General features: G+C 38.6%; 2 protein-coding genes and 1 non-coding gene across 4 annotated transcripts; 2 read left to right on the plus strand and 1 right to left on the minus strand.

The window, feature by feature from the left end:
- Positions 1 to 16,093: 16,093 nt before the first annotated feature.
- Positions 16,094 to 18,274, minus strand: LOC130940004 (uncharacterized). The gene is made up of 2 exons (XM_057868061.1): positions 17,009 to 18,274; positions 16,094 to 16,774 (listed from the first exon to the last, which is right to left on the minus strand). The coding sequence occupies exons 1-2, from the start codon at positions 18,272 to 18,274 to the stop codon at positions 16,094 to 16,096; spliced, it is 1,947 nt and encodes a 648-aa protein (XP_057724044.1).
- An 18,968-nt stretch (positions 18,275 to 37,242) lies between these two features.
- Positions 37,243 to 51,848, plus strand: LOC130940537 (uncharacterized). Of its 2 annotated transcripts, XM_057868701.1 has the most exons (8): positions 37,250 to 37,392; positions 38,442 to 38,517; positions 38,782 to 38,894; positions 39,491 to 39,553; positions 39,697 to 39,744; positions 39,826 to 39,879; positions 51,360 to 51,414; positions 51,532 to 51,848. In XM_057868701.1, exons 3-8 carry the CDS (start codon positions 38,805 to 38,807, stop codon positions 51,663 to 51,665), a joined length of 444 nt encoding a protein of 147 aa, XP_057724684.1. In that variant the 5' UTR covers positions 37,250 to 37,392; positions 38,442 to 38,517; positions 38,782 to 38,804; the 3' UTR covers positions 51,666 to 51,848. The 2 variants fall into 2 exon arrangements, with proteins under 2 accessions (XP_057724683.1, XP_057724684.1); XM_057868700.1 differs by lacking the exon at positions 38,442 to 38,517 and having other exon boundaries at positions 37,243 to 37,392.
- Positions 51,849 to 66,196: 14,348 nt separating this feature from the next.
- On the plus strand, positions 66,197 to 66,304 carry LOC130942904 (small nucleolar RNA R71). Its single transcript, XR_009071450.1, has one exon. It is a non-coding gene; the product is annotated as a small nucleolar RNA R71 (small nucleolar RNA).
- The last annotated feature ends 5,785 nt before the right edge of the window (positions 66,305 to 72,089 follow it).

The following is a 72,089-nucleotide window of genomic DNA, read 5'->3' on the forward strand; positions in this document are numbered from 1 at the left end:
GGTTTCTGTATAATTTATTCAGTGTTCCTCGTCACATATTATTAAATTCTTCAAAAGATTTTCTTTCCAAAAATAATAAAAAAATATTTAATTTGGACTAAAATAAAAAAGGTAATAAATTAACTATTAGATTTTTTTTAAATAAAAAAATAATTAATTTATATTCATACAATTAATATATAAAATAATTATTATATTATTATATTATAGATTAAGATTCACTAATTTAATTTTTTTTATTTAATTTAATTTTTTTTATTTTTAATATAAGCATTACAAATAAATAAAATTTTTATAACTAAATGTAGTGTAACAAAATATATATAATATTAATTAGTTCTTAAAAAATTCTAAAAAAATAGTTTCTTTCATTTTAGTAAAATAACTATTTATTAAAGTAGAGAAATTAATTATTTTCTTCTCATATATAGTTTTTTTAAGACATAAAAGTAATTAATTAGGACATTGGTTAAGATAATTAAAGTCACTATTTCATTAAATTTTTAATTTAAAGAAAAATCCTAGTTAATTTTGGTATAGAAATTTTGAATTTGAAAACTTTGATAAAAATTATGTTGAATTTTGATTCATTTGATTCTCATTTAAATTAATCATTACATAAGTTAAAGTTTTGTTTTGAAGTTATATTTGAGCTTTAATCTGATTTTTAAAATTTCAATTTACTTAGTTTGATTTTTTAACTTAGGTATCCGTGACTCGTATTAGGGTTTTAAGTGTTTAGTTGAAAAAAATAAGGTAAACAAATTTTTAATTGTCACATCAAATAGTCGCTAGAATGTATAATGTAGCGGTCGTTAGTCCATCTCAGCATGTCGTTAACGATTTTATGAGACAGTGATAAAAATAAAATTAGGAACCAATGTGAGTCATAACTATTAAGTTGGGAGACTAAATTGAGTAAATCAAAATGTTTGAAATTAGATTGAAACATAGTTGTTAGAACCGAACCAGTAATCGAACCGGTAAAGCTACTGGTTCACTAGTTTATTGGTTCAACCGATAAATCACTGGTTGAACCAATAAAACCGATCTCACGTAAATATAAAATATAAAGTAGTTAAAAATTTGAAACTAAAATTTGAAATACATATCTTCACTAACATTTTATGAAGAATCAAGTCTCAACTTCTAAAAATAACTAATTTAAAAAAATCATAAAATTTTAATACTACAACAGTATCATATTTTGACACAATAAAAAATAATTAATTCACAAAGCCTATCATCTAACTATAATATCAGTAGATTTTAACACTAGCAATAAAATAGATCAAGTAAATTAATAAATTTTTAGTAAAATTTATATTTATATTAATAATGGTATATAATTAAAATATAATTAATTTTAAAAATAGAAAAAATAAAAATTAAATTAAATTAGATATTTATGTATACTATATAATTAGTATTTGTCAAATATAGTACTTAGAAGTACAATGGCTAAGTGGCAAGTAGAGGTTATTTTTGCTCTAAGGTTCTTGGTTCAAGACCTTGTGGAGACATTTTAAAAAATTTTTCAAGCAGGTCAGTTCGGTTAGACTGATTTGCACCGATTCTTACCGGTTCACACCGGTTTTATTCCTTAAATGATCCAAGGAGTAAACCAAATCGGACTAGGGTCCGGTTCCGGTTCTATCCCGGTTCACTAGTTTTTCGTTCGAACCTGCCGATCCAGTTCGGTTTTTACAACTATGGATTGAAATACGAACATAATTTCAGAGACCAATAAGTATTATCTCTTTGTTGACAATAAAGTTATTTTAATGGTAATTAAGATCTAATAATGGTTTATAATAAAAGAAGCATTCTTTTGCAATAATTAACCTATAGTAGTAGTTACGGGTGTTCATATATTAGATCATATCCATATAAATCCACAATATTTATTCGTATCTGATCTATAATTAGAGGATATGGTCTGATTTGTAAGATGATCGGATTGGATCGAATCGGATCCACACTCTAATCAGATAGAAATAAATATGTTTAAAAAAGTAAACAAAAAAATTATTTACTTTTTTTATAAAAATAAAATTTTTAAATATTTTTTATTTTATGAATATATTTGATATCTGATCCAAATATAAAAAGTGCAAATATCGAATTTGATATAATGAGTTTAGTGCGGATTGGATCAAATTTTCAGCCATATCCCATCTGTAAACACCCCTAGCAATAATAACTAAAAAATTATAATGATTATATTTTTAACTAAGAGGAAGTGCAAAAAAAAAGTACTAAATATAAGAACATTTAATCAAATATTAAAAGAAAATTTTACTTTAAAACAGTTGGACTTTTTTTGCTCACATATATATATAATGTAATAATAATAAAAATATGATAATTGTTTTATATATCACACAAATATAAACATTTTTCTCTATCATCTTAAGAAAGTTTTGTAACTCCCTAACCTTGTTATCGATTTTTGTAGTGTTAGACCTCATATTATCAGTTTGATTCATATATAATTCGGATGATAAATTATTTGGTGACGTGCTTCCTTTTTTACTGTGATATACTTGTTTATTATTATTATTATTATTATTATTATTATTATTATTATTATTATTATTATTATTATTATTATTATGTACATTAAAAAATAACAGGCCAAATTATTGCCATAACACAATAGAAGTATGGAAGTTTATCATTTTTCTCTAAAGGTGAAAACAAAATTCTTTTCAATAGTTTATTTAACGTTTGGTAGAATAAAAATAAATTTTATTAGAATAAATTTTAGTACGAGTTTAATATTTTTATTCATCGTAAAATATTTATAGAATTACTCGTAGATAAATTTTGGAAAAAAGAAAAAAAATCATGATTTTTAATTTTATTTTTAAATAAACTTATTTTTAATTTAAAATAAATTTTAATTTTATTTTTTAATAATATTAATTTTTTATCGTATATAATTATTCAATTAATTTTTAATCATATATAAATAAATTACTCTTAATAAGACTTTTTGTGTTATTCAATTATCTTTTTTTAAAAATAATTAATTATTAAAATAATTAAACTTTTCACAACAAAAATAATAAACAAATTATGAACAAAAAAAATTAACCATCCTGATAATTTTTTGTATTTTTATTCATATTTTAATTATAAACATAAATATAATTTAATTATATTATTTATGAAATGTGACTATAGATGTAGATAAAATTTAGTTATATTACTTAATATATAGTTTTATTGTATTGTGTTACTTATAAAGTTAGATTATAATTATGACAATAGAATTGTTCTTGTATTTTTATATGTATGATTAATTAGTGGTGTTAAAACGTTACTCTTAATTATAAATAAGGTTTATAATTTAAAAAATCAAAGACTCAATTAAAAAGATACGAAAAAAATGATGTTAAAATATTCTAACTCTTTAAAATAAAAATATTCGAAATTTAATTAAAAATTATTTAAAATTTAAAACCTCAATAAAAATTTATATTCAATGTATTTTGTATTAAATATATTTAATAACCTATTATATCATATTGGTTGAAATTAGTTTTTATAATGTTAATTTTTTAATAATACTTTATTAGAAAAACCATCTTTTCAGAATTTTTTAAAAATTAATTAATATTATATATATTTTGTTACATTACATCTCATTATAAAAAATTTATTTATTTCTAATGCTTATATTAAAAATAAAAACAAAATTTAAATTAGTAAATTTTAATCTATAATATAATAATAATATAGTAATTATTTTATATATTATATGAATAAAAATTAATAATTTTTTTTTAAAAAATTTTAAGAGTTTGTTATATATATATATATATATATATATATATATTGATGAATGTGGTATATTTTTTTATGTAAATAATCTTTTTTAAAAAAATCTAATAGTTAATTTGTTACTTTTTTTTGTTTTAGTCTAAATTAAATATTTTTTATTATTTTTGAAAAGAAAATCTTTTAAGGAATTTAATAATATGTGACGAAAAATACGGAATAAATTATACAAAAATCAATTAAAACACAATATGAGAACATCTTTAAAAAAAGATGTTTTAGACATCTTTATTTGAGTGGCCTCCTTAATAATATGCATGCTTCCAAGGTTTTAATAATAATGCCAATGCATTAACGTTGCATTCATTCAATTCATTCTCAATTAAATGCATTAGTAATTAAATATTTCATGCATGCATGCTTTCATTTATCAATTCATGATGCATGCATAAGGCATTAATAATTAAATGCATGCATGCTTTCATTAATGCCTTGGCAAAGTATTGAAATAATATTACTTGCATGCATTCTTTATTAGCATCGCCAATTAATGAACGTTAGCGTTCACTTTTTTTAACGCCATGGTTCATGGTGGCATTAAATAATTAAATGCATGCATAAGGCATTAATGCATGCCATGGCTTGATCGTCATGGGCCACGTTTTTAAAAGTGTGGCTTAAGGTTTCAAAGCATGCTCAATCTTTAAAGTGTGTCTAAAATTCTTCTTTTTTTTTTTTAGTTTATTTTGTGCTTTTTTTGTTTCTTTTTCTTTTTATTTCCTACAAAGTTTATAAAATAAAAAGATTAAAGAAATATATCATTTAAGCACAAAAGAATGCAATATTTAAGCACTAACCATCAATTTCTTGTATGAAAAAACATAGAAAAACATGACATGATGACATGTCATCACAACACCAAACTTAAACATTGCTTGTCCCCAAGCAAGAAAAGAATCATGCAATAAAGATTGACAATCCAAGATAAGAAGAATAGCAACTCAATGTTCATGGTTGGCTAGTTTTCTATGCATGCTACAATCACAAAAGAAATGTAAATGATTGATACTTCTATCTAGCTCATTTTATGAAATCTTTTCCTTATATTTCTTTCTTGAAACAAGCTTTTCATTTTCTTATTAGCTTCTCCTTTTGGGTGCTTTGCCCCATGAGTTGATAACAAAGTTACAACTTCTAAATGCTTTATTTTCAAGTATTACCACTTGATACATATGCACCACAAGCATTTAATTAGAGGACTTCATTAAGCTCATTTGTTTCTTTTCTTTACTCTCTAATCATTGATGCTCAGAGCCTTGAGTTTTGAGGTTGTGCTTTTGCACTTAAGCCTAACCTTGACTCTAAGTGTTTTGTTTTCAAACTTTTTCCTTGATACATAAACACCACAAGCACTTAACAATTGAATTGTCATTGGTACTCAGAGCCTTCAGCTTTCTCATTCTTTCCCTTTTGCTTTTCTTGCCGTAACTGTATTTGCTTTTTCAAGGTTTTCATGATTTCCAAAAATTTCACAAGAATATTCTAGATGAAAACTTCAATTAAATAAAATCCAATGCAATTGAGCAACAATTAACCATACTAGCCTTTCAATACTTGTATGCACATGCTAAATTCTTCTTTAATTCCTTATTTGTTTATGATCATGATACTTTACTGCTTTAAATATTACAAAACTCAAGTTGGCAGTCATAGTGGCATAGCAACATGTTACAGATCAAAATTCAGGCTATACTTATTCATACACACATGTAAATAGAGAGGATAAAGACAATCATGCAATTTAAAGTGTTGGAAACAAATGAGAGGAAAAGAAACTTTACAACCTTGTAATTCATCTTCTCTATTGTTGTCATTTTTCTCCCTTTCTTCCCCTTTCCCTACCAACTTCAGAATGCTTGCTCATCCTCAAACAACAATTAGAAAAGTGGTGATGGGGCTAAGATGGATTATGAGTGTCTTACACAATGAAATGTTAGTAGTACATGTGTTTTAAGCAAGCAAAATTAAAGATAACCATGAAGGCACAGAGAAACAGAGACATTGTGTTTGCGAAAACAAGAGGGTGTGCATGACACATTGCATAAAGAATGTGTGGCACACCAAATTTAGTGTGACACTTTTACTTGGAGTTGATGCAAGTATCCAGTAAAGATTGGAAGGAAATTTTGTTGCATAGCAACACCAAACTTAGAATGCAATTACATGTCCATTTTATTTGAACTAAGACTGAATGAAACTGTTATATGTTAAATACAATCACCAAGCCAAGAATCTGTCATGAATAAGGATTTCTTGGTGATGTATTAACGAAAACAGTTAATAACATAAAGCATTAAAAATAAGAAAATGACTAAAACAAAGAGGAAACTAAAATTGTCTAACTAAAAAAAAGATGACACTGCAAGGCATTATGATTATGCAGACAAGTGGTGCTGCTGAATAGATTGCATAGGAAATAAGTGGCACACCAAACTTAGAATCTTAGTGTGACACTTTCAATTCAGATTTGATGCAATCATCCATAGAGACTAAAAACAGATTGTTGCAGGGCAACACCAAACTTAGAATGTAATCATATGCCAATTTATTAAAATTTAAACAAAGTAAAGAAGGAAAATGAACCAAGCAGAGAAATGACATGTTACCTAAGGTTGGGTTGCCTCCTAACAATCGCTCTTTTAGTGTCATTAGCTTGACATGTTGTTCTTCACTTTCTTCCTCTTCTTCCAGTTTGTTAAGAGGAATGACCTCAAGGGAGGAGAAGATTCAGCTATTGTCCCTTGTCTTGGTCTTTCCTTAGCAAGCTTCCTTTTGTTAATGGCTTGATTGAGCTTGCTTGCTGAATCAGGGGTAGGATTGGTGCTCTTGTTAGTTGCCTTCACTTCTTTGGATTCAAGACTTGGTTGCTGTGTGATTATTGGAATTTTATCTTCATCGAGATCTTTTTGAATTGGTGGTTCCATGAGCTCTTCCTCTATGTACTTCTCTGCTTCACTTGAGTGTGAATTCTCTTGATTGACTGCCTCACGTTCTTGTTCCTTCACTTCCTCCTTTACACTCAACATTTGACTTAATAGCACTTTCATGGAGGAGGTTTGTTGTTCTTCCCAAGATTTCTTCATCTCCTCTTCATATCTTTCAATCACAGATTCAAGTGTTGAGAATCTTTGGTTCAGGGAAGTTTGTGAGGGTTGTGAGTTTTCATGTTCCCTTGTCATCTCAAGTGCAGTTTCAGGTTCAACCTCCTCCACCACCTCATTCTTCATTGAAAGTTTGCTTGACACAGATGCCTCTTCTTCTTGTTCTTCCACTTCCTCCTTCACATCCACCAATTGGTCTTCATCTTCCTTACTTAGCAGTTCTGAGTGTTTCCTTATTTTCTCCAAGTGTTCATCCACCTTCTTGAAGAGGATCTCTTGCTCTTTTCAGGATTGTTCTTGCCTTTCCAATAATTCTCTGGACTTTTGAAGGGGATCTTCAACTGTTGGCTAAGAGATGAAGGCTGAGAGTAATTTTGGTGACATGGGTATGTTGTAGTAAAGTTATGTTGAGGGGTGTGGAATGAGTTTTGTGAGTTGTGGGATGAATTTTGTGACTGTTGAGATGAGTTTTCTGTGTAGTGAAATAAATTTTGTGGTTGGTGAAATGAGTTGTATGGATCTTGAGGGAGGCTTTGTGTTGAGGCAAGATCAAGTGATGAAAAATTTTCAAGTGGAAAACTGAGAGATGAGGTTGGACAATTTAGCATGAATGAATTGAAGGTTTGCTCAAGTGATGATGACTCTTGATAGATGGAGTATGAACTGTCAATTGCTTTCCGGTTTTGATCCTCCCATCCACAATGTGAATCATTGTAGAATTCATCAGGGTGTGGATCACTTTGTGGCATTGGGGGGCAATCTTGCATGAATTTATTGAAAGCATAATCAAGAGATGATGTCTCTTGCTAAATATCGTATGGAGCATTCGAATTCCCTTCCCAGCCATAGTTTGTGTTAGTGTCATAACAGTATGATTCACTTTATGGCTCTGGGAGGAAATTCCTCTCACTTGATTGTTCACACTCTTGTTGATATACACAGATACCATGAGGATAATGATATAAGTCAATTTGTGGTTCTGGACAGTATCTCATGTGCTTTGTTTGATTAATTTGTGGCTCTAGAGCAAATCTCCATGGATTTGAGTGCTCATAATTTGCAATTTCTTGGTGATACTCCCAGCCACCATTAGAATAATGACTTGAATCATTTTGTGGTGGTGGGAAGTATCCCATATGATTCTCTGGCTCATCTTGTGGTTTTGAAACATATCTCCATGGCTTGGAGTGCTCAGGATCTGTAATTTCTTGGTAATATTCCAAGCCACCATTAGAGATTTGTGATGGTGGATAATATCCCATAAAATTTGTTTGATCACAATATGAGTTAAATTCCATTTGAATTTTATAAAATACAACACCAATGAAAATTGAAATTCATGTCACAGATAATAATTTCTTAGTGAGGCAATAACTCAAACACCTTGGTGTCAACTTGAAACAGAAAGCAAAAACAAAGAAAATGCTTAATCTAGACTTCTCACCCACTTAATCATTGTTTATCTAAATCAATCCCTGGCAACAGTGCCAAAAACTTGATGGGTGAAAATTAGATTTTCACAAACTCACCGGCAAGTGTACCAGGTCGCATCAAGTAGTAATAACTCATAAGATTGAGGTCGATCCCACAGGGATTGATGGATCAAGCAACTTTAGTGAGTAATCAGTCTAGTTAAGCTAACATTGGTGAATTGGATGAAATTGAAGCAATCAGAAAGTAAATTGACTGAAAATTGTAAATGGCAGAAAGTAAATTTCACAAAAACTTAAATAGCAAGAAAAGTAAATTGTAGAAGATCTAACTTGCAGGAAGTAAATTGACAGAGGCTTGAAGAACAAGAAATGTAGATTGTAGTAAATGTAAAGGGAATTGGGTGCTGGAAATTAAAGAGGCAATAAATCAAAGCTTGGAACAAGTGACAGAATCTTAAATGACAAGAAAAGTAAATTGCATCAACAGAAAAGAGAATTGAGGTGCAGAAAAATTTAAATTGCTTAAAAATGTAAATCAAGCTCACAGCAAACTCATGTAAAATTTCAGAAAGGAAATTAGCAAGGAGGCGGAGAACTTAAATTGCACAGAAAGCAAACTCGGCTCAAGAAAATTGTAAAAGTGCAGAAAAAGAAATTGCAGAAGAGAATTGTAGAGATTGAAAGTGCATAAGCGAAATTGAATTCAGTGCAGAAAAATAAAATTGTTTACAAGAGCTTTCTATTCTACTCCTACTCCTACTGCTATCTATTAGAGCCAACCTTTTTTCTAAAATGGAACGGATGCCTTTTTATAGACTTTACAAAATGAAAATGAAATTGAAAAACAAATTACAAATGAAAATTCCTAATCTAGTTTCTCTGTGTCCCTTTGAGTCATGTTAATAGGCTTTACTTGCTTTGGATTTGAATGAGAATGGATCAGAAGCTTGGGTCATGGGCACTTGTTCCAGTGGAGCGCTCCGTTGGGTAAGTGAATTTGGCATTTACTTTTGTGGCGTGCCAATTTGGTGCTCCTTGTGTGCATGTGGCCTCCTCCAGCGTTCACTTAGTGAATGTCGTGCTCCCTTAGTGAGCGCTATTTCTTGGGCGCTTGGTTCTCTCTTCGAGTCTTGGTTACTTCCCTTTGTGAGTTTCCTTTTGGTGTAGCACTCAGTTAAGAGATGTGAACGTAGCGTTCACATGCTTCCCTTGCGCGCTTTGCTTCCCTTGCATGAGGGCCCGAAAAAGTTGAAGAAAGTGAGCGTAGCGTTCACTTCTTTGAACGCTAGCCATAGATCTTTACTTCCAAGCCAAGGTCCACGAGAAAGTTTGCTTGTGTGAACACTAGCGTTCATTTAATTGAACGCTCTTCCTTGCCCTTTTTGTTCATGGCTTTCATTAATGCCTTGGTATTAATAATATGCATGCTTCCATGGTTTTAATAATAATGCCAATGCATTAACGTTGCATTCATTCAATTCATTCTCAATTAAATGCATTAGTAATTAAATATTTCATGCATGCATGCTTTCATTTATCAATTCATGATGCATGCATAAGGCATTAATAATTAAATGCATCCATGCATGCTTTCATTAATGCCTTGGCAAAGTATTGAAATAATATTGGAAAAGTCTAGGGGCAGCAATTTTATTGCATTTTGGCCAGCATGTAACCAGCAGAGAAAGATGAGCCATTAGATAAAATCTTACACCAATTTCACACCATCAAATCATCATTGATGACTAGTTGATAGCTACTAATCACAAATGTTGCTAGTCTCCTAGCATTATTCAATAATATTACTTGCATGCATTCTTTATTAGCAATGCCAATTAATGAACGTTAACGTTCACTTTTTTTAACGCCATGGTTCATGGTGGCATTAAATAATTAAATGCGTGCATAAGGCATTAATGCATGCCATGGCTTCATGGTCATGGGTCACGCTTTTAAAAATGTGGCCTAAGATTCGAAAGCGTGTTCAATCTTCAAAGCTTGTCCAAAATTCTTCTTTTCTTTTTTTTAGTTTATTTTGTGTTTTTTTTTGCTTTTTTTTCTTCTTATTTTCTACAAAGTTTATAAAATCAAAAGATCAAAGAAATATATTATTTAAACACAAAAAATACAATATTTAAGCACTAACCATCAATTTCTTGTATGAAAAAGTATAAAAAAACACGATACGATGACATGTCATCACCCCTAACACTCCTCACACTAATATTATCTCAAAGTTATTTTGAGCTTTTGTCCTCCTAACGCCTGATGACCACATCATAGCCATGTGTCACCATCGCTGTAATGTCGAAAGTGCCAAACCTGTAATAATAATTGACATAAGAATATAACAACATAGCAAAATAAATAAATAAATAAAACCCAGCAACAAGAACAACTAAGCCGCAATAACAATACAACAAAAAGTTCAATAAATTAAATTCAACAAGAAACAACTAACATAATAGCAATTAACAAAATAACTAATTATTAACAAATTAACAAGTAGCATCAAGAAGGAAACAATACAACAATCGCCTGCAATAACAAGTAGGTATCAACAGGAATATGGCAAGAATATATTTAATAACCCCAACATGAAATAACTAACAAAATTAAATTAACGACGATGAACACAATAAGGATCAAAGAGTGGTAGAGGACTAGAACGACTTGAAGGGATTGGAAGGCATGACTGAAAGGCAAGAACAATGTGAAAGAGAGTACGATGCGAAGGCAAAGATGACGAGAAGAAGAAGATGGGAAGGCTATAATAACAAAAGAGCTCGCCAAATTCTAGAAGAGGGAGAACGGAACTTGTGTCTTCAGGGAGAATAATGCAATAGTGGAATTCATAATAGTTGGGACTTAGGAGAAGAGCACTCTACTTGCTGAAAGAAGGGAAAAAGTGAGAACTTTTGGTTTGCTAGGAGAAAAAAAAGTGTTGATGGGTCTAGGAGAAGCATAGGATGAGAGACTAAATTAAGATTTCTCTCTCATTTTTTTAATTTTTTTTTACTTAGTGACATTGTTTTGGCCTTTATTCATTCTAGTATTTATAAATTTATTAAAAATATTTGTAACTTTCTTATTTAACTTATATTCAAATTTGTTTGGCTTGTTAGGGGATAATTTTCTTGAGTTCCAGTCATGACTCATTTTGGACCGTGACACTTATTACTTTTTCACTACATAATCGCATGCAAAGTTAGGCACTAAATTAGCTCAAGTCCCATTGGGCGTGCTAATTTATTTCACTCAATTTTTATTCGACTTCAACATAAATGTCGATCAAGTTTTATATCAATAATCTCAATTCGAAGAGCAGATATGACTCCTCTAAAGAGGTGAGCTCGACTTGGGACCTATCGATTCCAATATCGATGTTAACTCTAAAAATAATGAAAAAGTAGCAAAATTTTTGTATTACTAATGGTAAATTGATGTGAACAAATGTTATGTTTAACATGAATTACAAAGTGTAAATTAAATTAAATAGATTAAAACATGACATGGATAAAAAGGAACGATAACATGCTAGAATGCTGAAGATAAAAAAATGAACTAACAAAGAAACAATAAAGAAAACGCTAAATAAAGAAATTGACTCCTAACATACACTCACATGTACTTGCACTCTATAATCTCTTTTGGCATCAGTGTGACCAGAAATTCGTAAAAATTTAATATAATTTATGATGTTGAACTGAAGTCCTTCTTAATTCTTTACTTCTCCTATTTATAGAGAAAAATTCTTGTTATGTTGATCTTTCTTAAGAGGAACTAGCCTTGTGTCCATATTCTTGCTTTACTTGATCTCTAAGGTTAACTACCTACATTCTTATCATACATTGAGGGTCAAGCAATATTCTCCATGTTGAGGCTAGTCTTTATCCATTAAGATCAATTTTTTTTTTCGAAAATGTTTGGTAACGAAAAGAAATTAGCCAAAAATAGTCAAAACTTGTTTTAATAATTAATAAATGTTAAATAAGACAAGTTTTGATTTTTTTTTGTCTCCCTAACATTACCATTTTATTTTATACGTGCCAATTGCACCGCTTTTTATTAATTCGACTTGACTTTTTACACTTTTCTCTTCCATTTCAATAATTCTGATCAACATTTTAGTCAAGATGCTTCTGCATCGGCATCCGTACTTTATAGTCGAAATGATTGCTATGTCAAACTTTTTGTATCAACAAGAATAAAAATAAAAGTGTGAGAAACAAAATAAATAAAAATTAAAGGTAGGTTAGGAGAATTCGATAGCCGTGTATGAAAAAAGACAATTTTATTGTGTTCGGTTATCGGGTTCCGGACAGGTCGGTTGTACAGGTGTAGGGTGAGGATGCCTTAGCTTTAGTCGCGTTGGTTGTGGATTTGCCGAGTAGACGAGCACTTGTCCTAGCGAGAGGATGAGGGGGGTACCACCTGCAAAGACACTCCGACGCTCTAGTCAGCTAGTATGCAGGTGGGAGAAAATGATACGGAAAGGTGACATACCTCGTGGGAAGAGCCAATCTTCCCTTTATATACATGTCAGTAGTGGGCCCCTCATGGGGACGGGCCCATATTCTCAAGGACGTTGTCCTGCAGCCGCATGTGAGCCGTACAGGACGCGTGTCCGGGTCGGTTGGAGGGCGCGTAACCGGGTCGGGTAGAGCTTGGGCTGGGTTGACCCGTGCGAATCCTGGGCCAGGCCGTAACAGTGCCCCCACGCGCCAATGGTAGTCGTGGGAGCTACCAATGGCGTGTCGTCTCGCATCTCGTCTGGTCGGCCTTTCGAGGGAAGAGTATGCCCCCAACGCGCGTGTCCCTTGGTTGCATAAGCAACCGTTTCATCACATCGTTCCTTGCGCCGAGCATTGAATGCTCATAATGGGGTGGAATAACCCTGTTTGAAAAGACTATTCTGCCCCTAGGTGTTTCGCGCTTTTGGGGAAGCAGTTTTTAAACGATCGGCTTTATATTTCTGCACTTTTCCACACTTCCCATTCCTCTCCTTCTTCTTCCCTGTTACAAGATTTCGGAGTGTTGCTGTGGTGCTTTTGTTCATCCTTCCTGCATTTTCCCAGTCTTGCAACTTCATCTTCTCTCCATTAATTTAGGTAACTTTCGAATCATTCTCCCTTTTATGCATTATGTTTGCATACTTGTTGTTTGGTTTTTTGTTGTTGTCGCGTAGCCTTTTAATCGCGGCTAGATGTGTTAGGGGGAAAGTACCATTCCAGGGTAGGTTCTCTCTTTTTTGTTCGTCTCGTGCTTTAGTCTCGTTTGGGCCTTAGTCGGGGAGTCGTGGGGGGTGGTTTCTGTATTCGGCCTGAGCAACCGATCTCTTAGACTGACTGGATGGTCCCCCCATGTAGGTATGGCTCGCACGGTTTCCCGGGCTTCCCCTAATCCTGCGGCGTACGATCCCTATGCCTGGGTCGTTTCCGACGTAAAGGATTCGCCTAACCAAATGGGTGAGGAGGAGCTCACCGAGTTCTGACAAGCCGAATACTTGTGTGGAGGGACTGACGAGGAAGCTAATTATGACGTTTTTGTCCCGGCCCCTCATGAACGATTGTATGAGCTCAACTTCCAACCCCGCCAAGTCGCCGACTGGATTTGGTTCTACAAGTCTATGTTCACCCAAGTCGGAGTTCGCATTCCGTTTTCAGCCTTTCAGATGGCGCTTTTGGGTCGAATTTCCGTGGCGCCGTCGCAGCTGCATCCGAACAGCTGGGCTTCGATCCGCTGTTTCGAGATGGTTTGTGAGTACCTCGAGCTGCCGGTGTCTGTAGACGTTTTTCTCTACTTCTTCAACCTTATAAACCCTTCAAAGGAGGGGAAACACAAAAAGGGGTTCATGTCCTTCCGGTCTGCCCAGGGTCGGAGGATTTTCGGTTTGTTCGAAGATTCCTACCATGGGTTTAAGGACAAATATTTCAAGGTCCGCCCTGTCAAAGGTCGTCATCCCTTTTGGTTGTCATTGGAGGGAGTACGGCTCATCCCGACCTATTGGAGTTTCGGGGCGGGGTCCAATACCTTCCTCAAGGTAACCCGTAACGGCATGTCGGCGGTGGATAGAAAGATCGCCGATGTGTTGTTGGCGGTCTTTGGGAGGAATCACGTAAATCCTCACCTTCTTATGGGTGATCGGGAGGCCGGTCGTAACTATATTCGTGAGAACTTCTACTCGTCTTGTCTTATATCTTCTTGCTTTTATTAACGGTTTGTTGTGACTAACCGGCTTCACCTTCTCTTCCTCTTTCTTTTACAGTGGAAATGTCTGCCGAGGTAACGGGTCTTCCTGACTTGTTCCAAACCTTTCTGGGTGCTAGTGACGAGGAGGAGGGTAACGAGAAATCCACTGCCGGGGAGCCTGCTGCCCCTCCGGAGGAAAAGGATGCTCCCGAGCATACGGCATCGATCCCAGAGGCCGGTACCTCGGCTAAAGGCGCTGGGATCGAAGGTGACCAGGCGGTTCATGCTTCCCCGCTTCGCGAGGTCATCGGCACTGGGAGTTCTGTGCCTAATCCGGATGTTGATGAAGAGGTGGAGGAGGTCCCCACCTTGAAGAGAAAAAGGAAGGCCTCCACGGCGTCGTCTAGCCCTGAGGGTGTCCTTACTATCATGGAAAGGAATTTTGACGCCGGGAACTTCATAGACTCCCAGCTGATTCCCGGCACTGAGGAGTATTTCCATGAGTCATCCCTTGCCGGGCAGGCGAGGTGGATGTATCGCACTCTTCTGCGCGGCGCAGTCATAGCTCGGAAGGCCGAGTTCGAACTGTCCGGGATGGAGTCTCTTCGCCGGAGGTTGGATTCTGCCGGGAAGGCAAATAACGAGCTAAAAAGTGAAGTTGAGACCCTTCGGGAGCAATTGACTCAATCTTCGGAAAAATGGACGCCGCCGAGAAGAAAGCCACCGCTGCCGAGCAGAAGGCTACTGCCGCCGAACAGAAGGCCACAACTGCTGAGAAAAAATAGAAAGAGTCGGACGCGTCGGTTGAACGTTTGGTCGAGCGCGAAATGGCATTGGAGAGTCAGGTCGGCGCGGCGCAGAAGCGTGTGGCCGAAGTCGAGAAAGAAAAGCAGGCCGTGGAGGCCGAACTGGCAACATGGAATGCGAAGTATAAAGATGTTGTCAAACAGGGCAAGGGCGCGATTTTGGCTACCGAGGAGGCCCTCAAAGCTCAAGTTGAGATTGTCGCCCCCGAGTTCGACACGTCGGCAATCAGCGTTTTTAAGGTCATTAAGGACGGCAAGATCGTTGACGTCCCTAAGAAATGAACTTTGTGATTAACATTTGTAATGTTGCCGTTTTGTTTTGGCTTGTGAACAATTTGACTTTATAATCGTTTGTCCGCTTTAATGTAATTAGCTTTTTCTTATTCGTCTGGTCGTGCTACCGTCTCTGCTAACCGTTATTGGTTTATAGCCATCGCTTATGTTAGTAGGTCGTGGCCTTTTGCGTGGCCGTTTTCAACCGCGATGGTTGACGGGCTCCCGGGGTGATCAATCCCGGGGCCGCGCGTTGTCGTCGAGTTGTGATAGGGTGATTTGCCTGGTAAAAAGGAAAGGGAACAATACCCGAGAGAAAATTCGCACAAGTACATCTTATTCGGTAATCGCATAAAGGACCCGTAGGTTACTATGAAAAGTTCAAAATTTAAATTTGCAAATTAACTACTTAGCTAGATTGGTCGGCTTGTCGAGTCATCCTCTAGGAGTAGAATCTTCTTAGGTTGTCCGCGTTCCATGTTCTCGGGACTTCTTTGCCGTCAAGCCTTTCTAACTTGAAGGCTCCTTTTCCCATCACTTTTTTGACTCTGTAGGGGCCTTCCCAGTTCGCCGCCAGCTTGCCTTCTCCGGGGGTCGGTAGGCCGATATCGTTTCGCCTCAGGACGAGATCGTTCGGCTCGAATCCCCTTTTAAACACTTTGGTGTTATAGCGCAGAGCCATTCTTTGTTTTAGCGCTGTTTCTGTCAAATGGGCCATTTCCCTGGCTTCATCTATCAGGTCTTTTTCTACGGTTTCCTCCACTCCTTTCAAAAGTAGCCGCGGGCTTGGTTCACCGATCTCCACGGGTATTACTGCGTCCACCCCGTACGTTAGCCGGAAAGGAGTTTCCTTAGTGGAGGATTGTTCGGTTGTTCGGTAGGACCAGAGAACCGCTGCTAGTTCGTCGGCCCAAGCACCCTTTTTATTGTCCAACCTCTTTTTTAGCCCTGAAAGGATAACCTTGTTGGCGGACTCCACTTGTCCGTTCGTCTGAGGGTGCTCTACCGAAGAGAACCTTTGCCTTATACCCAGGCCATTGAGAAATTCCGTGAACTTTTTGTCAGTAAATTGAGTGCCGTTGTCCGAGATGACGACTTCCGGTATCCCGAATCGTGTTATCACCTGCCTCCACATGAATTTCCTGCAATTGGACGAGGATATGCTAGCTAGTGGTTCGGCTTCTATCCATTTGGTGTAGTAGTCAATTGCGACTATGAGGTACTTGACCTGCCCAGGGCCGACAGGGAAGGGCCCTAAGAGGTCGACTCTCCATTGAGAGAATGGCCGGGAGGTCATTAGCAAGCTTAACTCGGAGGCCGGCGCCCTGGCAAAGTTGGCGTTCTGTTGGCACTTTACGCATTTTTTGACAAACTCTTTGGAGTCCGCCATCATCGACGGCCAATAGTATCCGGCTCGGATTAGTTTCCTCGCTAGGGCCTTGCCTCCGATATGGTGCCCACAGCAACCCTCATGGACTTCCCTGAGGACATAGTCCGTCTGGTCGGGGTGTAGGCACTTCAGTAGGGGTTGGCTGAGCCCTTTCTTGAACAGCTGTCCTTGGATGACGGCGTATTTGGCCGCTTCCTTTCTCAATTTCGCCACATCCTTTTGATCACTAGGGAGTTTGCCGTGTACCAGGAAGTCGGTCATGGGGTCTAGCCATGAAGGACCTAGGCTTGTCATGTGCAGTGTGATTGCTGGTTCTCTTGTCATGCCTTGGATGAGAGACCGGTTCCCCTCTCCCGGCTTCGTGCTGGCTAGCTTTGATAGGAGGTCTGCCCGTGTGTTCCTTTCTCTAGGTACGTGGTGGACCGCGACCTCTTCGAACTTTTGGCTCAAGCTTCTAACCTTTTCCAAGTACTTCTGTAGCAAAGGGTCTTTAGCTTGGTAGCTACCGTTTACTTGGGAGGTGACGACTTGTGAATCGCTGCATATTTCTAGTCTTCTTGCGCCGACTTCTGCTGCTAGGGTCAGGCCGCCTATAAGGGCTTCATATTCTGCCTGGTTGTTCGAGATGGGAAACTCGAATCTGACCGACTGTTCGTATACAACCCCAATTGGGCTTTCCAGGATGATCCCGGCACCTCCGAAAGTCTGGTTGGAGGCTCCGTCCACATGGAGCTTCCATCGTGTGCCCCCTTCTTCGCTTGCATCCCCCGTTACTTCTACTAGAAAATCCGCCATCGCCTGCGCCTTGATGGCTTGCCGGGGTTCGTATCGTATGTCATACTGGGAGAGTTCGATGGACCAAGTCATCATTCTTCCCGCCAGATCGGGTTTTTGGAGTACTTGCCGGATCCCTTGGTCCGTTCTGACGACAACTTGGTGACTCTGGAAGTACTGCTTTAACCTTCGCGAGGAGGTTAGAAGTGCTAGGGCTAGCTTTTCCAACTTGCTATACCTCAATTCCGCCCCTTGCAAGGCCCTGCTTATGAAATAGACTGGCTGTTGAGCTTTTCCGTCCTCCCGTACCAGGACTGCGGCTAGGGCTTCACCCGTTATGGCGAGGTATAGGTATAGTGGTTCCCCGTCCTTTGGCTTCCCGAGGACGGGTGGCGCCGCCAGGATTTCCTTGAAGTGCCGAAAGGCCTCTTCACATGCGGGCGTCCACTCAAACGCCATCCCTTTCTTCATGAGATTAAAGAATGGCAGGGCCTTTGTTGCCGAAGCTCCGAGGAATCAGGATAATGAGGTCAACCGCCCTGCCAACCTCTGGACGTCCTTGATACAACCCGGGCTCTTCATCTGGAGTATTGCCTGGCATTTCTCCGGGTTGGCTTCTACCCCCCTCTGAGTTATCATGAATCCCAGGAACTTGCCAGCTTCCATGGCGAAGGCGCATTTGAGGGGGTTCAACCTCATGCCGTGTTGACGGAGGGATGCGAATACCCTTGCCAGGTCGTTCAAGAGGTCGTCAGGTCGTGCTGTTTTTGCCAGGATGTCGTCCACGTAGACTTCCACTGTTTCCCCTATGAGATCGTGGAATATCCTGTTCATCAGCCTTTGATATGTTGCCCCCGCATTTTTCAGGCCGAACGGCATTACCTTGTAGCAGAAAGTTCCTCCTGGCGTTATGAACGCCGTCTTGTCTTCGTCAGGACGGTGCATCGGTATCTGATTGTAACCGGAGTAGGCGTCCATGAAACTTAGATACCGATATCCCGCCGCGGCATCGACGAGTGCATCTATGTTAGGAAGGGGGAAGCAATCCTTGGGGCATGCTTTGTTAAGGTCGAAATAGTCCACGCACATTCTCCACTTGCCGTTGTGTTTTCTCACCAATACTACATTCGAGAGCCATGTCGAGTAGTCCACTTCCCGTATGAAGCCCGCTTCTAGGAGGCTGGCCGTCTGCCTGGCCACCTCCTCTGCTCTCTCTGCCGACATCTTTCTCCTCCGTTGGGCTACTGGGCGTGCTTCCGTCCTGACGACTAGGTGATGTGAGATGATTTTCGGGTCTATGCCCGGCATGTCGGCTGGAGTCCAGGCGAACAAGTCACTGTTGGCTCTTATCATCTCGATCAAGGGCCCCTTCAACTCATGTGGGAGGTTCTTGTTTACGAATGTGAACTTTCCCACTTCGTCACCAATTCTAAACTTCTCCAGATCCCCTTCTGGTTCTGGCCTCGGCTTGTCGTCCACCCTGGCATCAAGGTCGGCTAGGAACACACCGGATGCTTCCTTGGACTTCTTCCTAAGGGAGAGGCTGGCGTTGTCACAAGCGACCGCCGTCTCGAGGTCTCCCCTTATGGTCCCTATGGAGCCGTCATCGGTAACGAACTTTATGACTAACAGCTTTGTGTTGATTATGGCTTCGAAATCGTTGATTGTTTTTCTTCCCAAGATGATGTTGTAGGCAGTGGAATCTCGGAGGATTACGAATTCGGCCATCGCCGATCTTCGGCCTTGGGCTTGCCCCACCGAGATTGGTAGGGATATTACTCCGTCCGGTTTGATGAAGTGGTCGCCCAACCCGATAACCCCGTGCTGGTGAGTCGTCAGGTCGGCATCTTTTAGCCCTAGTACGTCGAACACGTTGCGGAACATGATATTTGAATCAGCTCCTGTGTCGACGAGGATCCATTTGACGAGGCCGGTTCCCACTCTGGCCGTAATGACCATGGGGGGGTTTTTCGGGGCGTCGTTGAACCATTGGTCTTCCGGGCCGAAAGAAATGGAGGGAGGCTTCTTAGAGCTTTGCACCGGCGGGGATGAGACCGTCAAAATCTTAGCGTCTTTCCTGTGTGCCGACCGGGATTTTGGCGCGGCGTTTTTGGCCGTTACCACGTTTATCACAGTGAGGCCGTGGTCTCTGTCTTCGGGTTCTTGTCGCCGTTTGACCGAACGGGTTTTGCCTTCTTCGTCTGGGTCGCGATAGCGTCTTCTCGGCTCCCTGATGAGGTGGGAGAACGCGGATAGCTTTCCTTCCCTTATCGCTTGTTCTAGTGCATCCTTCAGGTCAAAACAGTCCTGTGTTTGGTGGCCATAACCCTTATGATAATCACAATAGAGGTTCTTGTTTCCTCCCGTACGGTCCTTAAGTGGTCGGGGCTTCGGTAGAATTCCCTTCTCAGCTATTTGCTGATAGACTTCCACGATGGGGAGAGTGAGTGGAGTGTAGTTAGTAAATTTCCCGACCCGAGGGAACGGTCTCAGTGCCTTGTTTGATGCCTCCTCTCTGGCTTTTTCTTTGGCTCTTTCTCCGTCACCTGGTTGCCGAGCTTGGCTGTAACCGGACTGCCGCTTATTGGCCGCCACAACCCGGCTTACTTCTTCGTCGTTTATGTATTCCTTGGCTACCGTCTGGATCTCGTGCATCGTCCAAACCGGTTTCGTGGTAAGGTGTTTTCGGAAGTTTTCGTTGAGGAGGCCGTTTGTTAGGCAAAGACTGGCCACCGAGTCGGTTAAGCCGTCGATTTCCAAGCATTCGTCGTTGAACCGATCTAAGTACCTCCTCGTCGGTTCTCCTTGTCCCTGGGTTACCCCTAGAAGGTTGATAGGGTGTTTGGCCTTCGCGATCCGCGTTGTAAACTGGGCCAGGAATGTACGGCTGATGTCTGAGAAGCTGTATATGGAACCCTGCGGGAGGCCGTTAAACCACCTGATCGCTGGCCCTGCTAGGGTTACCGGGAAGGCGCGGCATCTTACTTCGTCCCCCACTCCCTCCAGGTTCATCCTGGCCTCAAAGGCCGTGAGGTGTTCTAGAGGGTCTTAAGTCCCGTCGTACCTCATGTCCGTTGGTTTGTCGAAGTGTTTCGGCAACCTGACCTCGAGGATAGATCGGTGGAACGGGGTGACGCCCATTATCACGGGTCGTCGTGTTCTCTCGGATCTTCCTTCCCCGTCTTCGTGACCTCTTGCCGCTCGGCGGGTTGGTCTGCCGCGGGAGTAGATGATCGTGTCATTTCGTCTTCTTATTATGGGTGACTCCTCCCGCGTGCTCTCCGCTTCCGTCTGGGATGCGGATGTATGCCGCGGGCGGCTTCAGTGAGAGTCTTCCTCTTCGCTCCCGGGAGATGGGGTATAGCTGGGATCGGTAGACCGTCCATCCCGCTCCCTGTCGGCCAGCTGTCGTTCTAGGTTCTGGACTCTGTGGCGTAGCTCCTGCATTATTATGGCGCTATCGCCGCCCGTTCCCCCGAATGGTCGTGTTCTCGTGTGTTGTTGGGGGGATCTCCGCCCCCCCCTTTGCGAGGCGACGGAGGCTGCCCCCTCCGCTCCGGCTGCTCGAGCCCGGTCGCCGGGACCTAGCGCGACTTCCATTTAGGCAGGAGTGTCCCCACAGACGGCCCAATGTTCGGTTATCGGGTTCCGGACAGGTCGGTTGTATAGGTGTAGGGTGAGGATGCCTTAGCTTTAGTCGCGCTGGTTGTGGATTTGCCGAGTAGACGAGCACTTGTCCTAGCGAGAGGATGAGGGGGGTACCACCTGCAAAGACACTCCGACGCTCTAGTCAGCTAGTATGCAGGTGGGAGAAAATGATACGGAAAGGTGACATACCTCGTGGGAAGAGCCAATCTTCCCTTTATATACATGTCAGTAGTGGGCCCCTCATGGGGACGGGCCCATATTCTCAAGGACGTTGTCCTGCAGCCGCATGCGAGCCGTACAGGACGCGTGTCCGGGTCGGTTGGAGGGCGCGTAACCGGGTCGGGTAGAGCTTGGGCCGGGTCGACCCGTGCGAATCCTGGGCCAGGCCGTAACATATTGTAAGTAATGTGGTTCAATAATTTGTTGCTGAAGACAAGAAGGTTTAGATAAACTACCACTATAAGAAACATCATTAAAATTGACGGCCAAATCGACGGCTTAGCCGTCGATAATATTAAATATCGACGGTAAAATGAACGGCGGTGGTGGTCGCTATAAAGCTTGTCAATTTTTTAAAATTCTAATAAAATCGACGGCTTGTCTAGCCGTCGATAATAATTTAATAAAATCGACGGCGTTATTGTCTATAATATGAGTTTGAAAATTTTATATTCTTACTAAAATCGACAACATTGCCGTCGATATTATTATATAAAATCGATGCCATTTTTGTCGATATTTGATTCAATAAAATCGACAATACTTCCATTTATAATATGCTTACTAAAATCGACAACATTGCCGTCGATATTTGATCCAATAAAATCGACACACTTGCCGTCGATTTTATTATTTTAGATACCGACAACCTCTTTGTCTATTTTTGGTTTTTCCTTGTCTATTTTAAAATTAAAAATCGACAACCATTCCGTCGATTTTAATAGATATCTTAAAAAACAACAATCAAATGCAGCTGGTATATACACTGATTGCAGCGCTATAGAACTCTTGGAAGTCATTTTTTTTATACGAGAGTGCCTCCATCTTAACATGGAACAGACTATAATATTAAGGCAATAATGCGGGAGTGGAACATTCAACAATTAACTAGGCCTTATCTCATTCGGTAAAACTAGAAACTTCTACACGAGTCAAATAATGCAATTGAGGAAGATTAAAAATTAAACTATCAATTAAACAATTGATCTGATAACACTCTTCCTTTTTTACATTGATCATGTCAAGGAAAAATGCATAATGCACAGGCATTGCAAAATAACAAGACAATGGTGTAATTTGACCATTACAGATTTTAAAACCTTAGATAAATTACATGCAAAATATAAGGCTATTCACTCCTATATCAAACATCCTAAATGAACTCCATAGAAACCTCACTTTCCTGCTTACCAAATAATGAAGAAATCAGTGACACAATGTGCTCCTCCAATTCCTCTTGGTACCTTTCTTTCTTGTTCTTTTTATTGACAGAAATTTGAACAACAAAGCACACAACTTGAATTTCAGTCCCATGGATCCATATTTTACTAAGGTAAAAGCAAGAAAGTCAAGTACTAATAAAGTCACAAATTAAAAATTCTTAAATTATGTGCAGCCCTCTGTACTTCGGTGAAGAAATGGGACTCAAATATGGAATTCGTGTAAATATAATAAGGCATTTCAAACTCCTTGATATTGGCCACATACCTCTGCATGCTTTCAAATTTGGGACTCGTATAACAGAGGGCGGCATAGTTGATGATCCATCAGTGTCAACAAGCTAAGATAAATAAATCAGATGATGTGCAATGTTCAATTATTGAAGGAATACAATTATAACGCAACAAAGGCTCATATAAGGATTTTTTTAAACCTGCTGAAGAAACTCTAAAAGATCAACATCATTTAAGTTGACACCTAAAATACAAGGTACCTACAAGCAAATACATAACAACACACATCTGTAATATGTAAAACATGGAAGGCATTTAGCACTTCTTGCAAATTGAATTCAAATGTTGATAATAATAAATGACGGCCATTGGTTGTCTGTTGAGAACATCCAAATTCCTGCAAGGCAATGAAAATTATATATTAAAAAACCACATCCAACTGAATAAGTTTGATGTAACAAATTATTCTAGTTTAATTTAGGGCCAGACAATAAGATGCACGATATAAGCAAATAAAGGCATTTTCTATCTTGATTCGTTCCCAAAACGATAAATAACGAATGACTCATTAACACTATTCACCTTCTAAAAACATTGATCTAGGAAGTATACAACTTTTGCAAGCCAGCAGACAAGCATACCTTTTATAGGGTTCAGAATGAACATGAATGTTGCACATCCAACCCCAATCTTTAATATGTTCGCTATAACTATGAAGTAGTTGATAACCAATCTCTGGCAGCACCTGTATAATGCGTCTTGCTAATGGTGTAATAATTTTAAAGAATCAGGGAGAGAAAAGAGTCTCATAAGCCCTCTAATTCATAAGGTACATACCAGTTCCTATTTAGCATCCAGATAGGTTATTCTTTTTGCTTCTCCAGATAAATGGTTAGTCAAGATTTTACTCTAAAAAAGTTAACATCATAGGTATTTTCGCTTTAGAACTTTAAATATGACAAGGCAACCCTTTCAAATTTTCAAAATGTACATATTAACCATGTTGACATTTTCTCTATCAAGTATCAAGTGTGAAACAAAATATAAATAAGCAAGGTTTGGCATATCAAAGTGCGCATTATTAAAAAAAATGAAATAAAGAATAAGAAGGCAATTAGGTTCTTGTATAATATTGAGATAGATTTATAGGTATTTAAAAGAAAAAATAGTATCAAGGAAGCTAAGTCTTTGAACAAATTATATAACGAACTACAACTTTTTTCTTAAAAAGTTATAAATCCATTGCAAAATCCAAAAAGACTTATGTATTATATTACTCTAACAAAAATTAAAGCAAAGGGTGAATTATATATAAGTCAGTGCTGCATTGATTAACAATCATAAGTCAACAATCGTTTTTGTTAATGCCGATAGTGATAACGATATAAAATTTACTACAATCATATAATTAATGAGTAATTTTATCTAAAATTGGAATTTTACAGACTATTGGAATTGTGAAAGAAAATCGAAGATAAAGATAATAGACATTAGACAAAGATCAAGATCATTCCAATTTAGAACAATAAGGGTATTGGAATAAAATAATTGGTGAAAGATAATAATCCAAATCTTGTATTTTGGTTTAAATTTGACAGAAAAGAAAAAAAGATCTGGCTGGAGATGAGGCTTCTTGATAGACAGAATGCCATTCAGAAGTAAATAACTTATCAACAGTCCCAGAGTTCATTGTTTGTGCTGTTGAATAGTATGAATATGGAAGATCTTCAGCCACTGCTCTAGAGAAAAGATCACAATCTCTAGACAATTTTAATTTTTTCACAACATTTGAACAGCGTTGAGCACCATATAATGGATACTCTTCCAATTAGCTAGAAATATAATGGAAACTCTTCCAAAAAAGGGGGCTAACTTAATTTAAGAATCTAAAAACATAGTTGGTAGCATTCAACAATTAGAAAAGGGGCTAACTTAATTTCAGCTGATATGAACACAATAGATGACTAATAATTATGAACAGAATGGCCATGCAAGTTGCAAAGGTACAAATTATTACTACATTACTACTACTACTTCATATTTACCTAATAATTTCGTTACAAATTGAAAGAAAGATCTCACCTTAAATATGGACCATGTGAGTATGAGAATCCACCATTAAGAGTGCTTCTGTTTCCACCAAACAGAGAAATAAAATGAGCTTCTGTGAAATTATGGAATTATTAAACTTAGTCTTAGCTCTTAAAAAAATAGAACCAGAATAAACATGATGACCATGATTTCTAGATTTAAAAAACAGGATATTACAATTAGGTCATAGTTTACACCTGAAATAGGGAATTTCCAATTGAAACTGAAGTTGGCTTTGAAAATAATACCTGGTTCTTGTGAGCTCGATTGAGAGAGAACGTAGAAGAACCAAAGTAGGAGGAGCCACAGCGGCAACAGAGAGAAGGAGCGACGGCGGCGCAGCAGCAACAGAGCGACAGGCGGCGCAAGCAAAAGGAGCGATAGTGGCACGGCAGCAACAGAGCGCGACGGTGACGCGAGTAAACGGAGTGACGGCGGTGCAACCGTGACGCCGATAGAAGAGAATGAGGGTTGTCTCTGAACTTGGTGGCGGATTGGTGACGAATGCAGAAAAGAAAAAGATAAAATGAGGGTTGGTGTTTCTGGACTTGGAAGCGGGAGGTGGGCGTGGAGATGGTGTTTTTAGCAATAAAAATCGACAGTATAGTTGTCGATTTTAATTTGAAAAAAAAACAACGGCTTTTGTGTCTATTTTATACATTAAATCCACACCATTTATTTGATTTTAGAATTCAATCTAAACCGTTCAAATTTATCGACGGAAGCTTTGTCGATATTTTAAATATAAAAATAGACGTTAGATCCGTCGATTTTAGAATAAAAGTATTTTCGCCTCCAACCTCGTCGACCCTATAACGGTAGTTTAAAAAGGTTTAATGCAATATAAAAAAATCGATGGCCAGGCTGTTGATTTTATTAGTTTATTTTTAATTATCTGTTTTTTAAAATATCGACAACAAGCCGTCGAAAAATATCAACGGGAGAAATAGCCGTCGATTTTTTGCGTCGAAAAATATGCTTTTTCTTGTAGTGTACGGAGGTGAATTTATACAAAATTCTAAAGGTGAATATGGGTGGAGGATAGTAATCTCGAGGTGATGTTGATGTATTATTTTTTTATTTTTTTTATTTTTTGCAGCTAAAGACTATAGAGAAATAATGTGAACTAGTTTATATTGGCAGTGTAAAGAAAATGTGAATGCAATAATCATATTATAAGAGTAACATGCATTCTGGGAATGTTTTAGATGGAGTAATGCTAAGTGCGAGTGTTATGTAGGTTTTTTTTTATGCCTACCAATTAGCATGATGTTTCATATCGTGATGGTAGTGTTAGTATTTGTTTTATTTATTGATGACCCTAAGGCCTCTTATGGGAATTGAAAAAAGATTCTCCTTTTAAATGCTACTTTCTCTCTGTAGTTATAGATTTTATATTATCTTCAGGAATTTAATATCCATTAAATGAAGATAAGAATTATTGTAATTTACATATCTCATATTTAGGTATTCCCAATGCTTGCTTTTCCTTGTTTTAAATGAAATAACACATGATGAAATAATTTTTATATTGCTCCCTCTTCCTTGTCGAGTTTTTTTTCTTTTTGTTACATTAATCCCTACAAATAATGTTCGTTGGCCAGGGAGGAGATTTTATCTCCAAAAATAGGATAGATGTTTAACAAATGAGTCCGATTAAAAGTATTTTTGTAAATTATACCTTTTTAATAAAATAAATAAGGGGAACAAATTACAAAGAATGAATAAGAAAAAATTATTTTCATAAAAAACAAGTAAAACCTCTTAATAATAATGTCAACACAGAATAAAATGCCTTCAAATAGAGAAAATATAGGTAAACAATATAAATATTGAACAACGTGAACAACGATTTAAAAAAATGTTAAATTAATTATTAAAATCAGATTCTTAATTTATTAAAATAATCAATTTTTTAATTTAAATTATTAGGGTTAGGCAACGTAACATTCTCTGTTACATCACGTTTCTATTCCATCTCAACCCTCCTCCCCCTCCTCCAACTCACATTTTCTCCTTTCACCACGCTGCGACGAAAACATCGATGTAGCTTCAACGGGATCAACCCGTTATCAATCAAGACCTCAACGATTTTCACCTTCTCTTTCAACGCAGCCCATTGCAAGGCGGTCCACCCCATTCTAGTCCCTTCCATTAACGTTCGCTCCCCCCATCGTCAAACAGCTTGCCATCCCATGCTAGTCCCCTACCATCACTGCTTGAAATAGCACGTCCCCCTAGTGCAGCAAATCCCCTAATTCCACGTGTTCGTTCTTCATTGCTATCGCAAATGCTATTTTTCCCACTCTGGTTTGCATCGCACCCACATTCAGCTAACAAACTCGCTGGTGTACGAAATTGTAAATCACACTTTTCACAACTCGTACCACTAACCAGCAAGTGCACTGGATCGTCCAAGTAATACCTTACGTGAGTAAGGGTTGAATCCCACGGAGATTGTTGGCTTGAAGCAAGCTATGGTTATCTTGTAACTCTTAGTTAGGATAATAATAATTCTCAGTTTTGATTGGTAGTAAATAAAAAGCATGGATTAAATAATACTTGTTATGCAGTAATGGAGAATATGTTGGAGTTTTGGAGATGCTTTGTCTTCTGAATCTCTGCTTTCCCCCTGTCTTCTTCTTCACGCACGCAAGGTTCCTCCTATGGCAAGCTGTGTATTGGTGGATCACCGCTGTCAATGGCTACCATCCGTCCCTCAGTGAAAATGGTCCATGTGCGCTGTCACCGCACGGCTAATCATTTGTCGATTCTCACTCATGCTGGAATAGATCCACTGATCCTTTTGCGTCTGTCACTACGCCCAACCCTTGTGAGTTTGAAGCTCATCACAGTCATTCAATCCCTGAATCCTACTCGGAATACCACAGACAAGGTTTAGACTTTTCGGATTCTCAAGAATACTGCCAATAGATTCTACCTTATACCACAAAGATTCTGATTAAGAAATCCAAGAGATACTCATTCAATCGAAGGTAAAATGGAGGTGGTTGTCAGGCACGCATTCATAGGTTGAGAATGGTGATGAGTGTCACGGATCATCACTTTCTTCATATTGAAGTGCGAATGAATATTTTAGATAGAAACAAGCGTGTTTGAATAGAAAACAGAAATAATTGCATTAATTCATCGAGACACAGCAAAGCTCCTCACCCCCAACAATGGAGTTTAGAGACTCATGCCGTCAAAGAGTACAAAGTTCAGATCTAAAAATGTCATGAGGTATAGAATAAATCTCTAAAAGTTGTTTAAATACTAAACTAGTAACCTAGGTTTATAGAAAATGAGTAAACTAAGATAGATAGTGCAGAAATCCACTTCCGGGGCCCATTTGGTGTGTGCTGGGGTAGAGATTTTAGCTTTTCATGTGTCTAGGCTGTTTCTGGAGTTAAACGTCAGATTGTAACCTGTTTTGGGTGTTTAACTACAACTTGTAACCTGTTTCTGGCGTTTAACGCCAGAGTGGAACATGGAACTGGTGTTAAACGCCAGTTTACATCATTTGTCTTCGAGCAAAGTATGAAATATTATATATTTCTGGAAAGCCATGTATGTCTACTTTCCAATGCAATTGAGAGCGCATCAATTGGACTTCTGTAGCTCCAGAAAATCTATTTCGAGTGCAAGAAGGTCAGAATCCAACAACATCAGCAGTCCTTTTTCAGCCTGAATCAGATTTTTGCTCAGATCCCTCAATTTCAGCCAGAAAATACCTGAAATCACTGAAAAACACACAAACTCATAGTAAAGTCCAGAAATATGAATTTTGCATGAAAACTAATAAAAATATACTAAAAAGTAGCTAGAACCTACTAAAAACTACCTAAAAACAATGTCAAAAAGCGTATAAATTATCCGCTCATCACAACACCAAACTTAAATTGTTGCTTGTCCCCAAGCAACTGAAAATAGGATAAAAAGAAGATAATATACTATAAATTCCAAAATATCAATGAAGCTTAGTTCTAATTAGATGAGCGGGACTAGTAGCTTTTTGCTTCTGAACAGTTTTGGCATCTCACTTTATCATTTGAAGTTTAGAATGATTGGCATCTATAGGAACTCAGAATTCAGATAGTGTTATTGATTCTCCTAGTTTAGTATGTTGATTCTTGAGCACAACTACTTTATGAATCTTGGCCGTGGCCCTAAGCACTTTGTTTTTCAGTATTACCACCGGATACATACATGCCACAGACACATAACTGGGTGAACCTTTTCAGATTGTGACTTAGCTTTGCTAAAGTCCTCAATTAGAGGTGTCCAGAGTTCTTAAGCACACTCTTTTTCTTTGGATCACGACTTTAACCACTCAGTCTCAAGCTTTTCACTTAGACCTGCATGCCACAAGCACATGGTTAGGGACAGCTTGATTTAGCCACTTAGGCCTGGATTTATTTTCTTGGGCCCTCCTATCCATTGATGCTCAAAGCCTTGGATCCTTTTTACCCTTGCCTTTTGGTTTTAAGGTCTATTGGCTTTTTCTGCTTGCTTTTCTTTTTCTTTTATATTTTTTTGCCATTTTTTTCGCAAGCTTTTGTTATTCATTGCTTTTTCTTGCTTCAAGAATCAATTTTATGATTTTTCAGATTATCAATAACATTTCTCTTGTTTATCATTCTTTCAAGAGCCAACAATTTTAACATTCATAAAATTCAATATAAAAAATATACACTGTTCAAACATTCATTCAGAAAACAAAAAGTATTGCCACCACATCAATATAATTAAACTAATTTCAAGGATGAATTTGAAACTCATGTACTTCTTGTTCTTTTGTTTTTAGAACATTTTTCATTTAAGAGAGGTGAAAGATTCATGGAGTTATTCATAGCTTTAAGACATAGACACTAAACAATAATGATCATCTAGTAAAGACACAAAATATAGACAAACATAAAGTATGAAAATCGAAAAAAACACAAAAAAATAAGAACAAGAAAGTTAAGGAATGAGTCCACCTTAGTGATGGCGGCTTGTTCTTCCTCTTGAAGATCTAATGGTGCTCCTCTATGTCTCTTCCTTGCCTTTGTTGCTCTTTTCTCAAGGCTCTTTGATCTGCAATCAAATGCTCTACCACTGAACTATAGACCCTTGAGATGAACCTCTCCATCTCTCATAACTCAGATGTGGAAGCAACTGCCTTCTCTTTCCTCTTTCTAGAGGTTTCTCCAGCCTTAGGTGCCATAAATGGTTATGGAAAAATAAAAAGCAATGCTTTTTCCAAGGACAATTCCCTTATTCGAAATTTTGTGCCCAAGGACAATTCCTTCAGTCACCATAAAGTGACATTTCTCCCAGTTTAAAACCAGGTTAGTCTTTTGGTACCTCTTTAGAACAAGTGCTAGATGGTCAAGACAAGAGCTGAATAAGTCTCCAAATACTGAAAAGTCATCCATGAAGACTTTCAGAAAATTTTCCACCATATCAAAGAAAATAGAGAGCATGCACCTTTGAAAGGTTGCAGGTGCATTGCACAGACCAAATGGCATCCTTCTGTATGCAAATACTCTAGATGGACATGTGAATGCTGTTTTGTCTTGATCCTGGGGATCTACTACAATTTGATTATAACCTTAATATCCATCCAGAAAGCAGTAGTAATCAAGACCTGCTAGTCTTTCTAGCATCTGGTCTATGAATGGTAAAGGAAAATGATCATTTCTGATAGCTGTATTGAGCCTTCTGTAATCAATACACATACGCCACCCTGTAACTACTCTTGTAGGAACCAGTTCATTTTTTTCATTATGAACCACTATCATGCCATCCTTCTTAGTGACGACTTGGATAGGGCTCACCCAGGGGCTATCAGAAATAGGATAAATAATCCCAACCTATAGTAATTTAGTGACCTCCTTCTGTACCACCTCCTTCATGGCTGGATTCAGCTGCCTCTGTAGTTGAACCACTGGCTTAGCATCATCCTCCAATAGGATCTTGTGCATGCATCTGGCTGGGCTAATGCCCTTAAGATCACTGATGGACCACCCAAGAGTTGTCTTGTGTGTCCTCAGCACTTGAATTAGTGCTTCCTCTTCCTATGGCTCTAAGGTAGAGCTTATGATTACAAGAAAAGTGTCACCTTCTCCCAGAAATGCATATTTCAGGAATGGTGGTAATGGTTTGAGCTCGGATTTAGGAGGTTTCTCCTCTTCCTGAGGGATTTTTAGAGGTTCTATTATTCTCTATAGTTCCTCCAGATCAGGCTGAACATCTTTAAAAATATCCTCTAGCTCTGATTCGAGACTCTCAGTCATATTGACATCTTCCACCATAGAGTCAATAATATCAATGCTCATGCAGTCGTTTGGGGTGTCTGGATGCTGCATAGCTTTGACAACATTCAACTTAAACTCGTCTTCATTGACTCTCAGGGTTAATTCCCCTTTTTGGATGTCAATGAGGGTTCGTCCAGTTGCTAGGAAAGGTCTTTCTAGAATGAGAGTTACACTCTTGTGCTCCTCTATTTCCAGTGCCACAAAGTCCGTGGGAAAGGTAAATGGCCCAACCTTAACAATCATGTCTTCAATCATGCATGATGGGTATTTAATGGAGCCATCAGCAAGTTGAAGACATATCCGGGTTGGTTTGACTTCTTCAGTCAAACCAAGCTTTTTGATAGTGGATGCAGGTATTAGGTTGATACTTGCTCCAAGATCACATAGAGCTTTCTTGGTACAAGTACCCTCTAATGTGCATGGTATCATGAAGCTTCCGGGATCTTTAAGCTTCTCTGGTAAGCTTTTCAGAATGACTGCACTGCATTTTTCAGTGAGGTAAATTTTTTTAGTTTCTCTCCAATCCTTTTTATGACTTAAGATCTCTTTTATGAACTTAGCATAAGAGGGTATTTGCTCAAGTGCCTTTGCAAACAGAATCTTTATTTCAAGAGTCCTGAGATAGTCTGCAAAGCGGGCAAATTGCTTATCCTGTTTCGCTTGGCGGAGTTTCTGAGGATAAGGCGTTTTGGCTTTGTATTCCTCAATCTTAGTTGCTGTAGGTTTATTTCCTACAGATGTGGTTGGAGAAGCCTTTTTAGAGGGGTTGCTATCAGCACTTGTATGTGTCTGATCCCTCACTGGCGTTTGAATGCCAGGGTTGGAAGCTGGATTGGCGTTGGACGCGAACCCCTTACTTGTTTCTGGCGTTTGAACGCCAAAACTAAGCTTCCCTTGGGTGTTTAACGCCAACTCCTTGCCTGTTTGTGGCGTTTGAACGCCAGAATTGAGCATGGGTTGGGCATTTAACGCCAGCTCTCTACCCTTTTCTGGCGTTTGAGTGCCAGAATTATTCCTCTTTGGGCTCTTACTGTCCTCAGAGGGATTTTGGGTAGCAGTTTATTCATTTCTTGGCTTCCTGCTGCCTTGAAGTGATGTATTTAATGTTTTCTCACTTCTTAATTGAACTGCTTGGCACTCTTCTGTTATTTGTTTTGATAACTGTTGTTCTGTTTGCTTCAGCTGTACTTCCATATTCATATTAGCCATTCTTGTGTCTTGTAGTATCTCCTTGAATTCGGCTAGCTATTTTGTTAGAAAATTTAATTGCTGATTGAATTCAGTAACTTGTTCTGCAGGACTGAGTTCAGCAGTTACTGTTTTAGCCTCTTCTTTCATGGAAGACTCACTACTTAGGTACAGATACTGACTTCTGGCAACTATATTAATGAGCTCTTGAGCTTCTTCAATTGTCTTTCTCATGTGTATAGATCCACCAGCTGAGTGGTCCAAAGACATCTGAGCTTTCTCTGTAAGCCCATAATAGAAGATGTCTAACTGCACCCACTCTGAAAATATTTCAGAGGGACATTTTCTTAGCATCTCTCTGTATCTCTCCCAGGCATCATATAGAGATTTATTATCTCCTTGTTTAAAGCCTTGGATGTTCAGCCTTAGCTGTGTCATCCATTTTGGAGGGAAATATTGATTCAAAAATTTTTCTGACAGCTGTTTCTATGTCCTTATGCTAGCCTTAGGTTGGTTATTTAACCACCTCTTAGCTTGGTCTTTTACAGCAAATGGAAACAGTAATAATCTGTAGACATCCTGATCTACTTCCTTATCATGTACTATGTCAGCAATTTGTAAAAACTGTGCCAGAAACTATGTAGATTCTTCCTATGAAAGACCGGAATACTAGCAATTTTGCTGCACCATGATAATGAGTTGAGGATTCAACTCAAAACTACTGACTCCGATGGAGGGTATACAGATACTACTCCCAAATAAAGCAGTAGTGGGGTTAGCATATGACTCCAGAGTCCTTCTGGACTGTTCATTTCTACTTAGGTCCATGATGGAGAAAGGGAGATGTTGTGAATTGGAGATTCAAATAGTATTAAAATATATATTTTTTTTTCGAAATAATAATAATAAAAATTGGAAACTAGAATAATTAATAAAATAAAAAAAGATTTGAAACTTTTTTATGAGGCTTTTCGAAAAATTGAAGAGAGAGAAAGTGGTTAGAAAGTTTTGAAAAAGATATGATTTTAAAATTTTAAATATTGATACTTTCTTAACAAGAAAACACCAAACTTAAAATTTCTCAATCAAAATAATAAATTAGGACCAAAAATTCGAAAATTACATAAAAAGAAAGAAAAAGATTTTGAAAATCAATTTAAAATTTTTTTTTCGAAAATATTAAGAAAAATTGAAAAAATTTGATTTTTTTGAAAAAAAGATATGATTGAAAAAGATATGATTTTTTTTTTGAAAAATTTCGAAATTTTTGCTTAAAAATAGTTAGAGAAGATATTTTTTTTATTTTTGAATTTTATGATGAAAGAGAAAAACACACATAAGACACATAACTTAAAATTTTTAGGTCTAATGCTCCTTATTTTCGAAAATTTTAGAGGGAAAACACCAAGGAACACCAAACTTAAAAATTTTAAGATCAAAACAAAAGGAAGACTCAAGAACACTTTGAAGACTCACAAGAACAACAAGAACATGAAGATAGAACACCAAACTTAAAAATTGACATAAGATTTAATCAAAGAGAAATTATTTTTGAAAAGTTTTAAAAGGAAGATAGCCAATTACCAAGAACATAAGCACAACACTCTAGCCAATTGAGCTATAAATTTAACATGTTTTACTAAGGTATTTAATTAATAAATTTTTTTTGAAAACTGATATTTTAAAAAATTACAAGAAAAACAAGAAAAGACCAGAACAAGAAAAACTAAAGGTCAAACAAGAAAAATTAACAAGAACAACTTGAAGATCAAAGAAGAACAAAGAACATGCAATTCGAAAATTGAAAGACAAAGAAAAGCATGCAATTGACACCAAACTTAAAACATGACACTAACTCAGAGAAAAACTAAAAATTAATAAAGAAAAATAATATTTTTGAAAAGAAAATAAAACACTCTGACTCAAAAGACAAAATTTTCCTAATCTAAGCAACAAGATTCACTGTCAGTTGTTCAAACTCGAACAATTCCTCGCAACGACACTAAAAACTTGGTGCACAAAATTATAAATCACACTTTTCACAACTCGTACCACTAACCAGCAAGTGCTCTGAGTCGTCCAAGTAATACCTTACGTGAGTAAGGGTCGAATCCCACGGAGATTGTTGTCTTGAAGCAAGCTATGGTTATCTTGTAACTCTTAGTCAGGATAATAATAATTCTCAGTTTTGATTGGTAGTAAATAAAAAGCATGGATTAAATAATACTTGTTATGCAGTAATGGAGAATATGTTAGAGTTTTGGAGATGCTTTATCTTCTGAATCTCTGCTTTCCCCTGTCTTCTTCTTCACGCACGCAAGGTTCCTCCTATGGCAAGCTGTGTGTTGGTGGATCACCGTTGTCAATGGCTACCATTTGTCCTCTCAGTAAAAATGGTCCAGGTGCGCTGTCACCGCACGGCTAATCATTTGTCGGTTCTCACTCATTCTGGAATAGGATCCATTGATCCTTTTGCGTCGGTCACTACGCCCAGCCCTTGTGAGTTTGAAGCTCATCATAGTCATTCAATCCCTGAATCCTACTCGGAATACCACAGACAAGGTTTAGACTTTTCGGATTCTCAAGAATACTACCAATGGATTCTAGCTTATACCACGAAGATTCTGATTAAGGAATCCAAGAGATACTCATTCAATCGAAGGTAGAACGGAGGTGGTTGTCAGGCACACGTTCATAGATTGAGAATGGTGATGAGTGTCACGGATAATCACCTTCTTTATATTGAAGTGCGAATGAATATCTTAGATAGAAACAAGCGTGTTTGAATAGAAAACAGAAATAATTGCATTAATTCATCGAGACACAGCAGAGCTCCTTACCCCCAACAATAGAGTTTAGAGACTCATGCCGCCAAAGAGTACAAAGTTCAGATCTAAAAATGTCATGAGGTACAGAATAAATCTCTAAAAGTTGTTTAAATACTAAACTAGTAACCTAGGTTTACAGAAAATGAGTAAACTAAGATAGATAGTGCAGAAATCCACTTTCGGGGCCCACTTGGTGTCTGCTGGGATTGAGGCTTGAGCTTTTCACGTGTCTGGGCTGTTTCCGGAGTTAAACGCCAGGTTGTAACCTGTTTTGGGCGTTTAACTCCAACTTGTAATCTGTTTCTGGCGTTTAACGCCAGAATGGAACATGGAACTGGCGTTAAATGCCAGTTTACGTCATTTATCTTCGAGCAAAGTATGAACTATTATATATTGCTGGAAAGCACTGGATGTCTACTTTCCAATGCAATTGAGAGCGCGCCAATTGGACTCTTGTAGCTCCAGAAAATCCATTTCGAGTGTAGGGAGATCAGAATCCAACAACATCAGCAGTCCTTTTTCAACCTGAATAAGATTTTTGCTCAGATCCCTCAATTTCAGCCAGAAAATACCTGAAATCACAGAAAAACACACAAACTCATAGTAAAGTCCATAAATATGAATTTTGCATGAAAACTAATAAAAACATACTAAAAAGTAGCTAGAACCTACTAAAAACTACCTAAAAACAATGCTAAAAAGCGTATAAATTATCCGCTCATCAGTCGCCACGGCTCTTAATTGCTCCTCCGACGCTGCATAATGCAACGGCGTCCACCCCTTGTTTCCACCTTGTTATAGTCAACCCATAATATGCTGGATGCTCATTTTAGTATGTATGCAGACGACTACTTTAATTCTTTTGTGGATGATTATTTGATTGAAATGTATTTAATTAGATACAATTAAAATATGCTGGATGTTCAATTCACTGAGTATACGGATGAATATTTTTATCCTTAAGTGGATGGTTATCCTTAAGTGCTGATGAGAGTCCTTGTTGACGAACTAGCAGCGTTGAGGAGGATCTCGACGGTGACGATAGGGGCTGGTTGGCGACCAAGTAATGGCATGAACAACCCATGAGGTGACGATGATGTCTGGTGAGGGAGAGAGTGGCCCTGGCAAAAATGGCTGATTGGTGAGGCGGCAAAGATAAAGGGTTTGGGAGAGAAGTTGGTGCTTTAGTAAATTAGGTTATAATAAATGATTAAAATTTTTGAACAACTAAATGGAGTTTTTTGATTGAGTAATTTGGGTGAAATTTTTTTTTAACTTTATTGAACTAAATTTTTAACATGTTGTTTAGGTTATTTAGATTTTTTATTGTCTACATAATAAAGATGGTCCAAATATGACAAAAATTAATTATAGAAAACATGATTTTCCAAGAGCCTTTCTTCTTTTTTTTTTTGGTGGTTAATCGGGAACAAAATCCAAAAAATGACTAAATACAAACTAAACAGGATATAGAAACTCCTTGTTCATCATCAGCTAACCCAACATTGGGTAATGCTTCCATAAAGTCTTAACCAACAGGCTGCCTTTAAAAGCCCATAACATCCGTCCAGCCGAATCCAGGGAAGGCACGCTGATCCCCAAAAGGGAGACAAGCAGCCCACGTGTAGCACAATGGCGAAAAGTTCAGGATTCTCTGTACATCTTCACAAACTTGATCTGTACCGTAGTGCAGCCCTAAATAAAATAAAAGGGGAAAAATCTGCTGGAAATTGGCATCGGATCCGAGACTGAGACATACAAGAGAAGAGAACACCGACTTGACCAACACACGATCGATTCGGAGCATCCGCTGATTGAGGTTGTGTTCCCTACGCACCTCCTCGCCGGTGAGTCACTCACTGCCTCCCTTCAAATCTGAACCTTCTTTCTTGCTTCAACCCATTGTCTACTATTCTTTTAATTTTTTGGGGTTTTAATGAATACCCTTTTATTTTAGCTGTTATAATTAGAACCCAGATACTTTATGTGGGGTTTGAAGCTCTAGGATTTTTGTGGGGTTGAGCTTCAATAAATCCTTTTTTATTATTTTTTTTGTAACGTTGAAATGTGTTTGTATGCCCAAAAAAGAAAAGATTGGGACCTGCTTGATTTGTTAGAGGACCTTGCTAATGCTATCATCATGTTGATCTTTGCTTACATTTTAGCTGTAGTTGATTAAGATTGAAACCATTTGTTTGAGGAAGTGTTTTCGTTAATTGATTTGGAGGAGAAATGATGAGAAGCTTAGGTTAATATGATTTGAGCTTAAGTTGCTAAGGACTGAACTTGCAATTTCCTTGTAAACTTCGATTGCTTGCTCGTTTATTTAGTTGTTTGTTTTTCTCTTCAATTACTTCGTGTTATGCATTTCGAAATTAAAAAAATATATATATTTCTAGTTGATCATAGTGTAAAACCTGGGTTGGGGAAGGCATTCACAGTAACTCTAGTCGGATTAGTTAGATTTTCGGTCTAAATACAGGTGGAAAAGACCATAAAGTTAAAAATAAAATTTTCAGCTAACGTTTTCCCATGTTTATATTGCGAAGGGTTTGAACATATTTATGGTTACTATGGCTGCCTGGTCTTAGCTGTTTAGGTATTCAAGATCTCAATTAGTTTGAGTATATGACTATATATGCTTGTTTCTTGTGCTGTCCATACAAGTTTTTATATTTTTTATTAATTTGTTTTGGTCAACATGTGTATTTTGTTCACCTTGTATGCTTTAAGTTAATTGGTAAATCAATGTCTCTTGGTATGGGTGAAATGGTGGTTGCTTACTATGTTATCAACACTCGTTTATTTCTTTTGCCCATATTTCAATGAAGTTAGTTTGTTACTGTTGACTTGAATGTCTGACAATATTGATCCAAATTCCCCTTCTTTGCTATAGATTCTGATGCTTTCTTTGCTCTGAAATCTAAAGAGCTCTCTAAGTTGTAGTCATTGTTAGAGTGTGGAACTTATTTGTAAGTTGTAGTCATTATTAGAGTGTGGAACTTATTTGCAAGTGTATCGCTAATTCAGTTTCTGTTTTCATTTTCACTGGTTTATTTTTCAAAATTGTGAAAAGAAAAAGAAATAAAAACAGTAAAGTCTTGTTTTCTCTTTTTTATTTCCTGTTTTGACTTCTTTTTCTCTTTTCAAAATTCTGAAAACATACAACTGAAAATGAAAATAGAATAATTAAAGTAGGAATTTTCTACTAAGATGACATATTCTTGAAACTGCAGGTTTTTACACACTAAAGGGCCTCATGTCAAACGTAGAGGATAACAAAGAACAACAACAAATGGATGTCAATGCATCTAATGAGTCGAGTAACATGCCGTCATCCCAGAAGCAGGTGGTATCCATATCAATCTCCTTGCATTCTTAAATCAAAAGTTAAATGTGACCTTCAATGAAATAATCTATTAAGTATCTAAGGAATGTAGGAAATAACACACCTTAAAAGCTAGTTGTTAAGGGGGAAGAACCACTCTCCTTAAATGCAACATCAAGCATTCCATACTACCCAATGCGGGACTTTGGACACCCCATAATACCCAAGTCCCTAAACAATACACCGCCCCTAGAGAACCGACATCCACGGCGGCTTAATTCTATCGACACTGACTCAGTGGTGTCTGGCTTTCAGTATTTGGTATTCGCCTTAATCCAGCCTATAGGTAGCCCTTTCCATGTGCCGACAACCAAGGCTTTGATATCATTGTTAAGTATCTAAAAAAAGTGGGAAACAAGAAACCACATCTTAAAAGTTAGCTGCTAAGGGGAGGAACCACTCCTTAATAAATACAACATCAAGCATCCATGCTACTCAGTGTAAGACTTTGGGCACCCCATAATACCTAAGTCCTTAACATAGTCCCTTTACTATGAGATTATTTACCGCCAAAAGAATTTCTTATTTTCTGCCTTACTAGTTTATAAACCTTGTAGGAGGAAGCTATAAAGAAAAAATATGGAGGAATGATGCCCAAAAAGCCACCTCTCATATCTAAGGTATGTGACTCAAGGATTCTATGAGTAGATTTATTTGTCACTTCTATTTTTGAATTCAAGATGGTCAATACTTGTGATTTTCTTAATGTTCACTGACATATACTTATGTTAATTTTCACTCCAAATCTAACTTCTCATGGCAGGACCATGAGCGCGCTTACTTTGATTCCGCCGATTGGGCACTTGGAAAGGTACTTCTTGCAGACCCTACTATGTAATAATTGCATATATTTAATTTTTCTTACGCTTGAATGTGCTCTCACATTAAACAGCAAGGTGGCGAGAAGCCTAAGGGACCACTTGAAGCACTTAGACCTAAACTACAGGTATTGAACCAATATTCTCATACCTGAATTTAGGATGGTAATGTTGCTTTGTAAGGTTTAGTAAGATTCATTATTCTAATGTGTGTGAATAGTGTGCTGCCTGATGGTTGTTGAATTTATACAAAGCTTTTGTGTCTAATGGCTAAACTGGATTGTATCATGTGGATTGATGAAATGAGCTTAGAGAGGTGAATTTGTGTGTGCTCCCATAGAGGTGAGGGAGAAATTGAGTGAGAGAAGCATGTGAGTTTGATGAAGTGATTTTGTTATAATGGTGAATCACACCTTTACACTATACAGTTAGACTATATATATAGTAAAGGCCTAACAACTACTTCTACTGCTAACAATGTAACTAACTAGTCCTAGTCAGGATAGAGAAAATACAAACGAGTCCTTAATAAGGATATTAACTTAACAAACAATACATCAGGCTATATCAGTAAGAGTGAAGAGTAAAAATACTTACTCCCCCCGCAAGCTTGGATTGTGAAGGTCGCGCAGTCCAAGCTTGAGAAATAGCTTCGGAAAGGGGCCAGGCACTAACGGTTTCTCGTCAAGATATCAGCAAGCTGCTCTTGACTAGCAATTGGAAGAAGCCTGGTAAGACCGATCTGCATCTTCTCACGAGTAATATGACAATCAACCTCGATGTGCTTTGTCCGTTCATGGAAGACGGGATTTGCTGCCAAATGCAACGCCGATTGACTATCACAATAGAGGTTGATGGACATGGAAAGCGGGAGCTGTAATTCGTTGAACAGATTAAAGAGCCATGGCACCTCACAAGTAGCATGCGCTAAAGCTTGATACTTTCAACAAACCAAAGAGATAATAGGGATTTAACTCCTTTTAAATATACTTATAAAAGGAGAGGAGAAAAATTAGCAAACTAAATTTTAAATTCTGAAACTCCACATCTTTAGGACAGTAGTTATAGGATTAGATATTATAAATAGGTAGGCTGGAAAAGCTAGTAGGCAGGAAATAAGTGGAGTGAAAATCTAGAGGGAGAGAATTGACCTCTCGAAAGTCAATTATTCTTGTTTTTCTTTCATTTAAATCTATAATATTATTCTGTCAGTGAGGTAATTATCACATCGATAATTCCTTCCTCTGTTCAGTTATTTTGTTCTTTCCTTCTACCCTTATCTTCTACACTCAATTTTGCCCTAACAGTAAGGATATTAGAGAAATCGTAACAATTGGTATCAGAAGTTCGATATGGGCTTCTTCCTGTGAATGGTTTCCACACGCAGCGGAGGTGCGATGGAGGATCGGGTTGAGAGTCTGGAGAAACAGTTGAATGAGTTTCGATCTGAACAAAACAGAATAATGGAAACGATGACGCAAAGGATGGATGAATTAGTAATGCGAATCCCACAACAGGATTCGAGCAGTGGGAACTCGCGCATCAACGATCCGGGTGGCGGGCGTCAGCGAGATCCACCTCCAAACAGGGGTGATCTCAATCGCAGAGTGGACATTCCTTCGTTTGATGGCTCGGATGCGAGCGGATGGTTGGTTCGAATGGATCGTTATTTTCGCATATCAAGGATTCAGGTGGAAGAGAAACTCGAGTACGCGGTGCTTGCACTTCATGGGGAAGCTTTAACATGGTTTGAATGGTGGGAGTCTCAATCCACCTTCCCTTCATGGATTCGTTTTAAACAAGATTTGCTCAAACGATTTGTGCCTGGTGCAGATGCGAATCCTCTTGCGGCATTATTGCAGGTGAGACAACATGGGTCGGTTATGGAGTATCGGAGAGACTTTGAGATAGCGGCTAGGGCACATAGACATTTGGGGGGAGATACCTTGTTGTGCATGTTCCATGAAGGACTCAAACCGTCGATCAAAGCGGAGATGAGAGTTGCCGAGTTTGAAGACCTCCAGGCGCTGATGGATAGGGCCATGATGTTAGAGTCAAGGAATGAAGCGTGGCGTACAGAAGGAACGCACCCAGGAGGAAGACGAAATGAAAATACTAACCGTTTGGGCTGGAGCGGTGCCAGATCCAATAATTGGGCTCAGCACACTTCACAATCTCCTTCAATAACTAAACAGCCCACATCCATCCCTCATAGTAAAACAGAATCCAATACTTCCTCGGCCCCTTCCACCACTAATATCACAAAGCCTTCATCACGATGGATTTCAAATGAGGAATGGAGTGAGAGACAGCGCAAAGGTCTCTGTTTCCGATGCGGGGACAAGTGGAATCCTGGCCACGTATGCAAGTTCAGACATCAACAACTCATTCTCCTGGGGGAGGAGGATGAACAACCCGAGGATTGTTGCGAAGATTTGGCCTCGGACGAACCTGTCGTAACCATTAACAGTCTTTCTCTTCGTCTCTCTTCTCTAAGTTATTGGGGACTTACATCACACCAAACTTTGAAGGTACGAGCTACTATAAACGGTGTTGAGGTGGTCGTGTTGGTTGACCCAAGGGCTGAGGCGAATTTTATTTCATCTTCTCTTGTCTCCATACTGGGTTTGCCATTGGTACACCTGCCTCCTTTCCGAATTGAGGTTGGAAATGGAGCAATAGAGCATGGGTTAGGTGGCCGTGAAAAAGTGGAATTATTGGTACAAGGAATTTCTATTGTGGAGGACTTCTTGGTGATGGAATTGGGACGTTCTGAAGTCGTTTTGGGTGCGGGGTGGATTGCTAGTTTGGGCAAATTTGAAGGGGATTATAACGCCTTATCCTTAAGCTGGATGTTGAATGGGAAGAAGGTGACTTTGCATGGTGATCCCTCTTTAGGGAGAAGTCGAGCTAGTGCAAAAGTGACTTTAAATGCCCTGAGAAATAATGAAGAGGGCTTTCTCGTAACCCCTGTGTTCATTGCCGATTCTACAGAAGCCCAACTATCTATTTCGTTAGCAACTTTGGCAATTTTGCAGCAATTTGAAGATGTCTTTCAGTCCCCATATGGTCTTCCTCCACAAAGAACGCATGATCATGCTATAGTACTAAAAGACAGTGCAGAGATCCCAAACATTAGACCTTACAGATATCCACATTATCAGAAGGCAGAAATGGAAAAAATAATTGATGAAATGCTGCAGATTGGGATTATTCGGCCCAGCACAAGTCCCTTCTCGAGCCCGGTAATTCTGGTAAAGAAAAAGGATGGTGGGTGGAGGTTTTGCGTCGACTATAGGGCCCTCAATAAGATCACGGTGCCGGACAAATTTCCTATTCCTATTATAGAGGAGCCATTGGATGAGCTCGATGGTGCAACAGTGTTTTCCAAATTGGATCTCAAATCCGGATATCATCAAATTCGAATGAAGGAGGAGGATATTCATAAGATAGCTTTTCGCACCCACGACGGCCATTACGAATTCCTTGTAATGCCTTTTGGCCTCACAAACGCTCCATCCACTTTTCAAGCCCTCATGAACACTGTACTTCGTCCGTTCCTCAGAAAATTTGCTCTAGTTTTCTTCAATGACATCCTTATTTATAGCAAGAATCTCATTAGCCACATAGGTCATTTGCAGAATATTTTTGAGGTACTGAGGCAGCACTGTTTATTGGTAAATAAAAAGAAGTGCTGTTTTGAAGCAACGAGTATTGAGTACCTTGGCCACGTTATTTCTGCCGAAGGGGTGGCGGCTGATCTTAAGAAACTCAGAGATATGCTTGACTGGCCTCCACCAAAAGATATTCGCAGCTTGAGGGGTTTCTTGGGCTTAACCGGATATTATTGACGCTTTGTAAAGGGGTATGGTACTATTGCTGCTCCTCTCACCCAGCTTCTCAAAAAGGACTCTTTTAATTGGGGTAAGGATGCTGAATCTGCTTTTCAAAAGCTCAAAACAGCTATGATTTCAGTTCCGGTTTTAGCCGTTCCATGCTTTTCTAAACCTTTCCAGCTGGAAACCGATGTATCCGGAAAGGGAGTGGGTGCTGTCTTGATGCAGGAGGGTCGGCCAATTGCTTTTATGAGCTAAAAACTCTCGGAAACAGCCCAGCAGAAATCTGTCTACGAAAGAGAGTTGATGGCAATTGTTCTAGCTGTTCAAAAGTGGAAACACTATTTCATGGGATAGCAGTTCACAGTTTTTATTGATCAACAGTCCTTGAAGTTTTTATTAGATCAGCGTGTAGCAGACGAAGGCCAGCAGAAATGGTTATCCAAGTTATTGGGATACAATTTTGACATTAAATATAAGACAGGGACAGAAAATAGGGTGGCTGATGCCCTTTCTAGGAAATTTCATTTCTCCTCCCTGTCTTTTTCCATGGCAGCAGAATGGGATGATATGGAGGCTGAAGTATTGGCTGATGAGAAATTAAATGGGATTATGCAGAAGTTGTTAGTGGGGGAAGAAACTACACCCGGTTTTGCATTAATGAATGGAAAACTCAAATATAAAGGGAGGTTAGTGCTTGCAAAAACCTCTAAATGGATTCCAAAAATTCTGATGGAATTTCATAGCTCCAAGCTGGGAGGCCATTCGGGCTTCTTTAGAACTTACAAGAGGATTTCTGCTATCCTTTATTGGGAGGGTATGAAGGCAGCAGTGATGAACTTTATTAAAGGCTGTGAAATTTGTCAGCAGAACAAGCATTCTACCTTGCAACCTGCTGGTCTCCTACAACTGCTACCAATTCCTTCCAACGTATGGGCTGACATCTCAATGGATTTCATAGGGGGATTACCCAAAGCCAATGGGATGGATACGATATTTGTGGTGGTGGACCGCATGACTAAATATGCTCATTTCTTTCCACTTTCACATCCCTTTACGGCAAAGGATGTTGCTGTTTTGTTCATTAAGGAAGTGGTACGCCTCCATGGTTTTCCATCATCAATTGTCTCCGATTGAGACAAAATATTCATGAGTGCTTTCTGGACTGAAGTTTTTAAACAGGCCGGTACTACCTTGAAGATGTCCTCGGCCTATCACCCACAGACCGACGGCCAAACTGAGGCGGTGAATAAATGCTTGGAAACCTACCTGCGATGCTTAACTGGTGCTAAACCTAAACAATGGCCAGCTTGGCTTTCTTGGGCAGAGTTTTGGTATAATACCTCATACCATGGCTCTATTCGGATGACACCTTTTCGAGCTTTATATGGCAGGGAATCTCCAGCTTTATTACGAGGAGGGATGGAATCTTCAGAAGAAGAAGTAAGGGTCTTATTGGAGGAACGAAATCAGATGCTAAATGAAATCCAATTTCAGCTTAATAGGGCTCAGAACAGAATGAGACAAAGTGCAGACAAGAAAAGACGTGATGTGTCTTTTGAAGTAGGAGACTTTGTGTATCTCAAACTTCAGCCATATAGGATGAAATCTTTGGCAGCTAGATCAAATCAGAAGTTAGGTGCAAGGTTTTATGGTCCTTTTGAGGTGCTAGAAAGGATTGGAGCAGTGGCCTACAAGCTGAAATTACCTGACACCGCAAGAATACACCCTGTTTTTCATATTTCCCAGTTGAAGAAAAGTGTTGGACCTTCCTTACATCCTCAACCATTACCCGAAGCACTCACTGAAGAAGGGGAATTGCTGGTAGAACCTGAACAAGCCATTGACAGCCGCTACAACAATCAGGGAGATCTTGAGGTCCTTATCAAATGGAAAGAACTGCCAGATTTTGAGAATACTTGGGAGTCAGCAGCAACATTACAGACAACATTTCCCTCTTTCCACCTTGAGGACAAGGTGGCTCTTCATGGGGGGGGGGGGGGTATTGCAACAAACCAAAGAGATAATAGGGATTTAACTCCTTTTAAATATACTTATAAAAGGAGAGGAGAAAAAGTAGCAAACTAAATTTTAAATTCTGAAACTCCACATCTTTAGGACAGTAGTTATAGGATTAGATATTATAAATAGGTAGGCTGGAAAAGCTAGTAGGCAGGAAATAAGTGGAGTGAAAATCTAGAGGGAGAGAATTGACCTCTCGAAAGTCAATTATTCTTGTTTTTCTTTCATTTAAATCTATAATATTATTCTGTCAGTGAGGTAATTATCACATCGATAATTCCTTCCTCTGTTCAGTTATTCTGTTCTTTCCTTCTACCCTTATCTTCTACACTCAATTCTACCCTAACAGTAAGGATACTAGAGAAACCGTAACAATACTCTGCTTCAGTGGAGGACTTGGCCACCGTCAATTGTTTCTTACTCTTCCACGAGATGAAGGGAGGAACCATGGAAGAAGCAATAGCCAGAAACCGATCTCCAGGAATCACTGCAAGAGGCCCAGTCAGAATCAGAGAATCCGATAACGTGCTGATCAGAGGTGGAAGAGAAGAAAAGACCTGTAGTTGGACAACCTTTGAGGTACTTAAGAATCCTCATAGCGGCAGAGAAATGCCCGGATCGTGGATGATCAAGGTACTGACTCAATTTGTCAACAGCAAAGCAAATGTCAGGCCTTGTGTTAGTCAAGTAGAGTAGGCGTCTGATAAGCTTTCGAAAAGGTGTCGAATCCGCAAGAACATCGCCACTGTCCTTGGTGAGCTTGCAAGCATAGTCCATGGTTGTAGAGCTCGGTTTGCACTCAAGTAGCCCATAATCACTCAGGAAATCAGTGACATATTTCTTTTGATAAACGACAATGTCCTTGCCAGAACGAGCCACCTCCATCCCGAGAAAGTATTTCAAATCACCTAAATCCTTAATGCTGAAACGATCATCAAGGAGTTGCTTAACGCTGTTAATTTCTGCAAGAGAATCCCCAGTGAGGATGAGATCATCGACGTACACCAGGATGATGCTGATCCCATGGGCAGTGTGCTTAGTGAACAAAGAAAGGTCAAGTCTAGACTGAGCAAAACCAGCCCCACGTAACACAGAAGTGAGTTTCAAGTTCCATTGACGGCTAGCCTGCCTCAAGCCATAAAGGGACTTCTTCAAGCGACAAACCAACCCTCGCTTAGCAACATCAAGACCTGGAGGGAGTGTCATGTAGACTTCTTTATCAAGCTCTCCATGGAGGAAAGCCGTATTAACATCCAATTGCTTGAGAAACCAATTTCTGACAGCTGCCAAAGAAAGAACAACGCGCAGTGTGGTGACTTTCACAATGGGACTGAAGGTATCAATATAATCAACTCTTGGAATTTGGGTAAAACCTTTGGCAACAAGCCTGGCCTTGTGCCGTTCATTGGTGCCGTCCGGATTAAATTCAACCTGAAAGACCCACTTGCAACTTATTGGAGTTTTTCCTGTCGGCAAAGGAGTTAACTCCCAAGTCTGATTCTGCTCAAGAGGATCCAGCTCAGCTTTAATGGCGCTCCTCCAACATTGCTGAGACACAGCATCCTTAAAAGTCTGTGGTTCGGTATTTTGGGAGATGGCCATAGAGAACCTTTGAAAACTGTGACTTAAATTTTGATATGATACTGTAAATGGATTTTTGCAATGAGTACAAGTGCCACTGATGGAATTCACAAAATGATAATCCTGAAGATAAGAGGGTGGCCTATGGTCTCTAGTTGATCTCCTAAGAATGGGACTAATGAGCTGGGAAACTGACTCGGCTTCAGGACCTACAGGTGGAGGAGGCAATGATGGGGATGTGTCATGCGGAAAGGTAGGGGTGTGAGATGAGGGGAATGGTGAATCATTTGATTCAAGACCTAATGGAGAGGGAACCTCAGGAGTGTCGTTAGTGCCAAAACTAGTGCATTCATGTAAAGAGAAGTCCGGAGGACGAGAATGAACATTAGAGTCTAATGAAGCTGAACCATGCAAGGGAATGTCATAAGAGAATGGATCTAAAGAAGGGGGATACACCGGTGCAGGGGGCTCGGTGGAAGTTGGTGTGTTGCATGTAAGAAAAGGAAAATGATTTTCATAAAAGATGACATTACGAGAGATGAAAATTTTTCTGGTTCGTAAATCAATTAACAAGTAACCTTTGGTAATTGGTACCCTCTTGATATCCAAGAAAGCCACATTTATGTGCTCTCGAGTCCAATTTAGATATCTGGGCAGTCAAGGTGCTCACATAAGCAAGACATCCAAATACCTTGAGATGGGAAATATCAGGAAGTTTGTTATACAAAACTTCAAAGGGAGACTGATCTTTAAGAAGGCTACTTGGATATCTGTTTATGAGGTGCACTGCATGCTTAAGAGCATAGTTCCAAAAACAAGCAGAGACGTGTGACTGAAACATGAGGCTTCGGGCCACTTCTAAGATATGTTGATGCTTTCTTTCTACGATTCCAGTTTGTTGTGGTGTTTCCACACGAGAGGTTTGATGAGTAATATTATTTGAAGCATAGAAAGAAAGCAATGTAATTTCTGGTCCATTGTCTGACCGAATGGCCTTAATTGATTTTTCAAACTGAGTTTTCACAAATTGAAAAAATGTTTTAACTAAATTAGAAGCCTCTGATTTTCGTTTCATAAGGTAAATCCAGGTAAATCTACTTGTGTCATCAACAACGGTCAAAAATTATTTGTCCACCAAGGGAAGGTACACTCAAGGGTCCCCAAATATCCATATGAACAAGATCAAAACAAAATTTGCTGTACTAGAACTAAGAGGAAATGGCAACCGTTTTTGCTTACCACAGTGACATGGATCACAAGGATCCTTATGTGCTTTGCAATCTATGAAGGGAAATTTTTCTTTCATTACAAGCATTTTAGTGTAGGGTGGATGCCCGAGCCTATTATGCCATGTGCTACTTGAGACTACATTGTTTATTGTTGGAGGTGCACTAATCTGTGGTGCTATATGGAATGCATGATGTGCAGAGTTTTGTAGAATGTAAAGTCCATCAGCAACTCTAGCTCCACCAATCATCTTCTTTGACAAATCCTGTACTTTACAAACAGTATCAGAAATTTTCAATTCACATTTTAAATTTGTAGTGAGTGATGAAACAGAAATAAGTTTGAAGTTGAAGGTAGGTATATATAGTGTATTTGTGAGGTATAGGTCATTAGTGAAAGAGACAGTCCCCATTATGCTGCTGATAGTGTATGATCCATTGGGGAGTCTCATTATTACAGGTGGGATATGGAAATAAGAATCTAAATCTTGAAGTGAATATGACACATGATCTGTTGCACCAGTGTCACCCAAGATTCCCATTTTTCTGTTTCATCACCACTGTTCTCTGCCAACATGTGTGATTTAAAGTGTAAAATTTGAACCACTCTTTTACCCCTCATTGTTGGAGCTTGTGTGTTAATTTGGTTGGTGCTATGAACATGCTGCACCTCTTGGTGTTGAAGGAGAGCAAGTAAAGCAAGCTTTTGATCCTGAGTGAACTCCAGAACCTAATCATCAACCTTGTGCGTTTGGTCTGCACTGTCTTCATCACAAGTCTCTTCAGTGGCTGCATAATTGAGAGTTGCAGCACCATCACTGTACCTTTCCTTGAGGTGTGGTGGCAGACCGTGCTTCTTATAGCACACATCGATTGTGTCCTGCCTTCCTACAATATGTACATTGCACTCATTCTCGCCCTTGTCCTCTTCCACCACTGAACCTGTCTCGACCTCATCCTCTATAGGCATTTTCAGAATTTCTGGCAGGGTTCCCTTCACTAGTTCGTGCACTGCTTTGGCTCTCTGCTTGGGAGGCATTAAAGAGTATCCTTGGTTCACCATCAATACTGACAAGCTGCCTTTCTTGCTGTGTAAGCAGGGAAAAGGTGGAATCAATGTGTGGCAAAGGATCCATTAACATAATTTGCAATCGAACTCCACTGAACTGTTAGCTTAATCCTCTTAAGAACCGTACCACATAGCCTTCTGTGCTGTATTTTTGCATCACTCCAAGTCCACACTTACAAGTCTCACCACAATCACATGAAGGAACTGGTTGAAAACTGTCTAGCTCTTCGCAAAGTCCTTTCAGTTTAGTGAAGTAATTCATCACTGACAACTCTCTTGCCTCACAGCATATAGTTCTTCCTCTAATTCAGCGAACCGAAACCGATCTCCATGATAATATCTCCTTTTCAGGTCTCTCCAGAGGTCATAAGCCAAATTATTCCAGATTACACTACGTGAGATGTCAGGACTTAAAGACAAGTTTATCCAAGCCACTATGTAAGTGTTACATCTCTCCTATTGTTCAAACATTACATCAGATTCGCTAGGTTTCTTGATAGTTCCGTCAACAAATTGCAGAACAAATCGCAGTTTATTTTTAGCATTTAGGGCTAAAGTCATAGATCTACACCGGTCATTATAATTCGAACCCAGTCATGATAACAGGAGTGATAGAGATACCAGGATTTGCGGAAGGATGGAGGACATAAGGACGGGCAGGATTTGCGCTCGGATTTGAGGTTCTACGAGCCTTTCGGAGCTCAGATTGCAATTCTGCAATTTGATTCATGAATGCAGCAACTGATTCAGCACTATACGTGCTTGGATTCACCTTAACCTTGGAATTTTGGTGTGACGCTTCCATGGCGCCAAATCGCAGATCAAAAAATCCAAAGAAGAATTCAAAATCACACTCACTAGCCTCGATCTCAAACTTTCTCGTCGCACACCACCTCGATCCACGTCCACTGCACCATGATGAAATGAGCTTAGAGAGGTGAATTTCTGTGTGCTTCTATAGGGGTGAGGGAGAAATTGAGTGAGTGAAGCATGTGAATTGATGAAGTGATTTTGTTATAATGGGGAATCACACCTTTACACTATACAGTTAGACTATATATATAGTAAAGGCCTAAGAGCTACTTCTACTGCTAGCAATGTAACTAACTAGTCCTAGTCAGCATAGAGAAAATACAACTGAGTCCTTAATAAAGATATTAACCTAACTAACCATACATCAAGCTATATCAGTAAGAGTGAAGAGTAAAAATACTCTTATTCCCCAACATGGATAACTAAAATATAAGCAAATAATGGTAATGCGGATTGGATGGTGAAAATTTAATTGTGCGATTCAGAGCTTATTTGTTTAACTGCCTCCTCCCTCCTCCCTCCTCCCTCCTCCCCCCCCCCAAAAAAAAAAAAAATCCTTTCTTCTAAGGGACATTCTATCAAATACCCTTCCAAATATGTAGAGAGATTAGGGAGAAAAACGTAGGGTTGTAACTGTTAGTTGTTGCTTGCTTGTGAGTTATATGATTAGCATTTCCCTTTTTCTCTAGGAAACTTCCGATGATAAGATTTTATAAACATAAATAAGTTAATCCAACAGAAACTTAATTTTACAGTTGGGAGCAGCTTCTGCGGCATTTCTGCTTTGTTGTTGCTTTGCATTGCAATGGTAGAATCATAGTTGGTAAATTTCAGATGTCTTCATAGCTTCTGCACACTTCACTATCAGCAAAAAAGAAAATCTAAACAAATTAACCTTGATACCATAGTTTTGTTTAGGCATATTGGTTACCACACGTGCTCTTTAGTAATTCAATAAATAAATAAATAAATTGCTGAAAACTTAAAGCCTCAAATCCCCTAATCACCTACTTTTCATATTTGAACAAAGTTAAATCTAATCACACATTTGCCAATTTCAGCCAACACAACAACAAACACGCTACCGGAAATCTCCCTATGCTCCTGAAGGAGAAGGTGTGTCTATTATTTCAAAAGCTTAGATTGTTCAATGAAACTGGTTGGTTTTCTTCGATTCCCTTTTTCGAGCATCATCGAAACAAACTGACCAAGCGAATTCCGTTGTTTCTGTAGAAGGGGGAAGCGTTCCACCAGAGGATTCTCCATCTGTAGAAGGGGGAAGCGTAGGGGGAAGCGTTCCACCAGAGGATTCTCCATCTGTAGAAGGGGGAAGCGTTCCACCAGAGGATTCTCCATCCAACGAGTAAAAGCAGCAAATCAGTCTTTTCATGATGTGCTGACAATCATTGTTCTGATACCTGTGTAGGTATGACCTTTCGTTGTTTTTCAACAATAAAGGAAAGTTGAATTTGTGTATTCATATATTAGCAAAAGACCAATGATTTGAACTTGCAGCTATATGCTGTAAAAGACTTACTGGGATTATGATTCTTGTGTTTGCCTCCTTTTTCACCCTTATCCTCATTGTTTTTTTTCCCCCTCTGGAAGATAAAAGGCGATAAATTATTAATAGTAAAAAATTAAAGAAAAAGAGTGATCCTCTCGTCGTGTCGTTGGCCTTTTTTGTTTTTGGCAAAAATGGTTTACAGATTTTAAATTAAGAACTTATTCTGATATGCACAATTGCGTCATGTAATTTATGTAGTTGATGTTGTAATATATGGTGATCATTGGTATAAATGGTAGAATTAGTATGTATTTGGGAATGCTTAAAAATTAAACTTATTTTAATAATTTTATGGTGAAATTTTACATTTGTCTTCATATAAAGTTAATAGTTACGAATCGTTAAATAATTTGACAATGCATGTGAGTTGTCGCCTAATTTTATGGATTATCATGTTAGGTGTACACTAAAATCAGCTACTAGTATAAAATATATGTTAGAATATAAAAATACATATTGAAAATAAGTTAAACTATATGTATTTGTACATATAATGGTGGTTAATTTTAGTGTACAAGTAATATTTTTATTTTATTTATATAATTGCTTTTTAAACTAATCGATCATATGAGAACTAATATACTTGGATATCTTAGCTAACAATAATGGTTTTAAGATCATGTATTGGTTTTTGAATGTGTGAAAAAATTATTTTTAAGTGGTATAATTTACAAAAATGGATTTTAAATAATAGTTTATATTATTTAATATTTGATACTTGAGGTTAAATTGATAAAATTATTACAATTTAAAAATAAGACTTCTGTTTATAAGTTTCAAAATGTGGTTTCACTTATAAGTTTTTTTCTGCTTAAAATTATTCATTTTGATTATAGTCTGATTTCAAAATTTTTTCAAATATGATTATTTTCTAGCAAAATAGAATATTGAAATGTCTTCATACTATTGGTCATTCTAATTGTTACGTCACCAAATTAAAATTGGTGATTTTATGTCTTACAACTAAAGGTATTCATACGTCGGTTTAGTTTGAATCGGGGGTAAAATGAGAGCTAAATCGGTAAAATTTAAATTGAGTGGATCCCAACTAATTAAATCGGTTAATTGAATACCCAATTAAAAAGGAAATTTATAAAAAAATTTAATAATAATAATAATAAAACGTTACATCATCAATTTAAAATTAAATAATTATCATAATTTTAAAGACTTTTGGATTAAAAAATAAAGATGTATATATTTTATTTATTTTTTGATTAATATTAAACTAATCAGATAATTGACATAGTTTGGGTTCCACAATTTTAGAACTAATACTCAAATTCATCTTAATTGGCTTGTATTGGATCTGACTTGATTGTATTGGATTACCCATTCACTTCAAAATTAATATAATCTAATTAGATTGATTTTAGATGGATAATCAGGTTATCCATATCCATAAAAATTCTTTGAAATGTATTTCAAATGTTTGTAATATGAAAAGTTTAAGTATTATTTAAAAATTATTAGTTTATATTTTTAGAATGTTTTTAATTTGATATATTTTAATTTTATTTATTTAGTTACTAAATTATGTTTTATGTTTGTGGGTTTAGGATTTTCTTTGTTTTAATTTAGTAATAAGTTATAAATACTTCATAAACTACTATAGTCATCATATATTGAGTGATTAAAGATGTGAAAATTCATTTTTTTTGGTTTCGTGATAAAATCATAGTCTAAATAAATTAGATTGAGGAGTCCTTTTTTTATTACATCAACAAATTAAATTAAAAATGGAGTGATTCTCTTTGTATTTAATTTCAATCTATCTTTTTGTTAACTATTAATTGAGCAGAGAGTTGCGCCACAACGACGCTGGAATCGTGCGTTTAGCACAATTCTGAGCGACGCGTATGCGTGTCTCACGCAAATGCGTCAATTTCCTTATCCCCCATTCATGCGATCGCGTCAATGACGTTTACGGGTCGTTTCATTTTTGCATCATCCACGCTGCCACGTGAACTACGCGTTCGCGTGGATTTGAAATTACTTACTCCAACCACGCGAAACCTTAGCCCCCCCCGTCACCACTTTCCCTCCTTCCCCCTTTGCACTCTCTCTCTTCTCCCCTCCCCAACCATCCGACCACTATCACCCCCAGCCACCCAGACCGCCGCTGCGCCGAGCCACCCCCACCGCCGCACCACCCTACGACACCCCCTCCTTCTTCTTTCTTCTTTTCTCCTCCCTCACCTCTTCTTCCCTTTCACTCCCTCCACTGCCGCGCCACCACCACCGCGCCGCCTCCCATCACTGCTGACCACCACCACAACCCCACCACCCTCGCCCCCTTCTTTCTTTACCCCTCCCTTAACCCTAACCCAACACCACAAACCCACCCCCTGCCACCACCTCAGACCGTCGCCGCGTCAGCAACACCATCACCACATTCCCTCCATCTCTCTGTGTCTGATTACTGTTCATACATACACCAGGTTCCGCCGAACACCGATTCCTCTATCATTAGTTAGCTAGTTGCATATTTTTTAGATTCTGTTCAAATTAGGATAGTTAGAGATGCATGATTGTAGTGGATTTTAGGTGGTTAGGTAACTAGGATGTGGTTAGTGGATTTAGGCCTGATAATTGTGTCGTTCTTGTTACTTGCTTTATCTATTCCGCAATTTCGATCTTGCTGTGATGTTGATGTTGTTCATATGTTATTCTTCCATGTTTAATGCTGCTGTTACACTGTTCTTTAATATTCCTGCTATTTGTGACTCTCTGCAGCACTATTTAATTTCACATGAACAGATTTTTCCTACTGTTTATTACCCGGAAACATCCAATTTTAGCCGAAATGCTGTCCGATTTTCTGTAAATAGTTTCATTCTACCCCATTCATGTATCGAGTTTGGAACTTTGTATTTTGCATTACTTGGCTACAACCAAACCAATTCATGAATGCACGGGCTAGCATTCTTATTCCTTTTGGTTCCCTGCGTAATAAATTGCTTATTGATCATTTCATTCTCATTTTCCACTTCCTTTATCTATCTGAATTATCATCAATAAACTGAAATCTTTGCTTGAATATGAGTTGATTGTTTTTTAAATTTGTGAATTTCTTGGTAACTAGGAAACTCATTCTCATGCCACTCACTTTAACTTCCCTTTTTCTTTAACTTCAAACCATTTTCATTTTCTAACTTCTCTTTTTGCGTTTTACCTAACTACTTTAACTTTCTAACTCAAGGCATGATTACTGTTTTTCCTAATTAACTTGAATTCCACTTATCATATATTTTGGATTGTGATTTTTTTATTTTCTGACTTTTAACTCGAATACAATCCAAAATGCACATATATTTGACTCAATTCATGCTTTTACTGCTCTTTTGCCTTTTTTCTTGTATTGATAATTCCTACTTGCCTACTTGTTTTCCTGCTTTCGTTCTTTAATTATATCCTGCTACTTCTGCTTTTTAGGATGTTTGATCCCAAAAGTAAGGGAAAGGCTAAGGCCACTACAGGCAAAAGGAAGAGAGACGAATCCTCTATGACCATCCTCGATATTTTGCATGATAATTCCTTGCGGGAGAAGAATTTTACTCCGCAGGAAAAAGCTGATCAATTAGTACATGCAATAGATCAAGTCAAATTCGCAAACAGATACTGTGAGCTAAAGTATCCATTGTTTGCCACTTCCAGGAACCTCTACCTGGAAAGAACTCTTAAAATTCCAGAAGAACTAGCCTAGTACACCTCCAACCAGATAAAACAGAGAGGCTGGTTCTTCTTGAAAAGAAACTTGACTAAAGTCAATGCTTCCCAGGTCAGAGAATTTTACTGTAACTATTTCAAGACTTTCCTGGATGCAGTGCACCTCAGGGGAAGCAGATCTTGATCACTGAGGAAGCTATTAAGGACATCCTCCAGCTTCAGCCTAAGTCAGATCAGCCCGACGGTTACCAACAGGCTGAAGAGGATATGAGGTATATGCGATTTGACTGGGACGCAGTCAAACAGAGAATAGCCCTTGATCCTACTGCCCCATGGGTCATGGAAAAGAGTACAGTGGTACCTAAGGGAATCAAGCTGATGTATTTAAATGATGAGTCTCGGATTTGGCAGCAGATTCTGAGTAATTACATTATGTCGAGCACTCATGAGACAGAGGTGTCCGCTGCTATGATCACCCTTATCTGGTGTGTGATAGAGGGTAAGAACCTATATCTTTCCCATTTCATCAGGTATTATATGGCCAGGATCCATGTCAGAGGCACTCTCCCTTTCTCTTATCTGATCACCCAGCTAGGCCGCCGAGCTGACGTGCCCTGGGAGCTTGCTGATGAGAAGCCAACTGCTGCAGACTGCAAGAAGATTATCCCTCACAGCAGGAAGTTCCAAGCCTTGGGTTACATGCCACCTTTCCTTACTGCTTCTGCTGAGGCAGCCACATCTTCAGCTGCCCCTTCAACGTCCATTGTCCCAGCTCCATCCTATGCACCTCCACCTGCTCCTGGGCCCGTTTATCATCTGGTGCACTGACTCTTTGACCGCCTGGATAAGATGGAACGCCGCCACCGGCAACGTTATGAGAGGTCTGAGTGTCGCCACAAGCGACGCTATGAGCACCTCAAGTTGATGATCCAATCCAGCAGCGACATTCCCTCCGAGCCTGACACACCTTCTGAGACATCTGAGGCGGAGGCGAGTGATCATGAGGAGGAGGCACATGCCCAGGCTGAGCAGGGAGGACCTGAGCAGGCTGCACCACACCATGAAGAGCACCACCAGATACAGGCCGCAAATCCAGAGATTCTTCTACAGACAGAGCCTCCGCTTCAGCAGGCAGCTCGTCCTATACTCACAGAGATTGCAGACCCTCAGCCTACCACAGTGACATCGGCAGCCCATCATTCCAGTGATGACACTTCTTCACACCCAGCTTGATAGAGCATCGAGGACGATGCTATATTTTAAGTGTGGGGATGTCGCCATCTCTGGCGAATCTTTTTGGTGAACCACTACAGACTCTTCTATCTTATTTTGTTCATTTTCTGTATTTTATTTTATCTTTTAGTACTTGCACATTTTTCTTTTGCTTTTGCTGTATTTTTATTTTATTTTTGCATTTTGTACTTTGGGCCGTATATATCTTAGATATTTAGCTTAATTTGCACTTTTAGCATATCAGTTATAGAATATGTGGATTAATTAGTATAGTTTACCCTTTTAGTATATGATAAGTTAATTTAATTGAAAATTAAAAAAAAAAGTAAACTAGAAACTTTAGTGTAATAGAATAAAAATAATCCACACACCTTGTATATATATAGCAACAAATCTGAGTTAGTTAATAACATTTCATCAAGGAGGAACACTAAGATTTTAAGGGCCACCTTAAGATTTACATTGAGTTGAATGGAAACTCTTGATTTCTACTTGCATGACATATATAACTGATATATGATTTCTGAGTCAAAGAACACACAACCTGTGAGTTTTGAGCTTAATTGTATGGTTACACTCAACTATAAATTTTATTCCTGTGTGTTTTGTACTTCTTTTCTATGCTTGCAATCTTTATTTTGTTTTAATCTATATGTCCAATATATAATATAGATACATACCAAGAGATGATTGAGGCCATTATTTGTATTTTTTTGCTCACTTATCCCAAATAAACCTACTTTTTATGCCATCCTTGTTAGCCCCCTTGAGCCTTTTAACCCCCTTCTATTTCATAACTACATTATTAGCCTTAAACAGAAAAACAAATAAAAATTCTAAGTTGAATCCTTGGTTAGCTTAAGATAGATATTGTGTATAATTTAAGTGTGAGGAATTTTATGGGAACATGGGATGATAGAAAAAAGTAGAAAATTAAATTGAATAAGTTAATTGAAAATTTGGGAAGCATGCTCATATGAAATCAAAATAATTAAAATGCCATGTGCATTGAAAAAAAATTTATTTTATTAAGCAATTAAATAAGGGAATACAAAAATTACCCCAATGCAAAATAAATGCACATGGGACAAAATTCAAAAATAAATTTGATGCATGAGCATGCAATACAAAAGTGGGAAAGTTTGGGTAGCTAGGTCAAGAACTTTGAAATTATATAAAGTGTGTATATGTTAGGTGAGATCTTAGACTAATCAAGGATTCACTTTGTTAGCTCACTTAGCCTTATATATATATATATATATATATATATATATATATATATATATATATATATATATATATATATACCCTTACCCTTACCTTAGCCCCACTACAACCTTGAGAAAGACCTCCTGATTTTTGTATGTCTGCATTCAATGTTTGTTTATTGGTTAGATGAAGAACAAAGTTTTAGAAAGCATGAATAGAAAAGAATAGAGTGATTAACCCCAAACACTGAGTGATTAGAGAGTAAACACAAATCCAGTGAGGGTTCAATATCTCATTCCCATATATCCATGTTTAAATTGTTAATTGTCTTGCAAGTTTGTGAAATATTTTAACCCAACTCAATTGTGAACATGTTCTGGCCTTAATTGTACATATATGATTCCTTGAAGATATGAAGCAAATTAAACACATGTAAGCTCTATATATATAGGTGAATAATAACTAGAATTGCATGATTCATGTAGGTAGCTTGCATTTAGAATAGATTGCATTGCATAAGATTCCACCATTTTACCTTTACTCTTTTCTCTTGGATTTAGCATGAGGACATGCTATTGTTTAAGTGTGGGAGGATGATAAACTCCTATTTTATGAGTCATCTTGTGCTTGAATTGAGTGTTTTTATCAAATCTTCACCCACTAATTCATGTAAATTGCATGGTTTTACTATTCCTTCCTCATTTTATGATATATGTGAAAACATATTTCCTATGCTTTAAAAATATTAAATTTAATTATCCTTTATTACCATTCGATGCCGTGATTTGTGTGTTAAGTATTTTCAGGTTTCATAAGGCATGAATGACTTGGAGGACAAAAAGGAGACATACAAAACTGGAAGAAAAGCATAAAAATGGAGTTTTAAAGAAAAAGCAGTGACGCGAACGCGTGGACGACGCGGACGCATGCTTAGCGCAAAAAGCAGCGATGCGAACGCATGGACAGCGCGGACGCATGCCTTGAGTAGAACGTAATTGATGCGGACGCATGACTGACGCGGACGCGCGGAAGAGCAAAACTCCAGATGACGCGAACGTGTGACTCATGCATACGCGTGACAGACGCCACGTGCAAAAATTGCAGAAAATGCTCCTAGCGATTTCTGAATCCTCTTTTGGCCCAGATCCAAGTCCAGAAGCACAGATTAGAGGCTATAAATTGGGGAATCCATCCATTCATCAAGGAGAATGGATACAACTTCTCATTCACATAATTTTAGGTTTAGATGTAGTTTTTAGAGAGAGAGGTTCTCTCCTCTCTCTTAGGATTTAAAACTTCTCTTAATTTTAGAATTATCTCATCTTCTTCATATCAGGTTCAATGTTCCCTCACTTTAATTCCTTTTTTTGCTTTTATTTATTCTAATGCTTTTATTTGTATTTGATTTATGTTGCCAAATTGGCTTATGAACTTTTCATGTTAGGATTTTCTTAATTAATATAATTTAAGGTATTTCAGACTCATGATTGTTTTACTCTATTTATGATTTTTTTCCCTTTTGGCTTTGGTTAATTAATTGGTAACACTTGAGTTATCAAACTCAGCAGTGGTTGAAATTGGCAATTGCTTATTGATTTGGATCGCTCTAAAGTTGACTAGGACTTGAGGATCAATTTAATTAGTCCACTTGACTTTCCTTTATTTAATAAGGGATAACTAAGCGGGATTAAAACCCAATTTCATCACACCTGATAAGGATAACTAGGATAGAAATTCGAGTTCTCATACCTTGCCAAGAGTTTTCTTAATTATTAATTTAGTTTTCTTGTCATTTAAATTACTTGTTCCTTACTTCAAAAACCCAAAAATACTGTTTTCCATAACCAATAATAAAACATACCTCCCTGTAATTCCTTGAGAAGACGACCCGAGGTTTAAATACTTCGGTTATTTATTTGTATTGTATTTGCTTAAGTGACAAACAAAACTTTTGTACGAAAGAATTCTTTGTTGGTTTAGAAACTATACTTACATCGCGATTACTTTTATGAAATTCTTTACCGATAGAAAATCTGATAATCACGCACGCATCACCCACGCTTATTGGTGCGCGAAATCGTGATCACTACAACTTCGCACAACTAACCAGCAAGTGCACTGGGTCGTCCAAGTAATAAACCTTACGCGAGTAAGGGTCGATCCCACGGAGATTGTTGGTATGAAGCAAGCTATGGTCACCTTGTAAATCTTAGTCAGGCAGACTCAAATGGGTATAGATGATGAATAAAACATAAAGATAAAGATAGAGGTACTTATGTATATCATTGGTGAGAGCTTCAGATAAGCGTATGAAGATGCCTTCCCTTCCGTCTCTCTGCTTTCCTACTGTCTTCATCCAATCCTTCTTACTCCTTTCCATGGCAAGCTTATGCAAGGGTTTCACCGTTGTCAGTGGCTACCTCCCATCCTCTCAGTGAAAACGTTCCTATGCTCTGTCACAGCATGGCTAATCATCTGTCGGTTCTCGGTCAGGCCGGAATAGAATCCAGTGATTCTTTTGCGTCTGTCACTAACGCCCCGCCTGCTAGGAGTTTAAAGCACGTCACAGTCATTCAATCATTGAATCCTACTCAGAATACCACAGACAAGGTTAGACCTTCCGGATTCTCTTGAATGCCGCCATCAGTTCTTGCCTATACCACGAAGATTCTGATCTCACGGAATGGTTGGCTCGGTTGTCAGGCGAGCACTCGGTTGTCAGGCGAGCACTCGGTTGTCAGGCGAGCACTCGGTTGTCAGGCGATCAACCATGCATCGTGTATCAGGAATCAAAGAGATATTCACTAGAGCCTTGTTGCTTGTAGAACAGAAGTGGTTGTCAGTCACTTTGTTCATAAGTGAGAATGATGATGAGTGTCACGGATCATCACATTCATCAAGTTGAAGAACAAGTGATATCTTGGACAAAGATCAAGCGGAATTGAATAGAAGAACAATAGTAATTGCATTAATACTCGAGGTACAGCAGAGCTCCACACCTTAATCTATGGTGTGTAGAAACTCCACCGTTGAAAATACATAAGAACAAGGTCTAGGCATGGCCGAATGGCCAACCTCCCAAAGAGGGTTCAATCATAAAAACATGATCAAAAGATGAAAATACAATAGTAAAAGGTCCTACTTATAGGAAACTAGTAGCCTAAGGTGTACAAAGATGAGTAAATGACATAAAAATCTACTTCCGGGCCCACTTGGTGTGTGCTTGGGCTGAGCAATGAAGCATTTTTCGTGTAGAGACTCTTCTTGGAGTTAAACGCCAGCTTTGGTGCCAGTTTGGGCGTTTAACTCCCATTTTGGTGCCAGTTCCGGCGTTTAACGCTGGAAATTCTGTAGGTGACTTTGAACGCCGGTTTGGGCCATCAAATCTTGGGCAAAGTATGAACTATCATATATTGCTGGAAAGCCCAAAATGTCTACTTTCCAACGCCGTTGAGAGCGCGCCAATTGGGCTTCTGTAGCTCCAGAAAATCCACTTCGAGTGCAGGGAGGTCAGAATCCAACAGCATCTGCAGTCCTTTTCAGTCTCTGAATCAGATTTTTGCTCAGGTCCCTCAATTTCAGCCAGAAAATACCTGAAATCATAGAAAAACACACAAACTCATAGTAAAGTCCAGAAAAGTGAATTTTAACTAAAAACTAATAAAAATATACTAAGAACTCAACTAAAACTACTAAAAACATACTAAAAACAATGCCAAAAAGCGTACAAATTATCCGCTCATCACAACACCAAACTTAAGTTGTTGCTTGTCCTCAAGCAACTGAAGATCAAATAAGATAAAAAGAAGAGAATATGCAATGAACTCCAAAAACATCTATGAAGATCAGTATTAATTAGATGAGCGGGGCTTTTAGCTTTTTGTCTCTGAACAGTTTTGGCATCTCACTCTATCCTTTGAAATCCAGAATGATTGGCTTCTTTAGGAACTCAGAATCCAGATAGTGTCATTGATTCTCCTAGTTAAGTATGATGATTTTTGAACACAGCTACTTCATGAGTCTTGGCCGTGGCCCAAAGCACTCTGTCTTCCAGTATTACCACCGGATACATACATGCCACAGACACATAATTGGGTGAACCTTTTCAGATTGTGACTCAGCTTTGCTAGAGTCCCCAATTAGAGGTGTCCAGGGTTCTTAAGCACACTCTTTTTGCCTTGGATCACAACTTTATTTCTTTCTTTTTCTTTCTTTTTCGTTTTTTTTTTCGCTTGCTTCTCTCTTTTTTTTTTGTATTCACTGCTTTTTCTTGCTTCAAGAATCATTTTTATGATTTTTCAGATCCTCAGTAACATGTCTCCTTTTTTATCATTCTTTCAAGAGCCAACCAATCATGAACCACAAATTCAAAAGACATATGTACTGTTTAAGCATACATTCAGAGAACAAAAGTATTGCCACCACATCAAAATAATTAAACTGTTATAAAATTCAAAATTCATGCAATTCTTATCTTTTTCAATTAAGAACATTGTTTATTCAAGAAAGGTGATGGATTCATAGGACATTCATAACTTTAAGGCATAGACACTAATGATCATAAGACACAAACATAGATAAACATAAGCACTAAAATTCGAAAAACAAGAAAATAAAGAACAAGGAGATTAAAGAACGGGTCCACCTTAGTGATGGCGGCTTGTTCTTCCTCTTGAAGGTCTTATGGAGTGCTTGAGCTCCTCAATGTCTCTTCCTTGTCTTTGTTGCTCCTCTCTCATGATTCTTTGATCTTCTCTAATTTCATGGAGGAGGATGGAATGTTCTTGGTGCTCCACCCTTAGTTGTCCCATGTTGGAACTCAATTCTCCTAGGGAGGTGTTTAGTTGCTCCCAATAGTCTTGTGGAGGAAAGTGCCTCCCTTGAGGTATCTCAGGGATCTCATTATGAGAGGGGTCTCTTGTTTGCTCCATCCTTTTCTTAGTGATGGGCTTATCCTCATCAATGAGGATGTCTCCTTCTATGTCAACTCCTACTTATAGAGTTCTTGGGCTATAACCTCATGAACTTCCACTTCTTCTCCAATCATGATGCTATGAATCATGATGGCCCGGTCTAGAGTAACTTCGGACCGGTTGCTAGTGGGAATGATTGAGCGTTGGATAAACTCCAACCATCCTCTAGCCACGGGTTTGAGGTCATGCCTTCTCAATTAAACCGGCTTCCCTCTTCACAAATGTCAGTGAGGACTTGGTCCAACCTTTGATCAAAGTTGACCCTTCTAGTGTAAGAATGTTCATCTCCTTGCATCATGGGCAAGTTGAATGCTAACCTTACATTTTTCAGACTAAAATCCAAGTATTTCCCCCGAACCATAGTAAGCCAATTCTTTGGATCCGGGTTCACACTTTGATCATGGTTCTTGGTGATCCATGCATTGGCATAGAACTCTTGAACCATCAAGATTCCGACTTGTTGAATGGGGTTGGTAAGAACTTTCCAACCTCTTCTTCGGATCTCATGTCGGATCTCCGGATATTCACTCTTTTTGAGTGAAAAAGGGACCTCGGGAATCACCTTCTTCAAGGCCACAACTTCATAGAAGTGGTCTTGATGCACCCTTGAGATGAATCTCTCCATCTCCCATGACTCGGAGGTGGAAGCTTTTGCCTTCCCTTTCCTTTTTCTAGAGGTTTCTTCGGCCTTGGATGCCATAAATGGTTATGGAAAAATAAAAAGCAATGCTTTTACCACACCAAACTTAAAAGGTTTGCTCGTCCTTGAGCAAAAGAAGAAAGAAGAGAGTAGAAGAAGAAGAAATGAGGAAGAAGGGAGTGGCTTAGTGTTCGGTCAAAGAGGGGGAGAAGTGGTGTTTAGGTTGTGTGAAAATGAAGGGGTGAAAAAGGGTATATATAGGAGAGGGAGGCTCATGGTTCGGTCATGTATGGGTGGGTTTGGGAGGAAAAGTGGTTTGAATTTGAAGGGTGAGGTAGGTGGGATTTTATGAAGGATAGATGTGAGTGGTGAAGAGAAAGATGGGATTTGATAGGTGAAGGGTTTTTGGGGAAGAGGTGTTGAGGTGATTGGTGAATGGGTGAAGAAGAGAGAGAGTGGTGGGGTAGGTGGGGGTCCTGTGGTGTCAAGGAAAAGTCATCCCTGCACCAAATGGCATGCAAAATCACGTTTTGAGCCATTTCTGGCGTTAAACGCCGGGCTGGTGCCCATTTCTGGCATTTAACGCCAGGTTCTTGCCCTTTTCTGGCGTTTAACGCCAGTCTGGTGCCCCTTTCTGGCGTTAAACGCCCAGAATGGTGCCAGACTGGGCGTTAAACGCCCACCTGATAGCCTTACTGGCGTTTAAACGCCAGTAAGTTCTTCCTCCAAGGTGTGCTGTTTTTCTTCCTGCTTTTCATTCTGTTTTTGCTTTTTCAATTGATTTTGTGACTTCTCATGATCATCCACCTACAAAAAAAATAAAATAACAAAAGAAGATAGATAAAATATAACATTGGGTTGCCTCCCAACAAGCGCTTCTTTAATGTTAGTAGCTTGACAGAGGGCTCTCATGGAGCCTCACAGATACTCAGAGCAATGTTGGGACCTCCCAACACCAAACTTAGAGTTTGAATGTGGGGGTTCAACACCAAACTTAGAGTTTGGTTGTGGCCTCCCAACACCAAACTTAGAGTTTGACTGTGGGGGCTCTGTTTGACTCTGAATTGAGAGAAGCTCTTCATGCTTCCTCTCCATGGTGACAGAGGGATATCCTTGAGCCTTAAACACAAAGGATTCTTCATTCACTTGAATGATCAGTTCACCTCCATCAATATCAATCACAGCCTTAGCTGTGGCTAGGAAGGGTCTGCCAAGGATGATGGTTTCATCCATGCACTTCCCAGTCTCTAGGACTATGAAATCAGTAGGGATGTAATGGTCTTCAATCTTCACCAAAACATTCTCTACAAGTCTATGAGCTTGTTTTCTTGAATTGTCTGCCATCTCTAATGAGATTCTTACAGCTTGCACCTCAAAGATCCCTAGCTTCTCCATTACAGAGAAAGGCATGAGGTTTACACTTGACCCTAAGTCACACAGAGCCTTCTTGAAGGTCATGGTGCCTATGGTACAAGGTATTGAAAACTTCCCAGGATCTTGTCTCTTTTAAGGTAATTTCTGCCTAGACAAGTCATCCAGTTCTTTGGTGAGCAAAGGAGGTTCATTCTCCCAAGTCTCATTTCCAAATAACTTGTCATTTAGCTTCATGATTGCTCCAAGGTATTTAGCAACTTGCTCTTCAATGACATACTCATCCTCTTCAGAGGAAGAATACTCATCAGAGCTCATGAATGGCAGAAGTAAATCCAATGGAATCTCTATGGTCTCATTTTGAGCCTCAGATTCCCATGGTTCCTCATTTGGAAACTCAGTGGAGGTCAGTGCACGCCCACTGAGGTCTTCCTCAGTGGCGTTCACTTCCTCTCCTTCCTCTCCAAATTCGGCCATGTTGATGGCCTTGCACTCTCCTTTTGGATTTTCTTCTATGTTGCTTGGAAGAGTACTTGGAGGGGGTTCAGTAACTTTCTTGCTCAGCTGTCCCACTTGTGCCTCCAAGTTTCTAATGGAGGACCTTGTTTCAGTCATGAAACTTTGAGTGGTTTTGATTAGATCAGAGACCATGGTTGCTAAGTCAGAGGGGTTCTGCTTAGAATTCTCTGTCTGTTGCTGAGAAGATGATGGAAAAGGCTTGCCATTGCTAAACCTGTTTCTTCCACCATTATTGTTGTTGAAACCTTGTTGAGGTCTCTCTTGATTCTTCCATGAGAAATTTGGGTGATTTCTCCATGAAGAATTATAGGTGTTTCCATAGGGTTCTCCTAGGTAATTCACCTCTTCCATTAAAGGGTTCTCAGGATCATAAGCTTCTTCTTCAGATGAAGCATCCTTAGTACTGCTTGGTGCATTTTTCATTCCAGACAGACTTTGAGAAATCAAATTGACTTGTTGAGTCAATATCTTGTTCTGAGCCAGAATGGCATTCAGAGTATCAATCTCAAGAACTCCTTTCTTCTGATTAGTCCCATTGTTCACAGGATTCCTTTCAGAAGTGTACATGAATTGGTTATTTGCAACCATTTCAATTAGCTCTTGAGCTTCTGTAGGCGTCTTCTTCAGATGAAGAGATCCTCCAGCAGAGCTATCCAAAGACATCTTGGATAGTTCAGAGAGACCATCATAGAAAATACCTATGATGCTCCATTCAGAAAGCATGTCAGAAGGACATTTTCTGATCAATTGTTTGTATCTTTCCCAAGCTTCATAGAGGGATTCTCCATCCTTCTGTCTGAAGGTTTGGACTTCCACTCTAAGCTTACTCAATTTTTGAGGTGGAAAGAACTTTGCCAAGAAGGCATTGACTAGCTTTTCCCATGAGTCCAGGCTTTCTTTAGGTTGTGAGTCCATCCATATCCTAGCTCTGTCTCTTACAGCAAAAGGGAATAGCATAAGTCTGTAGACCTCAGGGTCAACCCCATTAGTCTTGACAGTGTCACAGATTTGCAAGAATTCAGCTAAGAACTGATGAGGATCTTCCAATGGAAGTCCATGGAACTTGTAATTTTGTTACATTAGAGAAACTAATTGAGGCTTAAGCTCAAAGTTGTTTGCTCCAATGGCAGGGATAGAGATGCTTCTCCCATAGAAGTCTGAAGTAGGTGCAGTAAAGTCACCTAGCACCTTCCTTGCATTGTTGTTGTTTTCGGCTGCCATGGGTTCTTCTTCTTTGAAGATTTCTGTTAGGTCCTCTACAGAGAGTTGTGCATTAGCTTCTCTTAGCTTTCGCTTCAAGGTCCTTTCAGGTTCAGGATCAGCTTCAACAAGAATGCCTTTGTCTTTGCTCTTGCTCATATGAAAGAGAAGAGAACAAGAAAATGTGAAATCCTCTATGTCACAGTATAGAGATTCCTTGAGGTGTCAGAGGAAAAGAAAATTAGAAGGAACAGGTAGAAGAATTCGAACTTAGTCAAATAGAGTTCGAATTGTGCATTGAGAAGGAGTGGAAGAGAATTTTTGAAAATGAAGTGAAAGATTTTGAAAACATTTTGAAAAACTTGAATTGATTTTCGAAAACCAAGAGTGGGAAAGAAATCAAGTAATTTTTGAAAAAGATTTTGAAATTAGAAATCAAAAAGATATGATTAAAAACTGTTTTGAAAAAGATGTGATAAAAAAAAAAGATATGATAAAAAAAAGTTATGGTTTTAAAAAGATATGATTGAAAAGATATGATTTAAAAACAAATTAAAAAGATTTGATTTTAAAAATTAATGACTTGCCTAACAAGAAAAGATATGATTCAAACATTAAACCTTTCTCAACAGAAAAGGCAACATACTTGAAATGTTCAATCAAATCATTAATTGTTAGCAAGTATCTTTAAAGAAAGAAAGAAATTGATTTTGAAAACATTTGATTGAAAAGATATGATTTGAAAAAGATTTGATTTTGAAAAACTTTGAAAACTTGAAAAAAAAATTGATTTGAAAACAAAATCTTCCCTCTTGTGCCATCCTGGCGTTAAACGCCCAGAATGGTATCCATTCTGGCGTTTAACGCCCAAAATGCTACCTTTTTGGGCGTTAAACGCCCAACCAGGTACCCTGGCTGGCGTTTAAACGCCAGTCTGTCCTTCTCCACTGGGCGTTTTGAACGCCCAGCTTTTTCTGTGTAATTCCTCTGCAGTATGTTATGAGTCTTCAATTCTCCGTATTATTGACTTGAAAAGACACAAATGAAAAATATTTTTGGATTTTTAATAATAAGGAATAATCAAGATGCAACTAAAATCAAATAACAATGCATGCAAGACACCAAACTTAGCAGTTTGTATACTACTGACACTAATAAAATGTGAATGCATATGAGACACATAAACACTCAAGTCAAGAGAATTAAAAATCATAGTAATAAAATCATCAAGAACAACTTGAAGATTAATGAAGACACATGCATGAATGCAAAAAGAGTAGAAACATGCAATTGACACCAAACTTAAAATGAGACACTAGACTTCAAACAAGAAACATAAAATTATTTTTGGTTTTTATGGTTTTGTAAATTTTTTTTTTGAATTTTTTGAAAATTATATGGAAATAGAAAATAAAGGTTTCAGAATTCTTAGTTTGGATTCCAGGAATCATTGCAATGCTAGTCTAAGACCCCGGTCCAGGAATTAGACATGGCTTCACAGCCAGCCAAGCTTCCAAAGAAAGCTTCGGTCCAAAACACTAGACATGGCCAATGGCCAGCCAAGCCTTAGCAGATCATTGCTCCAATAGCAGGATTGATAGAAATCAACAAGCTCTTGTGATGATCAATTGAAACCTCGGTCCAATAAGATTAGACATGGCTTCTCAGCCAGCCAGACTTCAATAGATCATCTTGAAACACTAGAATTCATTCTTAAGAACTCTGAAGAAAAATACCTAATCTAAGCAACAAGATGAACCGTCAGTTGTCCATACACAAAACAATCCCCGGCAACGGCGCCAAAAACTTGGTGCGCGAAATCGTGATCACTACAACTTCGCACAACTAACCAGCAAGTGCACTGGGTCGTCCAAGTAATAAACCTTACGCGAGTAAGGGTCGATCCCACGGAGATTGTTGGTATGAAGCAAGCTATGGTCACCTTGTAAATCTTAGTCAGGCAGACTCAAATGGGTATAGATGATGAATAAAACATAAAGATAAAGATAGAGGTACTTATGTATATCATTGGTGAGAGCTTCAGATAAGCGTATGAAGATGCCTTCCCTTCCGTCTCTCTGCTTTCCTACTGTCTTCATCCAATCCTTCTTACTCCTTTCCATGGCAAGCTTATGCAAGGGTTTCACCGTTGTCAGTGGCTACCTCCCATCCTCTCAGTGAAAACGTTCCTATGCTCTGTCACAGCATGGCTAATCATCTGTCGGTTCTCGGTCAGGCCGGAATAAAATCCAGTGATTCTTTTGCGTCTGTCACTAACGCCCCGCCTGCTAGGAGTTTGAAGCACGTCACAGTCATTCAATCATTGAATCCTACTCAGAATACCACAGACAAGGTTAGACCTTCCGGATTCTCTTGAATGCCGCCATCAGTTCTTGCCTATACCACGAAGATTCTGATCTCACGGAATGGTTGGCTCGGTTGTCAGGCGAGCACTCGGTTGTCAGGCGATCAACCATGCATCGTGTATCAGGAATCAAAGAGATATTCACTAGAGCCTTGTTGCTTGTAGAACAGAAGTGGTTGTCAGTCACTTTGTTCATAAGTGAGAATGATGATGAGTGTCACGGATCATCACATTCATCAAGTTGAAGAACAAGTGATATCTTGGACAAAGATCAAGCGGAATTGAATAGAAGAACAATAGTAATTGCATTAATACTCGAGGTACAGCAGAGCTCCACACCTTAATCTATGGTGTGTAGAAACTCCACCGTTGAAAATACATAAGAACAAGGTCTAGGCATGGCCGAATGGCCAGCCTCCCAAAGAGGGTTCAATCATAAAAACATGATCAAAAGATGAAAATACAATAGTAAAAGGTCCTACTTATAGGAAACTAGTAGCCTAAGGTGTACAAAGATGAGTAAATGACATAAAAATCCACTTCCGGGCCCACTTGGTGTGTGCTTGGGCTGAGCAATGAAGCATTTTTCGTGTAGAGACTCTTCTTGGAGTTAAACGCCAGCTTTGGTGCCAGTTTGGGCGTTTAACTCCCATTTTGGTGCCAGTTCCGGCGTTTAACGCTGGAAATTCTGTAGGTGACTTTGAACGCCGGTTTGGGCCATCAAATCTTGGGCAAAGTATGGACTATTATATATTTCTGGAAAGCCCAGGATGTCTACTTTCCAACGCCGTTGAGAGCGCGCCAATTGGGCTTCTGTAGCTCCAGAAAATCCACTTCGAGTGCAGGGAGGTCAGAATCCAACAGCATCTGCAGTCCTTTTCAGTCTCTGAATCAGATTTTTGCTCAGGTCCCTCAATTTCAGCCAGAAAATACCTGAAATCACAGAAAAACACACAAACTCATAGTAAAGTCCAGAAAAGTGAATTTTAACTAAAAACTAATAAAAATATACTAAGAACTCAACTAAAACTACTAAAAACATACTAAAAACAATGCCAAAAAGCGTACAAATTATCCGCTCATCACTTATGCGTGGGTTGCGCGATCAGAACCATCGACTCGGACACGTCATGCGCACGTACGTGTGAGTGGGCAGGCGTAGGGCTCAGTGCTAGCTCAATTCTCGCATAACTCTCTGGTTTTTTGTACCAGGATTCGCGAAAGCCGTCAACGCATTCGCGTCTAGTACGCTCATGCGTGGATACCTTCCTTTTTATTTTATTTTATTTTTTTAGAAATATAAAAAACAGAAACAGGGCACTCTCCTAAACCTATAAACATTCTAAAGCATCCAAAATTCAAATTTAACAAAAATCTTTAAGTGATTGAAAAAATTTTCGAAGACAAAACAAACAAAACTTGCACTTCAAGCAACCTACTTTAACAACAATCTAAACTAATCAAAACACACTACTACAACCTATCAATCGAAACAAAATGTATAAGAGTATAGAAAAGAAGAAAACTACCTATAATGGTAACTCAAATCACTTATTAAGTATATATACAAGAGAATGGAAAGAGTTTACCATGGTGAGGTGTCTCCCACCTAGCACTTTTAGTTTAAGTCCTTAAGTTGGACATTTGATGGGGTCCTTATTATGGTGGCTTATGCTTGAATTCATCCTTGAATTCCCACCAATGTTTGCACTTCCAATAGCCTCCGGAATCCCAAATTAGGCGTATAAGGCCTTCAAGGAAGCGTAAGCAAGTGACTAGGCCCTAAAGTGGATGATTGTCTATGTATATTATGGGGTCCCATACTTTGTTTGTCAACCCCCTTTCTTCTTGATCTTCATGCTTCTAATAGGGTGACAAACTTATTGAATTCTCCTTGTAACTCCTAGTCATCAACCTAATTCCATTGACTTGAGTACCACTTCACCTTTGAATCCCAAAATTTGAGTTTCTACCCACTATGTACCTTGATTCTTGTTGCCAACCAACATCCAGCTTTTTTCTACTTTCTAACCCACAAATATTTTTAAGTTGACCATCTGTTTATAACAATGCATATTGATATGGGCCAAGAAAATTAAGGGATGAGATGATTACCCACTCAATTTGTAATTTGGATGGTGACTTAGCAAGGAAGATATCCAATGGTCTTGACATTGTAGGCTCCACTTCCTTTGGCTCCTCCTTGATGACTTCCATCTTTTGACAATTTCCTTCAATTTCCTCTTGTTTGCTAACTTCTTCCAACTCTTCCTCATTGATCAAGTCATGTGTTGGAGGTTGCGCACCCTCCTCAACATCGGTTTCACATTCAATGGAAGAAGCTTCAACAAGATCCTTAGTGTCACTTGGTGTAGAGTTGTCTTCAATGATAGAACTCCCCTCTTGTTCAACCTTCCCTAGTTCTTCTTCCACTTCTTCTTCAAGGGTCTCTACTACCTCCACCTTTTGGGCCTCCTCTTGCTTCTTTTGAAGTATAGATACGTGAATATGATCCATCAAGTCCCTAAGACGATCCCTTCTCTCTTGTTCTATGTCAATCGCATAATTGAGATCATGTTGCTCTTGGATTGATGGATATGGATGTTCTTCCATGGAGGGTGGTGGTGGGATGGAGGGATCATCATGTGGTTGGAAAGGAGGTTCATTAAAGCTTGGAGGTTAGAAGGTGTTTTGGTTATTGGTAGAAGAGAGAGGTATACGGAATATAAACTCGTGGAAGGCGGAGGTGAAACCGGCAAGTGCGGTTTGGAGCCCTTCTTGCTCTTGAGGAATGATACCAAGTGTATCGTCCATGGGAACTTGGTTTGAAGGGTAAAGATGTTGGAGTGGTGGTGATTCAATGGTTGTTTGTTCATAATTATCATAAGGATATGCATAGGGGGAATATGGATTAGGATTTTGTAGAGAAAATTGGTGGAAATAGGATGTGAATTGAGAATATGGTAGTTGGAATGATGGTGTTTGAGGACTATGTTGAGAGTATGGTGTGTGAAATGATGGTGGTTGAGTGGCATAATCATGATA

The sequence above is a fragment of the Arachis stenosperma genome, chromosome 7 (assembly GCF_014773155.1).
Source record: "Arachis stenosperma cultivar V10309 chromosome 7, arast.V10309.gnm1.PFL2, whole genome shotgun sequence".
In the NCBI taxonomy this organism is placed as follows: Eukaryota; Viridiplantae; Streptophyta; class Magnoliopsida; order Fabales; family Fabaceae; genus Arachis; species Arachis stenosperma.

Bases quoted from the DNA above. Each gene is read 5' to 3' on its own strand.
- LOC130940004 (XM_057868061.1), bottom strand. From the start codon at position 18,274: ATGGCGTTTGAGTGGACGCCCGCATGTGAAGAGGCCTTTCGGCACTTC. The intron at 16,775-17,008 runs GTAAAGTGCCAA...ATGTGGAGGCAG, and splicing joins AAGAGTTTGTCAAAAAATGC to GTGATAACACGATTCGGGAT.
- LOC130940537 (XM_057868700.1), top strand. From the start codon at position 38,805: ATGTCAAACGTAGAGGATAACAAAGAACAACAACAAATGGATGTCAAT. The intron at 39,880-51,359 runs GTATTGAACCAA...TGCCAATTTCAG, and splicing joins CACTTAGACCTAAACTACAG to CCAACACAACAACAAACACG. The intron at 51,415-51,531 runs GTGTGTCTATTA...TTGTTTCTGTAG, and splicing joins CTATGCTCCTGAAGGAGAAG to AAGGGGGAAGCGTTCCACCA.